Source organism: Dermacentor variabilis, chromosome 3 (genome assembly GCF_050947875.1).
Source record: "Dermacentor variabilis isolate Ectoservices chromosome 3, ASM5094787v1, whole genome shotgun sequence".
Taxonomy (NCBI): domain Eukaryota; kingdom Metazoa; phylum Arthropoda; class Arachnida; order Ixodida; family Ixodidae; genus Dermacentor; species Dermacentor variabilis.
Window position 1 is genome coordinate 139,472,767 of NC_134570.1, and position 54,561 is coordinate 139,527,327.

Here is a 54,561-nt window from a genome sequence, read left to right on the forward strand (position 1 = left end):
TGGCATGGTCCCGCAGGTAGACGCGCAGTGGGACGCCCTCCTCTCCTCCCGTGCAGCCCACGAGGAAGCTCGTCTCCAGCACCGAGCCGTGGGTGGGCTGCACGATGCAGCGCATGGGCTCGGCAGCGCCAGCGGTCGAAACCAGAGCTGACAGCAGCAAGAAGGCCGCCGACCGCCGCATGCTCCTTCGTTGGTGCTCAAGTGAGTACGGCTGCAGCTGTAGGCACCAGGCGGTTGGTCGAAATGACGAGACGGGGCTTCCAGGAGCTATGGCACACGGACATCGAAAACTCTCGGGTTATCGCTTCGCTCTTGCTTACGATAGACATCAGTATACTGTCACGCCAATAGGTCAGCTAGCCGATGCATAAGACTTTACCGAGTACGTGTTCAGTCATTCTGACTGGTCCTATTTACGCAAACACCAGGCTGTCCTTCCGTGCCGTAGTAAGCACACCTAGCGGCCATTCTTTCGTTACGTTTAGTCAATAAACGTGCTGTTCTCCCCGCTATCCGGCCGCCTTGCCTCCACGTCACCCGGCCCGGCACCGTGCTTTGTTGGCCGTTAGGCGTCTGCACCGACTTCATCGACGACACCGCAATGTTCACAACCGTTTGGCGTACCCTGCATTTCCATTTCAGCCCAACTTTCCTATAGGCATCGTTACGTATGCATCATCGCATGAAGGATATACTGTATCGTGATCGCCAGCCTATAGTCACACACAAAGAAAGACAAAAAATGGCACACACTCACCCTTGCGCGTAACAGCTTTTGTGTTAGATGTGGTCACGCAGCTTGTGAAAAAGACGGGACCAGTAGTACCCTGAAGGCGAGAATTCGTTGAGCTCCGGGTACAGCGTGCAAGCGCGTCCGTTCGCAGATTTCGTTCTTCTTCCTCTTCCTTCTCTTGCCAGGTCAGAACACCGCGTGCAAACGGCGCGCTCTCGCGTGTCGGCCGCGTGGTACACGCCCAGTTATGCCCCCGCCAAATAATTAATGAACTTTACCCTTAGACATACTATAGAGGCGAAATACGGATGGGTAAATGAGACCATTTTTCTTCTGCGATATCTTTTTTTCATACATCATTTTAATGCGAATGCATTATATGGCCCACGAAGCGGAAAATCCAGCGGCGCAGCTGGAAACGCTACCGAAAGTCACGTGATCAAAGAGACGCGCTCCTGCCACTGCTCGCGCCTTCGTCTTCGTCTTCTTCCGCAGCTGGCACCGCGATGCCGCTGATCATACCAGCGTTCCCATACTGCCTCTCCCTCTGCGAAGGCGCCGACGGCACTAGGCCACTGCCAGTCAGTGCGGTGGTTCCGGTGAGTTCTGACGTGCGCTCCGATGGACGAACCTTAGACTTCAACCTGTCAGTCAGTAGCTGCGCCGGGCTCCTTTGACCGTCCACGCAAGTACGCGAACGAGGCACTTGATGCGAGAAATCATACAAGGCAACGTGAAAACAATGCTATTACGTTTCGTAAAACGAGTCGTCATTGCGAAAGCGTTGCAATGATTTCGCATTCACTCCCGTAGGGATACCTAAGTGCCCTTGACTTTTTTATCTCTTACGGTTCTTGCACCCACCCCCCTCCATTTTTTTTTTCTGAAGCTGGCATTTTGTTTCGGTTCTTTGCAGCTTCTTCGTCCAGAAAACTGCCTGCATTTGGCTTCTATTTCTCATTTGTGTGGCCAATCCCTCTCGCGGGTGCGTACTATGTTGACGTGTAATCAACATCAACAACAATCTGTTGCACATAGTGGCATGGTGTGCTGCAGACGAAGAGTTTGGAATAGCGTTACATTATAGCGCCCCTGGTCTGCGGAAATCCGGTCTCTGGATCAGAAAATCATTGATTCGGTGCCTGGCGGTGTAGACCTTGCGCCCCCATAAGTCGTTAACGTGTTAGGGCCTTTGCTTACACCGGGACATACAGAATACACATCCCTTCGTTTCGTTTTTTATTACTTTAATACACGAAACGCTGCAAGAACCCTAGGAACTCAGAACTACCCGATTATTAAAGGGACACTAAAGCAAACCAATAAATCAGGTATGTTTTCGTATTTGGACCATGTTGCCACAGTAAAGGTTCCCCAAGCTTGCCATGTTTAATATTTGGTTCCTTTAGAACACAACGCAGACAATCTGTACCGCTAAATAAGTAAGTAGACCCTAGAAGACGCTATCAGAATCCATGACGTCACAGCGGCCTGGTGCGGGGAACTTCAAGGAGGCTTCGCCACCTGTATTTCGCTTTTGCGCTTTTTCTTTCTTACTAAGCGTGTTATCGTGGTAAGATTGGTGTTTTTCGTGTTGTAGAAGGGCAATTTAATGACGCAGAAGAAATCATTTTTCCGTTCAGTGTTCCTTTAAGCGTAAGGAAACGACTTATGGGGGCGCAAGGTCTACACCGCCAGGCGCCGAATCAATGATTTTCTGATCCAGAGACCGGATTTCCGCAGACCAGGGGCGCTATAATGTAAAGCTTTTCCAAACTCTTCTATTCCAATTCCGCAATTAGCCCCCCGAGATTGGTCAAAATCTTTTTTGAACCACCCCCCACTTCGCCTGTCTATCACGCGACGTCACGAAAACCGCGATAGCTCCTCATCTGATATAACGCGTACGCACTGATTATGCACCTTTAGACCAAACAAAAAGAAATTTAATTTATGATTCGACGCTTTTTAGCCATTAACCCTCGGCTGCTGGTCTAAAGTTTTCGGGCTGCACCCACTTCACCTGCCTGTCACGCGACGTCACAAAACAGCGAAAACGCACTACGTCAAAGTGACGTGTACGCGTTAAAGATGCATTAATATGTCTAAATAAATTAATTTTTTTTCTGAATAGCTGCAGGTTGCCCCGTTCCGAAAGGAATAAGATATGCCTGCCGCTGATCACTCAGGCATTGGCTACTCGCGCCTGCCAGAGAGTATGGGTTTATTTGCATACAATAAACCTTTTTGCGTGGTCGTGTAACGTTTTCAAGCACTTTCGGCACGTTTACGACCTCGCTCAGCCAACTTTCCTTTGCTGAGGATCCTTTTTAGCGGCATTCTTAACCTTCCGTTGCATGCCGCTGCGATTTTCAACCAGCCACCTCAAGCCAAGTAAGGGAAAGTGGACCAATCGCAGACGCCGGCACCACCCTCTTCATCCGGTTATCGATTTTCACTGCACTGGCTCGGCCCCATCGAGTCCCTCTCCCCTTGAGCGTGCTCCTCGCCTCTTGTCAGCCAATTAAATAAGACAAGCTGCTCACTGTAAGCAATGTAATTCGTTCTTAAAGCAAACAAAAGTGGTCTCCTATAAGCGAGGATAGCGTTTGATTGGTCTGTTCAGACAACCCTGCTGGTCACCGCCCGATGCTTGCGTCGGCGGTTGCGCAAATTTGACGTCAGGAGATTGGAATAAGAACACATTGGAATAGTTTTACGTTGTATGGCCCCAAGCTATCTAATTAGGAAGACTTAGTTATTATTTTTCTTGTTGCATTAAAACAACTGATAACTCTTCACGACAAAAAAAAAACGTGCTTTGGCGCCTTTCTAATGGAAGGAGGAGGAGGAGTGTTGCTTGCTGCAGGCGGACTTGCAAAAGTTACCAGCAATTGCTCCACCTGAACGCCGCCTACCAACCGCGATATGGTCTGAAACACTTCGCAGTGCAACTAACACCAGGTTCCAAAAACAAGATGACTCGGAGTCCAATATAAGTTGCACGGTTTCAGAACCACGATGACCCATACTGCTCACCATTCACTTTCCGACCCTGTATCACGGAGGAGCTTTAGGAGGAGCCGAAGCACCTCCGTCCTCAACATCCAATGTCCTCGCGGGAACTAAGTATCACTTGCATTTGAGTGTGGTGCCGTCTTGCGCTTCAGTCCATCTATTAATTTCTTATGTTCTGCTTCAAATTCACGACACTTTAGTATATAATGTTCAATGTTACCAATAGCTTGACAATGCACACACGACGATGGTGGGTCAAGTACCGCCAAGCTGTACTTTGCGCTGACTCTCTGCGGATGCGATATAGCAGAGCGACACAGTTCTGTCTAACGGGCTCACGAAGCGCTCGGAATATAAATGGCTTGCGATGGTACTCAGGCGATGATGAAACTAACTGCATTAATTTAACAGCGTTTGCCACCCGTAACTTGAATTCATCCTTGTTTCGCATTCTTTCTGAACACTTGTATGCAAAGCGTGCCCAAGAAATTTCGTGAGCAGCTTCACCGCGTGCGACCTTTTAAAAAGAAGTGAGCAGCTTCGTGCAACGAGCTTGGCAATGAGGAAGAAAGCCATAGTTTGACTATGATGGTGATGGTGATTATGATGATGATGATGATTATGATGATGATGATTATTATTATGATGATGATGATAGTGGTGGTGGTGGTGTTTATCCAGGAAACCGTGGCACGCGCCCACTGTTGGGACTCTGGAGAATCGCGTTAATTGATAAAATGATACGTTACCTCAGACTACATTAAAGGTAATCTTAAGCAAGGTATAATTTATCGATTGTTGTGGTAATTACATTTTTTTACTCGGAAAAGGGTACGGTTAAGTCTGGAGCAGCAGTAAGTATATTAAGGTTTCGTATTCTTTTACCGCCAAAAGCAAGCTAACGTGACCGGACAATTGCGAAACATTGCCCCTGCTCACAAACAAGCATGTGATCCTGCTAAACGCTGCAGGAAAATAAAAGAAGGAAGAAGAAGAAAAATAACAGAAGGAGAAGAAAGAGAACGAGACATTTAAATCCAGTGGGAAACCGCTACGTTGCCATCGCTGCTGCCTAAATAACGTGACAAGAGAACAACAGCCATGCTCCCATTTGAAGAGCCGCATTTGAGGCTAGCTAAGGAGCGAAAACTAAGGTAAATGTTCTAAGGTACCACAAGGACAGTATAACGAGTAGGGCCGGAGAAATATGAGCTAATATATCATTAGAATCGGCCAGCCTGTAGGGGTAGACGACAAGAATAGAATAAAATTGCGTAAAACATAGTGTTACACTACATAGACATAGTCTTATCAGGCATAAGTACAATATAGACTGACATATTTATTGATTAAAAGGAGCCCAAACTGATTGACAGTGCCAGGCGTTTCACGGTGAGCACCTGGAAATTATATGTGTTCTGGAAGAATTGCGTCACAGCCTGCGTCGATGTGCTGTGTTGCCACGTCTCTTCTGTTAGCCGTATCACACTTCATCACACGCACAGGCCGTGTATGCATATCCCCGGCCGGACCAGCAACTGCGGAATAAGAAAAGGGAAAGAGCAAAATCGAAACGATTCGTTTACACGACCGATGAAATTCAGATTACCACAGCAATAACAACAAAAAAATCAATGCCGAATATTGAAGTGAACATAGCTTTGTTCGGCTATTTCGCTCGCTTTCGTGGCGGTCGGTGGTGATCGGACTTTCACCGCTGGCACAAAAGCGCCAACGCAAAGGGCGCGGGTGCTCTTGCCTGAGAGCTTTTCGGAGTCTGAAAGCGCTGTCGAGGACGGCAGTAGACTAGGTGGAGTGATGAAATTAAGAAATTCGCAGGCGCTAGCTGGACTCGGTTGGTGCAGGACAGGGGTAATTGGAGATCGCAGGGAAAGGCCTTCGTCCTGCAGTTTACATGAAATAGGCCGATGATGATGATGATAATGATGATGATGAAAGTTTACTTTCTCCGGCGGAGCGCTCGGCCAGTACAGCCCTCGTCTTCTCCCGCGCCGCCCTCTCCCCTTGTGGCGGCTGCCAGAGAGGGCGCCGGCAACGGCAAAGGGGGACGGCAGGTCGCCTTCCACGCCGGCGATCAAGAGGACTCGCGCGCGACGAATATGGCTAATAAGTGCGGCCACCTCTACTACCGCTGCAGATTTTCTGCTGAACAACTCTGTTCTCTGCGGATTTACGCAGTGAAAGTACCTGTGTTGTACAATTATCCTCACTGCGACAAGCGCAGGCCATCGAGGGCATCATAAGTTTACCAACGCGAACAGCTTTGTATAAGTCAGCTATTCGCTTACCTTGACAAGCGTGGTCGATTGGTCGATGGTTTCTGCACAATATTTGCTTTTATCATTTAGCATGGAGCTTTCCCTGCAACGCGAATTGGGGCACTGGCGGCCCCTGTGCGTGGGGTCACATTATGAAATAGTGTGTCGGTCGAAGAATGACGTTGTTCCTGTCTTTCTGCCACTTCCTTTAATGAAATTCAATCGATAACACCGCATGAAGGTTGTTCACGTCTAAGTACCAAAAGAAAAAAAAACAGAGAACGTAGTTGTGCGAGTACGCTTCGCATATGTTACGCGATTCTCTCAACGACGCACTATACTCAAGCTACTTCTGCGTAATTTCCATTCTAATATTTTATTTGCAGCATAAGGCAAAAAGTTCCAGGGACAAATTATTATTCGACCAATACATGAAGAAGCAGCCAGCCGGCCGAGCACTGGAATTCGTTGCTTGGTATATTGTCCTTGTTCTATCGTCCGTTGTGATTTGATACTTGTACGACATGTTTTCGAGCCCTGCTGGGTTCACTTCTGCAATTGCACCTTTGGGGCTCTAACATACCGAAATAAATATTTTGACAAAGCCACTAGAGGGCTATTGATACTTTCTTTTTAACGAACTTGCTTAAATTACGCCTGTCACAACGCAGGGAAAACACCGAGTGCACGTGCGATGCCATCTTGTTCTGCATTCGACGTTCCTCTACTTTCTATATAATTTCCAACTTTGCCACAGCACTCATGCGTGTTAGTCGGCACGGCTAACTCCCAGGTTTTGCATCCCTGTCATCCTGCACTAAACACGTGTAGTCGCTCAAGCGGGAAATGTTCACGTACAATGGTACCTGGCGGATTTCGTCATAGCAGAGCTGTAGAACGGCGTCAGCGATAGCCCGAACTGAAGGCCTTGACTGTCTTACGTCGCTGAAGCAGTATTCAAGTGCGTTGTTGTTGTTGTTGTTGTTGTTGTTGTTGTTGTTGTTGTTGTTGTTGTTGTTGTTGTTGTTGTTGTTGTTGTTGTTGTTGTTGTTGTTGTTGTTGTTGTTGTTGTTGTTGTTGTTGTTGTTGTTGTTGTTGTTGTTGTTGTTGTTGTTGTTGTTGTTGTTGTTCGCCCTTTGGCATCACTTTATAAGTTCATTCTGAAATCAAATGGACATTAGGCTTTCAAATACTGAGCAAACAATTGCACAGTACGCTACTGTGGCCGGGATTTTAATTAGACAAAAAACTAACGCGCGCGTTTTACAGAACATGGCAGGAGATACAGCGCCTCAAAGAATTCAAAAGCCACGTAAGCACGTAGGCACACTTTCATGAAGATGTGTGAGCAAGGAGTTTACTCACCCAGCACGGAGTTCCGTCGATCTCTCTTTCCTGGGTCGGGAATATGCTCTTGCAGGTGTAGACGCATGCTAGCTCGCGACCTTTAATCCTGCTCTGCACATCGAGGCCCAGAAAAATAAATTAATAACTCTTTCGCGCACAGAAGCTTGTTCATATATAAAAGAAACGAATCACGCATTTTACTGAAAATGGTCAGTTACACAGAAATCACTGCTGAACATCACCAATAAAAAAAATTTTGATAAGAACCAAAAATAAGTGCGGTGGTCAATGCATCTAACCGTTATTTGAAATCGTGTCATATCGTAAAATCCAGCTGTATAGTTACCATGTTTTCTTTTTTAATAAATAGTGACACCGTGACTTGTTTGCTCTCAGTATTGCTTTCGTTCAACATTTTCCATCATCTTTCACGCACTCTTGGTATTCAGGTACACACGGTAGGCTCCATGGCTGCTGTCGAGATAGCGGAATTTGTTATCGCAGTCGTCGTGCCAGGGCTACGTAGTTAGTGCACGCTGAAATCAGGACTGATACTCTATACGCATGTAGCGCAGGCTAGTGGAAAGGAAGGCTAGATGCCTCGTGGGGAAATGGTAAAAGACTTGAAATTTGTTCTACCAGCCACGCCCCAAAGAGACAAACTACTCGCATGCCCCATGAACATGGAACGATGTATTATGAAGACTCGTAGCTGGAGCAAGGGCGTAGTCAGGACATTGACTCACCACTGATGATGGTACCAGTCTCGGACACTTGTGGGTGGCCTCTGAAACATTAGAAGTTACGAACCGACCACGTGTGAAACACTTTATTGAAACCTTTGAATGGCAAAGCCCAAGGGTATGTTGAAGGATTAATATACAGAAGATTTCCGTAATATAAACAGCGACAAAATAACAGGAGTATGTAGTTGATGGTCATCCTTTCAAATGTGTGCAAGGGTAAATTTATTTCGCTCAAGTAGTCACAGGTGATCCGGATGAAATTGGCAAACGAATAACGGGACCCATTCATTCAGGCTGTAGCGTTTCAGGCGTTCAGGCGTTCAGCAAAACCTATGCCTTCGGCATAGAGATGACCGACAGTGCAGCCCGTGACCACTGCGTTGAAACGGAAACTATGAGTCACATTCTGTGCCAGTTCCTGCAGTATCGTGTGCATCGACATTAACTCACCGTTGTGAACAACAAATTGGACGTCTGGCCTCTGTCCAGATGATTCGATCGCCCGGAGGTAGCGGTTCTGACTCTCGCTCGGAGAGTAACACATACACCGCGAAGCTTGTTTCACAAAAGGGCCGCAGTTTCACCTTGTGAAAACAGCCTCGTGACCCTTAGGGAGTCATCATATGAGCGATACGCACATGTACTCCGAAGTGGGTTGTAAGAAAATCCCTTTCTTTAAGAGTGGTAGGCGTGATTCATCATCCCATCCGAAGACCTTCAGTGCATTAACATGTTTGTTCGTTGTTGTTGTTGTTGTTGTTTTTTGCGAACCACCGGGCTCTTCGAACGCCTATAGCACTTCCTCGTTATTTTCTTTGTGTGTATGTGTCCTCCTCGATTCTTCCTAAACCCAGCTTTTCTCTCCCACCTGCAAGGTAGCATGATGAAAACTTCCTCAAAATGGTGAGTTGGGAGGGTTTGTAGGTGAACATCGAACACACCTGTACTCCAGCTCCGCACCTGTACTGGTAAATAGCTACAAGCCGATGTTGGAAACCTGCATCTGGTTAACCTTGCTCTGGTTCCTCTCTCTCTCTCTCTCTCTCTGCTTCTTGCAGATAAATAAGAACGGGTTGGGGCGCATATGGCGGACAAAGTCATAACAGGCAGCTTACCGGCATTCTTGAAAAGCAAACAATCTGTACATTCTGCCAACAACCCGCCGTGGTTGCTCAGTGGCTATGGTGTTGGGCTGCTGAGCACGAGGTCGCGGGATCGAATCCCAGCCACGGCGGCCGCATTTCGATGGGGGCGAAATGCGAAAACACCCGTGTGCTTAGATTTAGAGAGAGAGAGAGAGAGAGAACAACTTTAGTAAATACGCCTGCAGAGTCGGTTAGGCTCCCTCCACGCAGGGAGGACAAGCTTTTACCGCGACGCGGCCACTACGTCAGTCTCGTGCATTGTGCTCCTCGAGGTCTTGGTTCCTCGTTACTTCCACGGATCCGAGAGGGCCGCCACCCCCTTCCTGGGGGTGCTGCCCCCCTTCTCCTCGGTTTCGCGAGGTCGCTGCCTCTCTAGAGCTGCCGAGACCTGCTGGACGGCCTTTAGTTGTGTATCTTGGTCATAGGTCCTCGTTGCAGCCTCTAGCTGCAGCGGGATCGTCGTCTTCTCACTGGCTTCTCGTGGATTTATAGTACAGTCCCAAAGGATGTGAGCCGCGGTGGCTCTCTCCTTAGCGCACAGTCTACACACGTCACTCGCGTACACGCTCGGACACACGTGCTTAGCTAGCACCGGGGTGAGCAGGGACCCCGTCTGTAATTGCCTGTATAACACTGCCTCCTCCCGGGTAAGCCCCGATGGAAGGAGCCACCAAAGAGCTGGAGACGGACGAACGGATAGACAAGATGGACAGTCGGCTGGCCCACCTGATAGAAGCCAAGCAGTCCATAAAGGCGAGGTGGCAGAAGCGACGAACCAACCGAAGTCTAAGGAAGAAGATCGCCGAGCTCAACAGGCAGATCGAGGTCCACTGCAGGGTGGTATGCACCCAACAGTGGAACGAGGCCTGCAACGACGCCGACGGACAGATGCACAAGGGCAAGACGTGGAACATGCTGCGGCACCTCCTCGACGAAACCAAGACCAAGGGCCACCAACACGACAACCTGGCCAGAATCCTACACAAGGCAATCTGTGAACACGGGGAGGACGAGGTCAAGGAGCGCTTGGACGCCAAGTACCTACCGACCACCCCCACGGAAAGACACCCGGATTACCAAGGCAACGAGAACGAGACGCTAGATCGAGACATCCAGACATGGGAAGTCAGATTTGCCCTACAGGATCTCAATGGCAGGTCCGCCGCGGGTCCCGATCGAGTGACCAACAGACCGCTCAAGAACCTCAACGTAGCGGCCATCGAAACGCTCACGAACTTCTACAACAAGTGCTGGCAAGAAGGAAGGCTGCCCAAGCAATGGAAATCAGCCAAGACGATCCTCATCCCCAAGCCTGGCAAGCCGCCCAACATAGAGAACCTCAGGCCGATCTCGCTCACTTCGTGCGTGGGAAAGGTCCTCGAGCACGTTCTCATGAACAGGTGGCAGCGTTACCTGGAAGAATCGGAGATTTACCCAAATTCCATCATCGGGTTTCGGAAGAAGCTCGGGACGCAAGACGCCATGATCTTACTGAAGAACGAGATCATCGACGATACGACGGGCACCAAGGACAACAGAGCCATACTCGGGCTGGACTTGCAGAGCGCCTTCGATAAAGTGAGGCACTCGGCTATCCTGGCCCAAGTATCCAGAATAAACATGGGCAGAAGGACATACCAGTACATCAAAGACTTCCTGACGGAACGGACCACCGAAATCTGCGCGGGAAACCTGCAGCTCGAAGAGAAGAAGCTGGGCAGCGTCGGAACTCCGCAGGGCTCGGTGATCTCCCCGCTTCTCTTCAACCTTGTGATGATCGGGGTGGCCAACCGGCTAGAAAGAGTAGCGGGAGTCCGGCACAACATCTACGCCGACGACGTTACGCTATGAGTACCGAGAGGAAGCGACGGACACATCGAGACAACGCTGCAAGAAGCGGTCAACGCCATCGAGGAGCAGCTGGGCGGGTCTGGACTCGTTTGCTCTCCGGCCAAGTCAGAACTGCTGGTGATTCCACCGACAGGAGCGGGCAGGAAAAGAAAGAACATGGAAGTCCAGTACGAGCGGCCCAAAATAACGGTCAAGACAGCGGGAGGACAAGTAATACCGGAGGTCGAGAAGATTCGAGTGCTCGGGCTGCTCATCCAGCGAAATCGAGTCAACGGTGAAATGGTCAACAAGCTCGCGGGCAAAGCGGCCGCGGCAATGAGACTCATCAAGAGGGTGTCCAACAGAAGAGCGGGGATGAAAGAGGAGAGCCTGACTAGGCTCGTTCAATCCTTCGCGGTTAGCCACATAACGTACGTGGCCGCCTTCCACAACTGGAGGCCGAGCGAACGTAACAAGATAGACGCCACCATACGCAAGGCGTATAAGGCGGCACTCGGCCTCCTCGGAAGCACGAGCACCGAAAAATTCATGGCGCTGGGAGTCCACAACACGCTGAACGAAATAGCCGAAGCACAGAGAACGGCGCAACTCGAGCGTCTCTCTGAAACAAGAACCGGAAGAAAGATACTGCGGGACCTTGGCCTCGAGCCGAGGGAAGGCGAGCAGCAGAAAGACGTACTTATACCGGATAGCATCAACAGAAAGCTCAGGGTCTGCCCGATCCCGAGGAACGTGAACCCCGAGCACAACAAGGAGCGGAGGTTGGCAAGGGCCAGGGCTCTTGTGGACCTCCACGCCAGAGAAGAAGGCGCCATCTACGTGGACGCGGCGGAGTATCGAGGGAGCAGCGACGCATACGCGGTGGTGGCTGTCGGGGCATCGACGGGTGCAACGAAGACCGCGGCGAGCGTCCGGACTCGAGAGGCACACCGGGCGGAGGAGGTGGCCATCGCCTTGGCCGTCTCCGACCCCGGATGCACTACAGTGTTGTGTGACTCTAGAACGGCAGTGAAGAACTACGGCAAGGGTAGGGTATGTAGTGAGGCTGCGCGCATACTGCGCAAGGCCGAAGACATCAGACGCAAAAGCGCTGTGGTGATCAAGTGGTTTCCGGCCCACATGGGCAGTGACGTGTCGGAACGCGGGAACGTGAACCACAACGAGACGGCCAACTCGGCCGCGCGAGGACTAAGCAACCGCGCAGCTGCAAGCACGGCCGACTCGGAGTGTTGGTCGCGGTGCAGTGCCAAGGACAAGATGACCACGTTCAACGAAATAGTGAAGTGGTACAGACTTAGATTTAGGCGCACGTTAAAGAACCCCAGGTGGTCAAAATTTCCGGAGTCCTCCACTACGGCGTGCCTCATAATCAGAAAGTGGTTTTGGCACGTAAAACCCCAAATATTATTATTATTATTCTGCCAACACTAGCCTATAGCTGTAGGGCTTGAAATTTTGAGGTTTTACAAAGGAACCTTCGGACCAGCTAAGTTCTGTGCAGCGAGCATGCAATAAAAAAAGATGGTAGTCAAGAAACAAAAACACGGTGATGTGGATTAGAGAGCAAATGGGTGTAGCTGAAATCTTCGCTGACATTAAAAGAAAGAAATATAGTCGATCTGGCCATGAAATGCGTAGAGCAGATAACTGGTGTTCTATTAGAGTTATAGGGTGGGTGCCAAGAGAAAGGAAGTGCAGTCGAAGTCGGCAGAAAATTAGGTGTTGTGACGAAAATAGGAAATTTGAAGACCTCAAATCAAGCCGATTGGCGCAAGAACAGTGTGTTGCAGATCGCTGGGTGAGACATGTTCGTCCTGAAGCGTACATAAAGGTAATATTAATCAACGAGTCAACAATAAATCAATAATTTGCGATTCCGGCCAACCCTCTCATTTTCGTAACGTAATGCATTTTTCCAGAGTATTTACTGATTTTTAAGCGCAGAAGCAAATTGTATTTCCATAGCAAAAAAAAAAATAACAGCGGCAGGTCAGATGACCGCACATTATTATAGTTACTCACGCGAATGTGGTGCAGTAAGCAGCACCGACACCGCCACAAGCGTCAGCATCCCAGCCTTATTCATGTTACCGCTGAGCGATGGTACTGCACGGTAGTCGACGGTTTCTTCAGCTACCTGCGCATTCCTTGTTGTGAACGCCGTCTAAGGAGCGCAACGTGTTATTCTGTGTCACTGATGACACCTTCATACACGACCGTGCATACATCTTGCGGCGAGTTCGGCACCTGGCCGTTCGCATTCCCAAAGGTGATCCGTCCCACACTCGCATCCTTGCGTCGTTGTCGAACTGCCTCTGGTTGAAAGCGCTCATCTATGCACGTTCCGTGTCAGTGGTTGAGCGAAATGCGACGACGTGAATGTCTTCGTCGTGACCCCGTAGCCATGCGTCTGTCGCAGACCATGTGCGGGATACAAAGCCCTGTTCGCCGTTGTAGTCATGCTATAGCACTAACACCGCCGTCGAGAGCGTGAGTGCGCCATAAATTAGCGTAGAATCGAAGCCGAGAGCAAGAAAGTGTCAAGACGGAATGCCGTCCTATTCAGTACGCTCGACGTGGTCGCAGTTTGCGACGACCACACATCGAGGTTAAGTTCGCTTCCGCTGAAGCTGAAATAGCATTGAAGGAAATACTGCTGAATTCAGAGCCACGAAATTCTGGTTGTCATACCGGTTTTCAACTGCACGAGCGTAGAAGTTCGGCTGTGTGGATATGTTCTAGAACGTTCAAAACATGGCCGAAGCGGGTAGACACACGCGAGCGCTTCTATATGTCCACTAGCTTCGCCGATGTCCTCTAATGCGCTTAAATTTCGCCTCGTACAGCCGCCGAAGCGCCATTTCTCACCATCATAAACCTGCTTCGTGTAGAGTGCGTAATGATGGAAGGGTCACAATATCAGCGATCACCAACTCCTGTCTTGCGTCAGCCGAATCCATCCAGTTGCTGCAAATTTTCTGCCCTCATCAGACTACCTAATGATCTGGATTCATTGACAGCATACCCTTTCCCTCCAGGACTTCTCTCTCTTCAGTGGAGGGGGGAGGTGGAGGATGGGCTCACAGGACGGCGACCAGTACAGTGCGCGCACACTCGCGCACTCTCATATATATATATATATATATATATATATATATACACACCTGCCGAAACGTCAGTAACATTCTGGTATTTTTCCTACGTGCTTCTATTAGAGAGGTTTAGCTTGTCTGTCCGGTATTCCGGTAAAACGCAGGCGCAAACGTGAGCGGTCTCCATGGTGCAGCAACCTGATTGCGCAGTGCTCCAACCGACAGAACCAGCTAATATTGCAGTAACCAAGTGTATTTTCCTTTGTTGGTGGTACAAATTTTTGACAGCAACACGATTAAGCCACTGCCGAAAATTTACACTAGCAGCGAATAAGAATAGGCTCGGTTAATGCAATATTAACTGTTTCTGACTGTCTGAGCACTGCGCCACCAGGTGGCTGCACCTTTCAGACCGCTTACGTTTACGCTTCCGCCCCAACGCCCGGCCCCGTCCACCTGCGTTTTACCGGAATACCGGACAAGCTAAACCTCTCTATTATTTGACCTGTTTCACTGCCGGACCCTGCTATATATATATATATATATATATATATATATATATATATCGCAGGGTCCGGCAGTGAAATGCGTCAAATAATAGAAGCAAGCAGGAAAATACCAGGATTTTACTGGCGTTTCGTCAGGTATAGTCTCCGCCCATAACGGTAAGCTGACGCTAATAATGGACAAGGTCTGCCGCGTGCACTCCAACTCATTTGTATGAGTGTTTCCTTTCCATGATCTGTGCACAATGCAAGCACATAACGCAAATAAATATGCTTTTGCACAGTTTGACGAGGCTCATTAGTAATACTCACTTCATATCTTGGCAGACTGTAGAACAATTATTTAGTCGTCTGCGTGATAATCTACAAACCTACCTTTGGACTATGCTGGTTTCGATCTTCAATCCTTCGTTGTATTCGTCGTGGTAGCTAAGTAGCTGTGGCTTTCCGCTGACGAGCCTCACGAGGTAACAGGTTCATTTCCCAGCACCAGCTGCCGCATCTCAATCATGATGGGAAGGCAATAACGCTCGTGTACGTTATTGCCTGTTAATTTAGTTTATAATCCGTTATAATTTAGTTGCCCATTAGACAACTTGAAGTGACCGAAATAAAATCCTCAGATCCCCTCCACTAGTACAACACAGAGTACTCCCGCATCGCGTTTTAGCTAGTTTGTTACACAATCTGGGGCCGGATTCTCAAATATTTTCTTTGAGAAGTGCTCTTTGCCGTTGGTCAACCGGCTTCACTAATGACGTGTCCGGCATCAGGATAGGCTGAAACTTTTCTCTACGAACAATTCTAGCGTAAGACGTTTCTTACTTTTTTTTCATTTCTTTTCTGTTATAAAGGCCCTACAAAACACCGCTGTTGCGACTGGTGCTTCACAATATCCCGAAAACCTAGGTTTTTGTGGGTTTTGCCGACCCTTAACTGGACTTCTACCCTTCGGTTGCCGGCTTTCTATTCATCATATGGCTCAGCTCAAGGCGGTGCTTGTCGCCGTACGAAAATTAATTCAGTTAATTAACTCAGCTGTGACTGGCTCCATCATCGCTTCTGGTGACTCTCAAATTCGAGGGCGCTTTACTGCGTGACAATACTTCCCTGAATACTTACGAAGCACCGGTTAAGTTTGGGCATCCAGATATGAACTGTTATTTTTAACATTTACATCATTTACGAAGTACCGCTGCAATTTTGGTGTCCAGATATAAACCATTATTTTTGCATCAGATTTACATTTTCTATAGCTGAGGCTATTGACATGTCTTGTTCTCCCTTTTTGTTGATAACCAAGGCTGTCCGTGGAGGTGCTGTTTCTTTTTTCGATTGTGAAAACATTTGATACTTGATATTTATGTTCGGCGATGCCTTCATTACAGAAAACTGTAATAAATGTGTGTTTCTTGAACATTTCTCAATCCGCGTTGTACTTACTGAGGGAATCCAGCCGGTGCACTCTGACGGCACCGGTGTCGCCACTTGTCAATTTGTTCGCTTGGTATTGTGACTAGCCGCCGTATCAATTGCGCAATATGGTACAGTAGCAACCATGCAACATAACATCAACAAAAAGTAGCAGAACTGATATTATGACAATGCACGCTGAACTAAGTCATACATGTACGTGCCATGATGTGGCACCAGACAGCGTAACCCACTTACTCCCGTCTATGTAAACGACGTGCGCTGTCTGTGCAACGCTCCGTAGGATGCAGCAATCACACACGAAGCCAGACGCCATGACGAGCTAAGAATTGTAGGCCCGCCGTTTCTACGAATAAACCCGAAGCCTGCGTCGCTCATGCCACGATGGCGTTTAGGCTTACCCGGAAGCTTTCCGGTTGTGCCTGGCACCACGTGAGGCGTACGCGAACCCTTAAAAGACATCTCTCGTCCTTTGTCAACCGCGCCACCAACCGAACTAAGTGTGCACAGCCCTGTATCCTTCGCGCACGCAGTATCGTTCGGGCAAGCGGAGCAGACTTCTCCGGCCTGGTACACGGGCAATGTCAGGACGTTGCCGGCGCCAGCGTAGTTGCAGACGTACAGCTGCATGTGCGGCATCACCGAGACGCCGGCGACGGTGTAGTCGACGTAGCCGCAGCCCACGTAGCGCACTGTCGCCCATACAACTTGGGTAAAATGACCCGCCGGGCTCTCCGAGGAAGTAGAGAATCTGTTCACGTTTCCTGGCGAGTAGTGGCTGTGTCCGTCGAACCAGACCTTTATTTGAGTGGGCCAGTCCGTGCCATTGAACGCAATGTTACTCCTCCGGAAAGCCAGGTTTTGTCCCGTCTTATTGAATTCAGTGATGAAACGCTCTTCGGGCGAGTCGTGTTTTAGGGTTCCCCGCCTGTCGGTGCACTGTTCGGCCTTGGCCTGTGCCACGGAGGCCAGCTCCTCGTTCCACTCGAGCTGCCGCATGTTTGCGGCTGGAGGGAAGCCCCTGAGCTTGCCGGTGGCCACCGTGCTCCTGTAGTCGTTGTGGGCCTTCAGTATGAGCTGGCGCTCGGCCGCGCTGACGCCCTTCTTCTTGACTGTGCACTCCTTGTTGGCCGGCTTACAGGCGGTGTGTGTAGGCCGCAACTTCTTGTACTCGTTCCTGCACTCCTGGGCGCTTCTTGCGACAGTCGACGAAAGCCACAATGCGACGATGAGAAACCTTGGCGGCTTCATTTCACCTGCTTCTCCGTTTAACTCGAAGCAAGCCGTGGCAGTTATCGCCACAAGAGGGGGCGGAGCAAAAACCGCAAGGGATGATGATTATGACGATGATGTATCTGATGATGAGGATAGACCTCAATTATGTTTCACGTAACCCGGTATGTCACACGTAATCCAAGAAACGAGTGGCAGGATGGAACAAAAAACCAACGACCATATCAAAGAGGAAACGTGCAAACAAAAAGGTGCCAGTAGAGCGAGAGTAGTGCGCAATTGAGAAGTCAAACTGAATCTATAGTTCCATACCATCCAAGAGGGTCTACATAATGAGAGATAAAGGGCGACTGCGATAAAGTATTTGTAAAATAAATGTTATAAAAAATAATCAAAGAAGAAAAATTAAGACAGTAATTATATTGTTTCACGCTTATAGAAAGACAGCAGCGAGCACCAACTTCGTTTTCCTTTATAATGCTCGCGCGCTTCCACAAATACCTCGTATCATGTTTCTATAATACCTTAGTGCCTATGCGGCCAAGGGGCTTGGCCTTCCGGCGGCCCGCTTCGTGATGACTCACGGTCTGCCGGACCTCAATAACGTTTTGCTATACCATAGCATACGTTATGCCTACAGGTGTGCGTACAATGAGAAGGTAATTACGGTGCTCCTGTTGTCTCTCTCTACTTTTTGAACTTTTCACAAGCGGGCACAAAAGCAAACACAATGGTGAATAAGCTATAGCAAGAACTGCTATAAAGTCTCGTTACGTTTCTGTAGTCGCTGCTGCAAACTTCGTTGCTGTTCTCGCTCGTGATCAGCTTCAGATGCTTCAAACTTGATCACATTTTTTTTTCTCGGAGAGTAAATTGTCCATTTCACGATTACAGCCGATAATTATCGATTGAGCCATTTTTGTCAGCCAAGATCACTAGCTCAGTTTTACGCCCCTAAGGTGTTTTGCAGCCGAGCACTAGGTCGCGGGTTCGATTACCAGCCACGGCCACCGCATTCCGATAGCGGCGGAATGCAAAACGCTCGTGTACCATGCTTTGGGTGCACGTTAAAGAACTGCAGCTAGTATAAAGTAATTCGAAGCTGTCCACAACGGCGTTCTGCATAACCCATTGTGGAGTTTCGGTACGTCAAACCACATAAATTAAAGTTTTACTGCCTCGGTCGAATACATCGCGGGTACTGTGCATGCATTGCAAATAATTACGGCGAGTTAATAGGCACACCAAAGTAAACCGTCATCGCTGACTTCATGGATTGGACATTGGTGCGCTGCTCGAAGTGCTGCAAAATAGAAGTGAGGCGTGCAGACAGGAGACAAGAGTAGAGAAGTGGACAACACGAACGCCGTTCGTGTTGTCCACTTCTCTTCTCTTGTGTCCTGTCTGCACGCCTCACTTCTATTTTGCATAATGAATCCTTACCAACTAGCTCAGCTTTCTGTCGTTCGAAGTGCTGCACTACATACAGCGATGTCACTAAACGCTCACTTCCCTTGTTATGGCTGCTGCAGCATTTACGCACCGTTATGCGCACCTTGGCAGGTGTGGGGACACGTCTTAATGCGAGGAGGGCACTCTGCCAGACACCTTAGAGCACGTGCCTGGCTAGGTAACAAAGGCGTCTTGTACGGCCTACTCTATTAAGTGCGTTTGAACAATCGACGATTATTGCAAATCGCTCTTCTCCAATAGAATCAATGCGGTCGCCAAGCGCTTACGGCTACCAACATGCTCTTAGGGCTACCGGCAGAGCTACCGACGGGTTCTTTCCGCGTGCACCTATTGCTTAACTTGCGTTCCGTAGGCACTGCGCGGAATCTGAGGATAGGCGAAGAGTCGGGTGGCATGGCGTTATTCATGCTGTGCGCTGCTATTGCCGTAACCGTTTTTCCTTCCTTGTCATTAGGTTCCTCGTTCTCCTCTGTTTAGCAGCTGCTAGAATGTTACGGTGCAGTAAGATCCTTGCCTTCTTTTTTTCATGAGAAATAATTCCCCCTACGTCCGTCTTTATTTGCCGTCGACATAGACACCAGCATTAACGTATCTAACTTCCGCCAGGACATCGTCTAGCGAAATCGCTCCTGACGCGCAGCTACTCACTCGTCGTTGTTATTTTTGAGCGGGTTTATGTGACTGAAGAAGAAACGCTCAAGCTGCAATGAACGAGGAGGAAATGCGTTCCGGCAAACAATCTCTATATAGGGTGTCCCAGCTAACTCTAGCCAAGCTCTTCAACGGAAAAAAAATATTGAAGAAGCACGGTGTGAGGCCTGATTTTAAGACCTATGGCGTTCGGTCGTCAGTGTTCTGACGATCCAACATCCTAGGCCTTAAAATTGTATCTGGCACCATGTTCTTTTGTTCTTTTCTTTTTTTCGTTGAACAGCTTGGCTAAAGTTATAGCTAGGACGCTTTGTATAGAGTCTGTTGGTCTTCGCCTTCTCCTTCTTTCTTTCAATGCCTCACTCCCTCTCCCTAGTGAAGGGTAGCAAATTGGACGTCCGCCTGCTTAACTTCCCGGCCTGTCCTTGTTTCTGTCTCTCCCACTTCTCTCAGTCATCGCGAGTGAAATTAGACTTACAGCGAAGTGCCGAATGCTTCACTTTGCTTCCTTTATAAAATGTCCAATAGCCTTAGGAATGTTTCTTTGGTGGCTAGGTATACTTACCAATAGAACACGGCGTATTTTTTTATTCTTTGTAAAATGTAGCTGCTGGTCCAGCTAGAACTCATTATTATACAATTTGATTGGGATATTTCTTTAACCCACGGTTGGGCAGCCTTTCTCCGGGTGTTAGTTAACCGCTCGTTTTCTTTGTTTATTTATTACAAATTGTGACACTTAACACTACTAAGCTCCACCTGTTGTTCCTTCAGTTCTACTTACCTGGCTGACTCCAGACTCGTAATTTTGACCCCACGCTTTCCAAGATTCACCGGGCAATTTTCGTGGAATACTCGTTAGTGTCAAACCTCTCATTTATTTGCATTCGAGGAAGTGCACAACATTACCATTTTGTTGAATCACCTCACATGGACTGTACACTGAAAGTGTTAAGCGTTGTAGCTCATCTTATAGACCAAATGATAGTGCCAAAAAGCTAGGATGAAATGTGATAACACTCATTTTGCAGCTCACGGCAATAAAAGCGCATGTACTGTGCTGTTCGTAGTAGCGTCACGTTCCTGAAAAAGTAAAAAGAAAACGAAAATCCAAAGTAAAGTGTGTCATCGCGGCGTCACTAAACTTATTTAAACAAAAGATGCCATTTTTAGATGAACACTTGTAGTTGTAGCACCACCTTGGGGGCATGATTGCTGAACAGGATCATTTTCTCGTTGTGTTCAACATGGCTATGAATACGGCTGGTACTTTTCCTAAAAACAAAAAAAACATTTAGCTGGCAGTGAGCGCTAGTCCTGCTGCGTGTGTTTTCTGCCCCCCGTCCCAACGTGCTGCTTCAAGATACCTTCTACAAGCTCCAAGCTGTAGTTGGGCTACAGTAAGGGTTTGTTCTTCTTTCCTTCTTATTTAAGAGGCATTACGGTGTCGAAGTAATGTATAATCAACTGGACAGTGCGCAGGCCTCAGTTTTCAACGACGTTGTTCGAATCGGGCGCGAGGAGGTTGGCGCGCGCGCCGCCGCGCGGAGCCATCGTCCAACGGGCACCGCTAGGCAGAGGACTTCGGGCGTGGAGGCACCGGTCGAGCAGTGACGACACGTTTCCAGGCGCGGGTTGTGCATCGTCCTCCTTGGCAAGTGCCTTTGCCACGAAAGCTCTGAAAGATGGTGAAGCAAACGAGCGCGTATGTAAGAGGAAGCTTTTATACCGCAGGAGCTTCTATCTAAATATGTGCAACCACAGTTTCGCTAGGTATCAATTACACCGCATTTGGTGAGGTTTCTTGCATTTCAAAAAAAAAAAACAAAGTGAGAATACCCTGACTGTATGAAGCAGATGTCTTACTTAAGCAAAGCTTTTTTTTACAAAAATTGTTGAGGAATGCAAGAATGAAATTTTAAAAAATCTCAAGTATCAAGTTTTCAACTCTCTAACTCTATCAGTAATCAATGGTGATATGACAATACTGTAAGCAGCACGTACTAAAACATCTAAAGCTGCAATTTTGTTGTATTATAAACTGCTCTGAAATGCGCCACTTATTTGGGACTAGGACGTATGCGTAGCCCTCGTAAGCATTGTGACAATTTCATGCAAGCTGTACACTCATACACCTCATTTGTGCGCACAGGCGCCGTTCACAAAAGTCCCGTATCTGTTCTTTTATATTTGACAGCGAAGCTGTATATGCCTAGGTGAAACACTCGTGGTCCGACCAAAGAAACCCTACTGCGGGGGTATGGGCCTTTGTTTAGGGGGGTATGAGTCATTGCATTGGTCCTGCGTGACGGACGGACAAATTTCTCGTTGGGTAGGCATAGAAATGCTTACGCATTCAGAGCATATACTATTATCTACCTATTATATCAGGGAAGGGACACAGAGGGGGACAGGGTTAATACATTTTCATGTTGACATAATGATTTCGCAGCAAAAGTGTGGCGCGCCATTGGCTACGCCGATAGTGACGTCGTTTCTCTTTCGCAGCAGAGCGCGCGCGCAGCAGTCTCTCTCGGACTTGGCAACATGTCCCAAAATGTCTGTGTCTTTAACTAAATGAAATATGCAGCCCCGGTGTATCACTTGGTAACTACAGTGCATAACAGAGTCATAAACACTATGGTTAACGCATTACGAAACACAAATGAGTTGCATAATTCAAACAGACTGTGATGAACTCGCAGGATTAACACAATGAACCGCTCCTTCCACCCCTCCATGATGGTGATTATGTGAAGCGCAATGTGTGGCATTTTAAATAAACAATGTGATAAATCCAAGCAAAACGTATCCGTAACCTCATTAGGAAACACAAAGACGTAACCAATAATTGAGAAAGAGTTTAATAAACCGTCCGAATTAACCCAGCGATAAACACTGGGGCCGCACATTTCAGCTTCGATGGTGTAACATCTGTACGGGCTGCACGGGCGGCATTTCTTTTTTTTTTTTTTTGCAGGGTTACGAATTTTTAAGCTATATTTTTTTTTCGAACATTACCGACTTATGGCAATATGAGTACAACATCTCACGTTTTAAATCAGCATTTTGATTGCTGCACTTGCTAGAATTCAACTTTCCTTCTCAAATGCAACAATTTTCCCCTAAATAAGTCTAGCGGTTCTCTCAGGGGAACACTTCTTCACCCTACATGTACTTGAATAGAGAAATTGGACTTGAGAAATTGGACAGGAGCTCATGCTTCCTCTTAAAATTGTAATGTCAACATTTGCGGGCTCACATTTCGCGCAGGAAGCAAAATATCAGAAAATGTCAAGGTGTCGGCTAGATCATTAAGCGACGCTTACAGAAAGGAAAACAGTAGGCTTTTACAATAAGTGCAAGACTAACGTACGCGCGAAAAGCGGGAAATAGTGAACGATGGGTGGCGAATCTAATGTTAGAATAGCAGCTTGGGCTTGTTGGTTTTCCATCCTGCTAGTAACAGCGCAAAATGTAGACAAGAGACGAGATAAGAAGACACCACAAGCGCTGACTTTCAACGACGTTTATTCCGAAAGAAACACGGCTTCTTATAACCATTGCCCACACGTGTCGCAGTCACGTGATCGCACGTGACTGCGACACGTGCGATGTTTCTTTAGTCTTTCATCGAGACGCACAAATGAAAGACTAAAGGAACACAAACTAATGCTATCTTCGGCTGGTCGTTTCTGAGCACTCTGGAGCGCTCTCGCGAGCGGCGTTGTCTTCGGCTGGTTGAAAGAGGGTGTGCGCCCTGCGTTCGGCTGGTTTTTCTCGATTGCTCTCCTCTATCTTGGAGCGCTCTGAGGCGCTCCGAGCACTGTCGTCGGAGCAGTCATCGAGACTGAAACGTCATCGCAGCGCCGCGTCGCTGCTGTTGGCGACGGCCCACCGTAACCTTGGCAACCTAGGCCACTGCATGCTGGCGTCTCGACGAACGTTCGTCCCGCCGGCACGTCCGCCGGTTTTTCCGGCAGCGCCAGGAGCTTTGGATAGGCGAAGCATTGGACGTTGGCAGTAGTCACGGGGTTTCGCATCAGCAATTTCCTCCTCCGAGAGCGAGTCGCACGTTCGGCTTGCGCGCTTGTCCCCTACCTTTGAGCTCGGGAAACGACCGATCTACCCGACTCTGCTTCGGGGCATACAGGCGACCAGTCGAAGATACCATTAGCGTCGAGCAGGCTAACAGGAATCTAGGCATCCATATCAGGGATTGCCCCTCAAAAGATTGCGCCGCAGAATTCAGACGCTGTAAAGTGCCGAAGAAACACAATGACCAGCTAATCCGGGAGATAATTGAGGCAGCCGAGATTACCAGACTTCGTGACCAATGCGTTAGCACGCCGTCCTTGTTACTGACAAAAAAAGAACTTGAGCTTTTGCACGTGCAACCACTATCTTGAGTGCAAAAAAAGTGCATGTTTCACATGATGTGCAATCACGTGACTGCGACACGTGTGGGCAATGGTTATAAGAAGCCGTGTTTCTTTCGGAATAAACGTTGTTGAAGGTCAGCGCTTGTGGTGTCTTCTTGTCTCGTCTCTTGTCTACATTTTGCGCTGTTACTAGCAGAATCTAATGTTGCCCACGTTTTCGCCGTGACATCACAAATCGGGGGAACGTAAGGTCGAGGTGGCATACTATTTTTATCGTTCGTAGAGATGAAACTGGCTTAAATATGAGTGAATGCCCAGTCCGACGAAGGGGGACGACATTCTTGCCTAAAAGAACAAAACTAAAATAATAATACGTGAGATTTCCGCCAAATATACAATCGCGTCTACAGGTTCACGGGCAGACCCACAATGCAAACAAACGCGACTGAGCAAGCGACCAAGCGAGCGAGCTTAATGATTAGTTCAGCAGGCCAAACTCAGGTTTTAACTCCTGCATTTAACAGATTATTGTGAATTAAAGAGTTACAATCTGCCTATATCGCGATTTATAGCTTTGGAGTTATACTGCTCCTTGAAACTTGGAATGCTGATACTTCTCACAGCATTTCCCGATGAACTCATTTGACGTGAACTGTCCACAAACGCATGAATGATGCATTTGCCATTCCTTTTTATATTGCCATATCAATTGTATGTACACTCCAGGCAAATTTCCGCCGTCGGCGTCAACGTGATGTTCCGCATAAAGTCCAAGTGCGAAAACATCGCGGCAGCGCGCTGTATCCTGTCGGTGCGAGTGACAGTGTGTGAGGGCGAGCCGAGAACCACGGTAGCTCGACCTCGCGCGCGAAGCAAGGGAAGAAGGTGGGGAGGAAGTGTGCCCTCTTCCAACGTGCGCAAAGCAGCAGGGGGGCGTTCTACTTCGGCGGCAGCTGAGTATGGCGCGGCTAAGCGCGGCCATGCGGGCTCTACCTTGAGAACGATCTGCGGAGGGTGCCTAGTGTGTACAGGCGCGCCGAGAATTTATGCCTTCGTGCGCGTTGTGTTCTCGCCGCGTAGTTCGCGGTGAAGCGAGAGGCAGCACGAAGGGCAATTAGCTCCCTGCTGCTGCCGCTCTTCCTCAGGCCAGCGTTTTGACAGGGAGTGTCCGCAGTTGTCGAGCGAGATGTGTTCATGTTTGCCTGTGCGGGCATGACAGTATGCTTGTTAATTTAATTAGCTAACGAATGTTTACAAGTTTATACGGCCGATAAAACGGCGTTGCTTCGTATAGCTGTCTAATATTGTGCCATCACAATCAATGCTTCGCCTTTCGGGTGCAACTGCGACATTCTTTTTATGCTCTTCAGCTACAGCATTATAGTTTGCTCATTCAACGGACATGACGCTCTACGTGCACCTGATTACGTGTTGTTTCTGTGTTTCATTAATGTAATTTGTGAGGATGTGCCAGATACAAGCACGTTTGAGTCGTTTTTCATCTAAAAGCTCCTCAGCTGACCTTACGCGCGGTATTGAACGGAATTAGATATATAAAATTATGTATATGTGCCTCATTTTGTTTTTATTTTTTGTAACCAGATGAATTCCAAACCCTTTATATTTCACTTTGTTCCGGTATTCAGCATTCTATTCGATTTTCGGAAATAATTTGTTTCAGATATTCTTACTGTATCCGATTATGAAATTTCGTAATTCGAACACCCCTGTAGAAGAGCAAGAATAACGTCTTGCGTATTCCTTCTTGCCGCCGTTGTTAGGAAACCTTTTTTACATCAAACATAACCAACTCGTCCAGCTGCCTATCTCACTTCGCAACATCTGTTTGTAGTGATGCGACAGTTGAGACGTGCATGTGTTAGCAGTGCTGCCTTGCTGGTTACCACTGTGTATTTTACGTCGACACCATCACATGCGACCTCTATTTTGTGACAAGACGCTACGTCGGTCGACAGGTTCTAAACAAAGCGGGGGCGAAATTTCTAAACAAGGCGTACATATGACAAGTGAGTGAGTGAAGAAACTTTATTGCAGGTCCGGCGAGGACGCAAACTCGTCGCGCACCCGGCTAGTCCCATATCGGGACCGGCAGCTCTAGCCCATCGGCCCGGTCGCGGGCACGCCGGACAGCCAGGATTTGCTTTTCTAGAGCGAGGCTACGCAGAAGCGAGTCCAACTCCAGATTGATGAACTTAAGGTATGTCGAAGCGCACTCCCAGAGCATGTGCGCTAGAATGCAGGTCTGCCCACAGGACGGGCAGGCGTCGTCGCGATACACGTCCGGGTAAGCCTCGTGGAGAACGGAGAGACACGGACACGTGCTGGTCGGCAGAAGTCTAAGCGTAACGGCTTGCGCCCTATTCAACTTGGGGTGAGGGGGTGGAAAGACCCTTCTAGACATGTAGAAGAATTTAATAATCTCGTTGTGAGTAGCGGGAGCGTCCGCGTGGCCGTAGGAAGGAGGGGAGTCGGTGCTTCTTGCAGAGGGAGCGTGGTCGGTGAGGTCACGCCCAGCCTCGTGAGCAGACTCATTGAGGTTCGGGGGAGCACCCTCGACCGACCCTACGTGAGCGGGAAACCAGTGGATTGAATGATGAGTGAGAGCATATCGACTCGAGCTGCTAAGAAGACGAGTACCTTGCTTGGCGATGCAACCCTTCTGAAAAGCCCTAACTGCCGTTTTGGAATCGCTACATATCTCGGACCCACGACCGGCTAGCAGGGCGAGGGCGATGGCGGCTTGCCCGGTGACTCCGGGGTCTGAAGTGCGAATGAAGGCGCTATTGGAAATCTTGCCGCTGGAGTCGACCACAACGATGGTAAAGGTCTTGCCATCGCTGTACTCCGCGGCGTCGATGAAGCTTGCTCTAATGTCTCGTTGCTTGATCTGTTTGAGGATGGCTGCTGCTCTGGCCTTGCGTCTGCCCTTGTTATGGACGGGATGGACGTTTCGGGGCACATGGGCCACTTCGAACTTGTCTCGAATGCACCTAGGTATGGGGGTACTGACCATCGGGAATCCCGCAGGGTGGTAACCCAGCTCTTCGAGGATGTGTTTACCTGCCGCTGTGGTGCTCAGGCGAGTAAGTTGCGCACGTTCTTGGGCTTCGGCAATCTCCTCGGCGGTGTTCTGCACCCCCAGATTAAGGAAATCCTCGATATGGGTCCTAATGGGTAGCTTGAGAGCCCTCTTGACCAATTTGCGGGTGAGAGCATTGAGCTGGTCTCGTTCCGCTCTGAGCTAGTTGTGCATAGAAATTGTGTACGTAAAGTGACATAGTACGAAGGCATTGATGAGCCTGAGGAGATTGTTTTCCTTCATTCCTCGGTGCCGGTTTGCTATTCTGCGAGCGAAGCGGAAAGCATTGTCAGTCTTTGCGATGATCTTGCGGAGAGCCGTTCCGTTCGCGCCGTTGAATTTGACAAACATGCCCAGGACCCGAATAATGTCGACACTGGGTATTACGCCCCCCCCCCCCACGTCACAAGTGCGAAGACTGATGCTGCTTTCGGAGACTCTTCCAATCTTTGGGTCTGCCTCCCTTCTCTCTCCTGTAACGGAGAAGCTCCGACTTGGCGGAGGAGCATCGAAGTCCGGTGGGGCGGAGATACTCCTCGATCACGTCGATCGCCTCCTGCATGGATTCTTCGACTCTGCCTTCGCCGGAGCACCATAAGGTGATGTCGTCAACGTATGTGGTGTGCTTGACGCCCTCTACGCGTGCCAGCCTCTCGGAAAGACCAATCATACAGATGTTAAACAGTGTAGGTGAGATGACGGCGCCCTGAGGAGTACCCCGCCCTCCGAGGGGCACATCGTCGGAGCGGAAGTCCTCAATGCGAAGCTTGGCCTTCTTGTCCGTTAGAAAAGAGCTGACGTAGCTATGTAATCTGGGACCGAGACCCAGGTCTGAAATGGTCTTTACGATGAAGCTACAGAGCGCATTGTCGAAAGCTTTCTCGAGGTCCAGACCGAGCAAAGCATTGACGTCTCTGGAACGGCCATCCACAATCTGATGCTTTATTAGCTTCATTGCATCCTGCGTCGTGAGTCCGGCGCGGAAGCCGATCACGTTGTACGTGTAAACCTCGTCGTCTTCGAGGTACCCGTTGACCCTGTTGAGGACGACGCGCTCCATGAGCTTGCCGACGCAGGAGGTTAGAGAAATCGGCCTGAGGTTCTTGATGTTCGGGGCCTTGCCGGGCTTGGGAATGAGCACCGTGCAGGTCATCTTCCATTCTGCAGGAACAACGCCGCTATTCCTGGGCTCGTTGATTTTGTCGGTCAGAAAGACGATCGACGTGTCCTCGAAGTTTCTCAACATTCTGTTGGTGACTCCGTCAGGACCCGGCGCAGACTTGCGGTTGAGCGCGAAGATGGCCTGTCTGACCTCAGCAACGGACAAGTCTTCGTCGAGCTCGGGGCGTGGAGGACCTTGGTATTCCGGGAGTTGTGTCGCCGGATCTCTGTTGCCACGGTCGGGCAAGTACTTCTGTACGAGTTTTGAGATGAGGTCATCGACCGTGTGAGACCTGGTGGCTTCGTGAAGGGCCCGGGCCAACGTATGCCTTCGATTTGACTTCGAGCCGCTTTTGTCGAGAAGGTGCTTGAGCATACCCCAGGATTTGACGTTACGCATTACGTCCATCGATGGATTCGCAGAGCTCGTCCACTGCTGCTGGTATAGCGCCGTGCAGTGGTCATCGACGACCTTGTTGAGCTCCGACATCTTTTTTTGGAGTCTGCGATTGAGCCTTTGACCCTTCCATCGGCGGAGCAGGGCGTTTTTGGCCTCGATCAGGTGGGCAAGCCTGCTGTCCATCCACTCGACGTTGAGATCGGTTTCCGCTTTCTTGGTAGCCGCGGAAGCGTCCTTCCGGACGCCTTCGCACCATTCTTCGAGAGTGGCGGGTGCCTTGGCTCCGCCGGGTTCTTCGCGAATCTTGCGATAGTGGACCCAATTGATGAACGTGAATTCCTTGATCCTACTCCGAGACACCTTGAAGTTGGTCTCGAGAATGTAGTGGTCGCTGCCGAACTCCATGGCGGTGTTCCTCCAGCCTACGCCCTCAACGTTCCTTACGAACGCGAGGTCGGGTGTCGAGTCCCGGCTGACGGAGTTGCCGATGCGCGTAGGAAAATCCTTGTCAGTGAACAGAGTGAGGTCCATCTCGTTGGCGTCTCGCCACAGGTTGCGCCCCTTGGTAGTGTCGTAGACGTAACCCCAGATGCTGTACGGTGCGTTGAAGTCACTGACGATGACCAAGGGTCGAGGGCCGGCCAAGTCGGTCGCTTTCTTGAGGATGGTCTTGAACTGATGGCGCGAGTCCCTGGGGTTGCTGTAGATATTGAGGAAGAACACGCTGTTCCTGCGCTGATTGCGCTGCGGTACTTTGAGCAGGATCTCAACCATGACATATTCAATTCTACCACTCGCCAGCTTGAGGTCGTGGGTGAGATGAGTCAGCCTTTTATCAATCAAAGTGCAAATCCCTCGCCCCCTGGGCCGGCCCGACACGACCCTGTAGCCCTGGAGCGAGGCGGCGGAGACTAATGTTTCCTGGAGAGCAATGATTTGAGGTTTGACAGCGAAAGACCTGAACAACTGCTGCAGAGGGGCTTTTTTGCTAGAATAACTCCCTGCAGTTCCATTGCCAAATTAGAAAACTCTCTTTGGACCTATCCATTATGGCGGACCGGAAGGACTACCACCTAACGGGGCAGTTAGGGCTGCGCAAAGACTGGGACCTCCTGTCGCCGCCCTGGTGGGATACTGAAGTCTAGCTTCCTTTAGTATGGCGGGAACGGTTAGCGGTTGTACGACGGAGGCGTATGGAGCCATTCGCGCCTCAATGGCGTCGATGCGATCAGCGACAGCTCCGAGGCCCCTGTTAGGGTCTCCGAGTGCTACCTGAATTTGGAGAACGTTATCGGTGAGACAACTGACGCTAGCGGTGACCTGTTTGAGGCCATCTGCCAGCCCAATGAGAGTTTGCTTAATCTCGCTGACTTCTGCTGGCAACGCTCCCGATTCACCTGTTTGTTTTACTACTGCTCTGCGAGGACGTCGCAGTACCGTCTACCAGAGCTGGGATTAGAGTCTCTATGGCCCTGCCTGGCGCACCGTTATCCGACACATTCGAAACGAGTTTCCTGATCTCTGCTATTTCGTTAACTAGCCTCTTGATCGGGCTCTTGAGGTCGTCGTTCTCTTTGCGTAAGCGAATGACTTCCGCGTCCCTAGCTTGCTCTGGGTGCGGGTCGTTTCGAGGTGCCTGAGCAGCTTCTATATTAGCACCGGGCTTGGGACGTGCAAACGAGGGTCGGCTGCTTCCCGCAACGTGTGGAGGCAGGCTGGGCTCCAGATGCTGGCTGGGTTCTGGAACCCGGGCGGCCCCTGGAACCGGATCTGGATCGGACTCGGGATCTTGACATCGGCCTGGCCCTGGAGACGGAGCGGCTCCTGGTGCGAACCCTGGAGCGGCCACGAGACCTGGATCTCCCCCTGGACCGGGAGCGGCTGCAACCGTATTGGCATTCATGCCATGCTTGCCGGGCTTGATTCGCACCCTCCATGGGCGGGAAATGTTCGGCGTTGAGGACGCGGGAGCATTGCCCCCGTCTTCCCCTGACGAGATACGGCGTCTGAAATCGTCGCTGGCACTCCTTGGCGGCGGTAAGGTGATCGCCTCCGCGCAGCTTGCATTTGGGATCGCACCTATGCTGAGCGTCGGGGTTTGCTTCTCCGCATCCTCTGCAGATGGCGTCGTTGGGCGAAGGGCAGACGTCGGAGCGGTGCCCGAACCTGCCGCAGCTGTAACACGCGTCCATTTGCTTGCGAAATAAAGCGCACCTGACGATAGTGCCGCCGAACGAGACAAAATTTGGCACCCGGTACCTCGAACAGGACCACCACCGTGCCGGTGTTCTTGATTCTTTTGGCGCCCAGCGCCGTGGGATTTCTCGGATTGACGAGTTTCTTGTCGATCACCGCGGGCCCGTCGGTAAGGGAGACGCCTCGGATGACGCCCTTGCACGTGTATTGGGAGGCGCCTCGTAAGCGCTCACTTCGAAACGTTGAACGGCGACGGAGATGCCCTCGATGCCGACGTAGCGTGCAGCGTTGTCCCTGTTTGGTGTGCTGATCACCATTATGTTTTGATGAAAGTTGGGACACATCGTGTCAGTGTCCCGCGACGCCGAATCGAGCCCGGCAGCCTGCCATATGGCGTCGGCGACTGCGGTGGGTCCGCACTTGCTGATATACAGGCCTCCCCTGGGCCGCACGACGATCTTTGCCTCTTTCTTGGGCATCGGAGGCATCCTGGCCCCTCGAATGATCTTGCTTTTAATGCCCGCGCGGTCGGCGCGGCGCCGAGCGTTGGAACCGGCGTTATGCTGAACGTCGGCCGCAATGGCATTGGCCGCGTTTCTCATTCTCATTGAAGAACGTCTGGCGACAACGAGCTGCCACCCGGAGTCTTTAGTGAAGTCCTCGGGGGATAAAAACTCCCCTTCCACCTCGCACTCCATCACAAACTCCGTGGAAAAGCATCCGACGAGAAGAGGTGGGTGAGCGACGCCTCGCCTCGCGAATTCTAACATGGTTAGGCTCAGCACACTGTCACGGCGTAGTCGAAAGAAAAACGGCAAGAAATGTCACGAAAGTCCACCCACCCACAAAAGTCGGGTATCGGCGTGTTCCTCTTCACTTCGCGGATCCGAAAATGTAGAAAGTTCAGGGGTACACACTCGAAAAACATCCGAAAATGTGGGCAAGAAGCAGGAGCCGAGTGAACCACGCTCAAACCCACTGCGTGCGTGATAATTGACTTTTGTAATGTCAACGTAAGGGAAGTGGTAGCGAAACAGATGTCTGTAATAAGTGCAGACAAAGCCTGCCTTATAAGAACAAACGATAACGCGGCCGAAGGTACCACATACAGCTTAACGCCTGCGGGCATTACATGATTACGCGCACTCTCACAGAGTTATGCAGTCAGGATTTTCTTTGAGGTGCACACTTGGCATAGCAGCCTCTACACACAATGTTTACACAGACGATACGGACTACAAGCCTTCGAAAACTCGTTTACTGAGTGAGTTACAGATAAATTGTTTGGTTCCACGGGACTTTTCGTACAGAGATTTACTCGCTTACTTATTATTTTGCAACTGAATAATAGTTGGTATGCTTTCGCAGAATTATATACATGTGTTAATCATAAATATTGCGTTACATTTTTTTCTTTTTTTTACTTTTGAACATGCAACGCATGTGCACACCAGTGTATGGTTTTTAAGGTAAATGTATATTTCGCATTATTATTTTTTCGTTTTAAATTGTTTTATTCTATTGTTTTTCTTTTATTTTGCAAATGATGTACTCGCGAGTGTCCGGTTGTTCATCGCCAAAGAGGAGAAGCTGGCAGCTTTGTCAAGTTGGAAATTTGTTCGGCGGCTTTTACTGCCTCGTTCCGCGATCCCGCCATGTACAGGGGATCGGAAATAAGTTATTATTATTATTATTATTATTATTATTATTATTATTATTATTATTATTATTATTATTATTATTATTATTATTATTATTATTATTATTATTATTATTATTATGTGCATATAACCTCTATTATACAACGCATATCTGCCTTTTCTGTTTGTTTTTCTTGCTCGGTACTTAACCGAAAGCAGTAGTAGTAGTAGTAGTAGTTGTTGTTGTTACTATTATCCGAAAAAGCTGACTAATCGTTTGTGGATGCGAGAGCTGATGTTGATGAGCAAGTTAAATTCTTTCCGAATGTAGTTGGAAGATAGTATACGCATATTCATGCCTAGCAAACTGCTGAAAAATCTAAGTTGCCTCACTGGCTTTCTAAAGAACTAAAATCGACAATGAAGCTGAAAGACCGTGCACACAGAAAAGCGGAACATACACGGCTAGCTAGATTATTGGAAGCTTGAATTTGCGCGCTGTCGTAGTCTTTGCAAATTTTATTTTAACAATAATCACTACAACCATATTGAACGCATCAAAGCCGGCATGACGTAGTTCAAGATACTTATGGAGCTACTTGTACTCTCATTCTTCTAGAAAGAGCACCGAAGATGTAAGTTTTGATGAAAATGGCGATTTTGTCTCGAACACTGCTGATGTCATTACAGAGCGTTTCTGTTCTGTATTAGTACGTAAGCATTCCATTCTTTGGCGAACTCGCCAGCGCTGTCACTCGAAAAGTGTTATGACTTGCATCTGCACAAAAAAATACGTAATTCGCGAAGACATTATTCGTTATGATAGTGTAAATGTAGATGATTCGTGCCTTTTAAACGATAAGGAACAATTTAAGGCAGCAAAAAAATAAAATAAAGAGAGGACACCCATACAGGTACATGGGATCCTTAGGAAATCCCCGTGGAAGCTTATTGTAGGTGTGGTTTGACTGAAACTTGGGGCTGCGTTAAGTTGAAATTTCAGGGTGGGCCAACTTAAATTATGGGGTGGCCAACTTAAGATTTGGGGGTAGCGCAGCTTGAAATTTGGACATAGGCTAAATTCAGTGGGGCTGGGCCAACTGAAATTTGGGGGTTAGACAAGTCGAAATCTGGAGGAGGGCCAACTGAAATTTGTGGTGGGCCAACTTAAATTAGGAGGTGGGTCAACTTGAAATTTGAGCACGAGCCAACCTAAATCTGTGGGTGGACCAACTTGAAATTTGGACGTTGTAACGTTGAATACGGACCGCTATTGTCGTTCTGGCGACTATAGTCCAGCCCTCTCAAATGCACCTCAACTCGCACCTCTAAAATCATAATGTATTAAATCAGACTTTTTCTTCGTCTATAAGGTATATAGTCCATAGCATTTTACATTGCCCAAAGCTCCCTAACCACGCGCAATTTTCCGTGCCGCAGCAGTACTCCAGGCAACATTCTGTATTTCCTGCACGGGTTTGCTGCAAAACTGTCCTTTGGCTCTGCTCCAAAAAACACGTAATAAGTTTTCTGCCTCTGTTGACATATTTGAGTTTATTTCCTGTGTTTTATATACATGTAGAAAATGCCTGATACATGTAGACAATGTATGAAAATGTATGATACATGTATAAAATGTACATGCATCCTGTATGATACATGTAGAAAATGTATGAAAATGTATACATGTATGATGAGCTCCCATTTGCACCCGCCGCCTCCTCTTTTATTTCCTTTTTTTGTTTTGTTTCTATATCACATTGTTTTCTCTACCACATTTGTCTTCTTTGTTCATTTTGCCTCACGCATTACTGTTCAAGCGCACGAGTACGAAGGCTTCATAGCTGTTCATGGGCACTATATAAGCGTTTGAGTTAGTATTATTACTATATCTAATATATTATCTATTATATTAGCATATCTCGCATTATTATATTACTATATTTATTATTATTATTATTATTATTATTATTATTATTATTATTATTATTATTATTATTATTATTATTATATCTCTTTACTTAGCGGCGACAGCCAACCTGTTCCAGATGTCGCGGGCGCCTTCGCCCTACACTTGGGTCTCTGTACAGGAAGGGTACGGTCACGGAGTTAGTGAGCTTTCCAATCACGCTTCCCTGGATTCAAGTCTATCGGTCTCAGAGGAACTTGTCTTTAAGAGCGTAAAACGCTTAAAACCGTCTCTTTCGTGAAGTCCTGATGACATTCCACTTGCTTTGATGAAGACATACGGGTCCTTGCTTGTTCCAGTGCTTATTTGTAGTTTTAATTCTGATTTAAAGACGAGCACATTCCCGAAGGCTTGGAAATCAGCGTGGGTCGTTCCCGTCTTTGTGTGAGGGGTAAAAACTGCTGCGAGCAACTACAGGCCTATTTCTTTCCTATGCGCAGCATCTAAATGATTCGAGTAAACTCAGCACTGAATAATTTCATCCTCTATCAAAAATACTATCACTCCTCAGCATCACGGTTTGATATCGGTACGCTCCACAACTACCAACCTCGTTAGCTTCATGGTGCATGCCTCTCAAGCAGTCTATAAGAAGGGACAGCTGGATGTCATTTAATTTGACTTCAGTAACGCGTTTGAAGTTGTATGCCACAAAATGCTCCTTCAAAAGTTGGCAAAACTTAATCTGCACCACTCTGTAACAGCGCTCATAAGCTACATACGCGACCGGTACTGCTACGTTAGCATTAATGGTCAGATGTCAGAACTTTATGCGGTTACAAGTGGAGTTCCTCAAGGGTCTGTCCTGGGCCATCTTCTTTTCTCGCTGTTTATTAACGACGTTTCGGCAGTCATTCAAAACTTCATTTTTTTTTATACGCTGATGACGCGAAATTTTCAATGGGATAAAAACTGTTAATTACTGCGTCGCCCTTCAGAAGGACATTGCAAATTTTGCGTCAGGGTGCCCTGAAAAGATGCTGGTGATAAATGCATCAAAAACGAAAGTTGTAAGCTTCACGCGGAAGACTAACAGGACTTTATTTTCCTATAGCGTTGAAGACGTTCTCCTGCCAAGAGCTCAGGGAACGAAAGACCTTGGAGTGTACTTCGATACCTCTCTGAGTTTCTCGCCCCACTCTCAACAGACGAGGCAGAGTGCACTTCGAACGCTCGGCACAGTATGTCGGGTGACAAGAGACTTCAAACAACCTGGGCCATTCGTAGCTTTATATAAGAGTGTATGCCTTCCAGTTATGTGTTATTATGTAAAAAAAATTTGTTATTATGTAAATGTCTACCTTTGCACCTATGATGTAAATATGTAACCACATCGCTGTACCGACTCTGCCGGGCCTAGTCGCACAAGTCCTCGTGGACATAGACAGGCCTGTTTCTTTGTTTTGCTTTTGGATGTGTGTCAATTATTATTATTATTATTATTATTATTATCATCATCATCATCATCATTGCTTACTCAATTACCCAATGGCTCTCAGACCCCAGCAGATGCGGAGTACCTGAGCGAGGCGGCGGTCAGACCTGCAACGCAGCAGAGGGTGCTAAGAATGTCTGGGTCCGGACAGGCCGCCAATCAAACTGACCCTTGCAACGTTTAACACCCGAACCCTCTCGAGTGAGGCTAGCTTAGCAGGAGTCTTTGAGGAACTACCAGACATTGTTTGGGATATCATCGGCCTTAGTGAGATTAGAAGAACTGGTGAGGCTTATACATTGCTGAACAACGGAAATGTCCTCTGCTATAGAGGTCTACTGGTAAGAAGCAATACGGGGTAGGATTCCATATCCATAAGGACATAGCGAGCAACATTGACGAATTCTACAGCATCAACGAGAGGGTAGCGGTAGTCGTAATCAAACTTAATAATAGGTATAGATTAAAGGTAGTACAAGCCTACGCTCCAACATCCAGTCACGATGATGAGGAAGTAGACCAGTTTTATGAAGATGTTGAATTAGCGATGAGAAAAGTGCAAACTCACTATACTGTAGTAATGGGCGACTTCGATGCAAAAGTGGGGAAAAAGCAGGCTGGTGAACAAGCAATTATCAACTACGGCGTCGATTTTAGGAACGCTAGAGGAGAGATGCTGGTAGACTTCGCAGAAAGGAATAAGCTTCGAATAATGAACACCTTTCTCAGGAAGCGCAGCAACAGAAAGTGGACCTGGAAAAGCCCTAATGGTGGAGCTAGAAATGAAATTGACTTCATAATTTCTGCTGATCCCAGCATACTGCAGAATGTAGAACTGAGGGGTAGGGTAAAGTGCAGTGACCATAGGTTAGTAAGGGCTAGGATTCACCTCAATTTGAAGAGGGAAAGAGGTAAATTGGTCAAGAAGAAACAGGTCAACTTAGAATCAGTAAAGGTAAAAGCAGACAAATTCAGGCTGGTACTTGCAAACAAATATGCAGCCCTAGAACAGAGAGATGATGACGACATAGAGCTAATGAATAAAACCTAACTAGGTTGGCTTCAGAGGCAGCAATTGAAGTGGGAGGCAAGGCACCAAGGCAACCAGTAGGCAAGCTCTCCCAAGTAACAAAAGACCGAATAAAGAAACGACAAAAATGAGAGTGTCCAACTCAAGAGATAGGATAGAATTCGCGGAACTGTCAAAACTGATCAACAAAGTGAAAATAAGTGATATTCTAAACTATAACTTGAGAAGGACTGAAGAAGCCGTAAAAATATCGACGCAGCCTGAAATCGGTGAGAAAGAAACTTGGCATAGGACAAAACAAGATGTATGCACTGAAAGATGAGCAGGGTAATATCAGCAATCTCTAAGATATAGTAAAAGCAGCGGAAGAATTCTATACTGACCTGTACAGTACACAGAGGACTCAGGAGTGCTCTATTCGAAAAAATAATGAACAGTATACAGAAACTCCTCCTATATCTATAGCTGAGGTCAGAATGGCCTTGCAAGGCATGAAACGGGGAAAAACGGCAGGAGAGAATGGAATAACAGTCGGTTTAATCAAAGATGGAGGAGACATAATCCTAGGAAAACTGGCGGCTCTTTATACGAAGTGTCTATCGACTACAAGGGTCCCAGAAAACTGGAAGAATGCAAACATTATACCCATTCCCCAAGAGAAGGGAAACGCAGTCGAGGACTACAGAAGACCATGTGTAGCGATGAAATTAGGAAATTCGTGGGCGCTAGTTGGAATCGGTTGGCGCAGGACAGGGGCAATTGGAGATCGCAGGGAGAGGCCTTCGTCCTGCAGTGGACAAAAAACAGGGTGATGTTGATGATGATATCTCTTCAACCCTAAGCCAATCGAGTGAACATTTTACCAAGTCGGAACCTAAGCCTATAACCACAGAGACAACCGCACTCAAAAATAGTTGGCATGAGCGACTATGTTCAATTAGCCGTTGCGAACGAGGCAATAGCAATATCTCTGACAAAAAACAGGGTGATGTTGATGATGATATCTCTTCAACCCTAAGCCAATCGAGTGAACATTTTACCAAGTCGGAACCTAAGCCTATAACCACAGAGACAACCGCACTCAAAAATAGTTGGCATGAGCGACTATGTTCAATTAGCCGTTGCGAACGAGGCAATAGCAATATCTCTGATCAGTGAATCGTATCTAACCAACTAAATGCAGCTGCAGCCGAATAATTTCTGGTCCTGAGAAACCATCCTAATCCTTCGGTTGCATTATGTTTGTCTTTTTGCGCCGTTCCCTTGCTAGACACTTTATATTTTTTCATCGAAAAAGTCACTGCTCTATGAAATCTCCACACTTTCATGTTTATAAACATCTTTCAGTTACTTGGCTTTTTAGCCGTCAGATTTGTGTCACTTGACTGACTGTTATTGTTGTGTCAGCCTTGCTTATATCTGCGCCGAATAACCACTGTTGCTCTCTTTCTGTTAGACGCACTGCTCATTTCTTGCTCAAGACGTTGTGCGTCCTCTTCTGTGTTCCCTTTTACTGTTGTACCTGAAAATTTTGTGCCCAACGTAAAAAGTAAACGTAAAAGAACGAAGGCACGAAAAATGTCCACTTTTACTACAACAATTTTTTTACAATCGATAAAAAAAGAGACATCCTTTCAATTTAGAAATGTTTCTCTCTTTTTCAGTTTATCTGAAAGACTGAGTCTTTCTTTATTTTAATAAAGCCTCTTCTCATGCGGTAAAGTGAACAGTTAGTTATCAATACTGTGAGTGAAAGTAGAAACTGTACGTCTTCTCACTATTCTCAGTCAACGTTTCGTATGCAGCTTCACCAGCCACATAAGCAAAGCCATATAGCTCTCGTATGCGCGAGCCAAGTGGTCTTAACTTCCGCAACAGATGCAGCTTCTCTCCAAGGGAGTCATGCGCCACTCATAGCATGGCTATATATACTCGTTTAGGGAATATTTGGATGTGTCGCGTAATGCCGGACGCCATGTCAGCTTTCGTATGCTACATGCAGCATCTTTATCTCTGCTTGTATGATCTGTTACGAGCGCATCCCAGCGTTTGACTCTTTCGCACTCCATGAAAACTGCACTTATGGGGCAAGTAAAAGTTACTCCCATAAGAAAGTCAAGTATGGGGAAAAAAAGTTCTTCACAGTGATGGATAAAACCATTAACAGGAAATTTCGGTGAAAGGACAGAAAAAGTTAGAAACATAAAAGAGAACGATACAGAAAAGGTTTGATAATGAAATTAATATGTATAATGTTTCTGTTATTTTTCATATTGCCATATCACCCCTCCTTCGATAATGCCGATGGGATTTAGCAACTCCGACTTTATTTATTTCATCACTCATCATTAGTAGAAGGAGGTCCCGGAGTTACAAGAATTGTCAGGGGGAACTCCTATTAGTAATTTAACAATGCAAGAATTAATACATTATGGCAACATAGCAGCAACAGACATCAGAAAACACGAAGTTATTGAAGCAAATAAACAAATACAAAAAGGTGTTACAATAATTGAAGTTCAAAATACAAGCAAATGAAACCGATACAGCGTGTGAATAAATAAATATGTAGTAGTTGACACGTTATGGAAAGATAGAAATGACACATATCAAATAACACGAGGTTAATGCAACAGATAATTAGAAACAAATATATAATTACAATACGCAAAGAACAAATGTTATATAGACTATGCGACAAAAATTTGTAACGCTAAAAACGAGACAAAAAAGACAAAGCTAGGGAGATATAGAATAAAAAATAAATAAAAGCTATCGATACATTAGGCAAATACAGAATCATTGAAAACTGGAATATATATTTGTACACAATACCCGCCGTGGTTGCTCAGTGGCTATGGTGTTGGGCTGCTGAGCACGAGGTCGCGGGATCGAATCCCGGCCACGGCGGCCGCATTTCGATGGGGGCGAAATGCGAAAACACCCGTGTGCTTAGATTTAGGTGCACGTTAAAGAACCCCAGGTGGTCAAAATTTCCGGAGTCCTCCACTACGGAGTGCCTCATAATCAGAAAGTGGTTTTGGCACGTAAAACCCCAAATATTATTATTATATTTGTACACAATATATGCTTGTAGTAATGAATCAGTAGCCAATAGTGTCGTTAGTAAATATTTCTTCGTATTTCTCCTGAATGGTAATGTTGTGTGGCAGGCTTTAACATGGGGTGCTAGTTTGTTCCAGTATTTAATGGCCTTAAAGAGGGAAGTAAGCATTCCATAATTAGTGTTTATTCGAAGGAGTAAAAAATTGTTGTTAGAGGAAAATATCCTATTGTTAGTGTTCGTAATAGCAGAGTTATTAAATGCATCTAAAATTATTTCATGATATAGTGTGTGGTATATTAGTAAAACCAATTTGAGCTGGAGCATGTAACGTAATGGTAGTATGTTTAAGGAACTGAAAATTGGTACTGCATGTGACATGTAACTAGAGAAATTGATGATCCTCAAAGGTTGATTTTGTAAATGTTGTAGATGTATTATGTGCGAGCAATATGTGTTTCCCCAAACTGAGATGCAGTATTGCAAGTGACAATGAATAAATGCGTAATAAAGTGAAGTTCTAACATTTTGTTCAAAATACGAGCGCGTTACAGTTAGTACTCTTATTCCAAAGGCAATTTTTTTGAGACCATGTCAGCATGTAAGTTAAACTTAAGTTGGGGGTCAAGTTTGACGCCAAGGAAGACAACTTCATGTACAGGTGAGAGAACATGAGTTTGTAGGACGCGCGGTGGCGCAGGCGCGATGACGCGTTTATGTGTATGAAAAAGGATAAACTTAGTTTTCGTAGGGTTGATGTGAAGCTTGTTACTTGTGCACCACGCAGATAAGTTGCTTAGGTCAGAATTTAGTCGTTTTATTACAGTATTTATGCATTTGCTATTAGTAAATATAGTCGTGTCGTCAGCATATAGTATAGATGAAGTACTGGTTCAACAGTGAGGAAGATCATTAATATACACCAGGAAAAGTAAAGGGCCTAAAAGCGAGGCTTGTGGGACACCCTTACTGACTTATTTAGTACGTGAGAGTGAACCTCCGAAATTTACAACTTGTGTTCTGTTAGTCAAATAACTGCGGATGAGCGTAAGAGCTGGGCCACGAATGCCCAGAGCTTCTAACTTGTAAGAAAGGATGTTATGACAGATGGTGACAAAGGCTTTACTGAAGTCAACGAAAACTGAACCAACAATACGGGAGTTGTCAAGGGCATGTTTTATTTTGTCAGTGAATGATGTTATAGCTGTTTCAGTCGAATAATCTTTACGAAACTCGTGTTGTTCAGGCGAGAGAAGATTAAATTTGTGAAAGTAGTTTGTTAAGCGGTTTACAAGTAGTTTCTCAATGACTCTGCTAAAAAAAGATAGCATGCAGATAGGAGGATAGTTTGAAATTAATTCTTCGTTACCTTTTTCTAATATAGGAGTTATTTTACCGTGTTTTAATTCGTCGGGGAAGACGCCTGTTATGAACATGCAGTTAATAATGTGTGCGAGTACATCGGCGATATGAGGTGATACTAATTTGATTTTAGAAGGCTGTAAATCATCAAGGCCGGGACCTGTAGTTCCTAAACTAGCGATTGAATCGGATACTTCTTTGGGTGATGTAGGGATTAAGTAAAATAAATAAGGGGTTTGCCTCAGTACTGGCTGTGGTATACTGTCTAGTGAATGATCATGTTTAGGACAGAAAAAAAGTATTGAATTCATTTGCGATATCAGTGGCTTCTGTTACTACCCTTGTTCCTGTATTAAGTTGGTTCAGTGGTCTGGTGAAGACAGATGAAGAGAGGACCTAATGGTATTCCAGGTTTTGTGGGTGTTATTTTTGTGTTTAACAATCGTTTTCTCAAAGTAGGAACGCTTGGCTTTTTTCAAGAGTCTGGTAAGTGTATTAGAATAAGTTATGTACCGCGACTTAAAAGCTACATCAAAAGATTGGCGTTCTAATTTTTTATGGAGGTTATCACGTTTTTTTAATACTTTTTTAAGAGGGATCCTGTTATCCATGGGTTTTTAGGGGCGGAGAACCAGTGAGTATTTTGCGTTAGACTCGTACACTCCGAGTACACGCTTTTAACTTTGTTGTTAAATTGTTCGAATGCCAGGATTGGGTCTGTTATAGAAAGAATCGGGTTCCAGTCGATTTCAGCAATTTGACTAATGAACTTAGTGGTGTGAAAGTTCGCTGTTTTTATGTTTCGTTGGTGCGGTGGGTTAATAGACTTTAATAGAAGGAATACGGGATAGTGGTCTGTTATGGGAACAGTGACTACGCCAGCACATTGCTCTAGGTCTAAGCTTCATAACACATGAACTATTAAAGAGTGAGATCCGGACGGAGGACATGTTGTGGGTACGGTTACTAATGAATCTAGGCCATATCCCGCATAGCAGTTGGTATAATTAGAGCAATGACTATCATTGGGGTTAGTAATATCTATGTTTATGTCACCAAGGATGACGACATTTTTGTTTTCGTTTGCGATGATGTTGAAGAAGGCATCTAGTTTACAACAAAACTTTGCAAAACAAGATGATGGGGAACGGTATACTGATCCAATTATTGTGTTTCTACTGTTAGCTGAAAGAAAGGATTTACCGAATTCCAAAAATACAGATTCAACGTTAGGGCAAGAGAAAGATAGATCATGGCGACGGTGATGTGGATGGTTATCTTGGACAAGAATTGCTGAACCACCATACCGAGCATTCTTACGGACACATACTTCCATTGTGTATCCGGGTATACCAAATAGCTTGCTATCAGCGTTTGTCAACCATACTTCTGAGAGGCAGGATGCTGTGGGTAATAAAATAACAACAGTGAATGGTTTGTGAACCCGACGATTCACCCGTGAAGCTACGCAGGGTGCTGGCACCACTAATCACCAAGCATATTTACAGATTTAAAAAAAGCGGTAGATAGACGATCAGAAAAATGAACTTAAAGAAATGAACTTCCTTCGTAGTTTCTCATTTGTACTTCTGTTTACTTCGCTATGCCACAGAGTTCATTATCAATGTTTCCAACGTTTCCAGAAAACACCCCCGAAATTTTTCGGAATTTGTCATTTGTACAGGAGAGTGAGTACGTCGTGCGTGATGCAGTGAGCGAGTGTGAGAGAAAGCAAAGTATTCCGAACGAGAAACACATCACGGCTGAAACTGTTTCTCTTTTTTTTTTCTCGCTTGTTGTTTACCTCGTTCGTGTCAGAGTGCTTGACAGTCTCAGTTAATTCCTTTTCTATTGTTTGTGAATGTTCATGAACGCCGTAGAGGGCGGCAGTACACTAGGTCAAGTGATCTGCAACTATCAGATACCCTTGGATAACGCAACACAGTGGTAACCTGACATTGGTGATGCCTTCCTGTTACACTGATTCTTATTATTATTATTATTATTATTATTATTATTATTATTATTATTATTATTATTATTATTATTATTATTATTATTATTATTATTATTATTATTATTATTATTATTAAGACAACAGCATCACAGCACAATTTCATAGTCATTAATAATAAACCACGGCATGGACAGCCTTCTCAAGAACTACGAAGTGTTTTTGTCGATGCCTTCAACGTTGCCGTTTTTGTAAGAGCAATATCAGAGTAAATTTGAAGTTGACCGCTTAAGAAAACAATTCCATGCATATAGAAAACAGTCCTTTTTGAAAATAACGGCGTTGATACCTTGCATAGCAAAAAAGAAAGAGAACATGAAAGGTGAAAGATCCTAAGGAACCATTTAGGAGTGTGTTCCAATTCCGGCCAGAATCGGAGAAAGTCTACGTAGACAGCTAATGAGAAAACAGAGACAATTTCGAGGCCAAGTAATGAAACGTGTTTCGAGCAGTCTGGAAGACGCTTTGCGCCTGCGAACCTATAGAAACACGATGTAACTTACATTAAAGGCATAGGAAAACGTGTCTACGTTTTCTTGTGCGCAGACGCCCTTCCCGTCGAGTTTGCAAGCGTCCTGCTTAGCCGCCATCTTGTTTGGGCAGGAAGGTCGCCTGCGCCGTTTTTGGCTTCGATGCTATCTTCGCGAAGCTGTCTACTTTGACGCCTTCGTGAAAACTGGAACGAGACTTAAGATGGCCGCTGTCCGCTTAACCGTCTACATTGCCGTCTACGGCGAGTATTAGAACACATCCTTAGTGTTTCTTCTGACGTGCCGTTCTCCCAATCAGTGTTGTCGTCGTCGTTGCTCTAACGTTGCAAAGCCAATTGTGTGCCCTTCATACTATCAACCGAAAATGGTAACAGTCCATTCTGATCTTAGTTAAAGTGTCACCGCAGAAAAATCTAGTCGCGGAAACCGAAAAATGTCCGGCCAACTTGTAGTTAAGCGGCAGTCGGTAACATTCTACAGATTATTCTCTCTGATGACCTTAGAGCAACGCACGAATGTGTTAACACCCGCACACAAGCGCGCTTCTCAGTCACATGTCATAGCGAGGGTCTGAACTCTGGCGCGACCAGCCAGCGCACTTCAGCACGCGGGTTCCAGCGAACTGTCAGTGTATGGAACCATACCGAAGTTCTTGCATGCTACCGAGTTTGACTCATTTAAGCAATATTATTTGCTCTTTGTACTAAAACCGCACTTTCTGAATAAACAAATCGCGCCGCCTATACTCTGCGGATATTAGAGAAATACAGCCGAGTTTATTTATTTATTTATTTATTTATTTACGCTACCCTTTAAGGTCCTCATGGAGTTGAGGGTACTACACAAGGGGGGGGGGGGGGGGGGCAGCACCAACATTAAAGTGATTAAAAAGTAGTAGACAGAATAAACAACAAAATAAAGTAAAGAACAAACGTACGCCAAAAGGGTTTAGCTAGAATAAACTAAAGGCAAAAAATAATAGAAATTAAAGAAAAGAAACAATGCACAAAGCACAACCATACGGTTAAAAAATGTACGCTCACATAGTCTACGGTATTAATACAAGTATTTTATAGTAACTCACAGCCAACAAAACACTAAGTAAAAGGCAACTAATTAACAGAGCGTTGCATGCCGTGAAATTTTACACGGTCGGTCTCAGTGGCAATAACAGATGGCAAGCTGTTCGATTTAATGATGGTGTGGGGTATAAAAGATTGTGCATAATGTAATGTGTGACACGGTGTGCGCTTGATTTTGAAATGGCGATCGCGACGTGGAAAGACGACCGGCGGTTATTCAAAGAAATCGTAATGAAGAGAAGTATGATGATGAAGTTTCTGAAGCAGGCAAAGACGCGTTGATTTGCGACGAAGAGATCTATAGCGCTTGTAAATCGGCACGTGCTTTAGTGATGAAGCGCTGGTGCAAGATCAATAGCAGAAAAGGAAGCGAGAAGTCGGGTTTTGCACAGATCAATGTCGTCGCCGATGTATGCCTGACCGGAATCTCATATTGAGGATGCGTATTCAGATTCTGGCAGATGCGTGTAGCGTGAGCAAGCTTATGTAAGTTAGCAGGAACGTGCTTTAGGTTGCGTTTCATGATGCCAAGAGTGCGATTAGCAGTGTCAAGGGTGGAGTAAATGTGAGGGTTCCACGGCAAGTTGTAATGTAAATGAACGCCTAAATACTTATAGGTTGAGACGAGTACCGCACTACCATGTTCTAAATGATACGTAGTGGAGGCTCGGGTGGCTCGGTTGGTAAAAGACAAAGTTAGTTTTAATAAGACTTAGGGGCATTAACCATGACTTACACTATGCGTTTGTTAATTGCGTCTAAATCATCTTGGAGAGTCACGCTCGGTATCACAAGATACGTTACGATGAACTACACAGTGTTAGGCGAGTCCTTACTGTGCACAAGGAACAGTAACGGCCCAAGCACGCCCCCCTGAGGCACTTATGACGTGACGTTACTAAAGGTTGAACAAGAATTGTTGAATTAAATTCTAGGGTCTTACGTGCCAAAATCACGATTTGATTAGGAGGCACGCCGTAGTGGTGGACTCCGGGATAGTTTTGACTACCAGGCGACCTTTAACGAGCCCCAATGCACGGGACACAAGTGTTGTTGCATTTCGCCCGCATCGATATGCGGTCGCCGCGGCCGGGATTCGATCCCGCGACCTCGTGCTTAGCAGCGCAAGACCATAGCTGCTAAGCCACCACGGCAGATAAGAGTTGTTAGCAGAAGTGTTCTGTAGCCTAGAGGCTAAGAAATCAATTATCCACTCTAAAACATTGGGATGAATATTAAGTACTGAAATTAGGTTTAGATAGGAGCCTGTAACGAGGCACACGATGGAAAGTTTGGAGAAGTGTAAGACTACAGCGTCAACCTGGAGTCTATTCGCCAGCCTTGAGGAATGGAACCACTGGAAAGTGCGTGAATATTGCGGACAATACTCGAGACAGACCCATGTGGCACATTATTGACAAGTTTGTTATTAAATCCGCTGTGATCCGATGTGTTTCGTTATGTCTCGTATAGCAGACGATAGAACACTGGACTTTTGTTAACGGTGGTTAAGAGGAAGCTTTAGCTCTTGCGCCCCTATCTAAATGCATGTAAAATGAGAATTCGTTTTTCTCGGCAACCACTACACCAAATTCCACGAGGTTTGTTGCATTTAAAAGAAAAACTTAAAATATAGTGACTGCTGGTTTCGAATTCTTGAGTGAGGTCGTCAATGTTTTATTAAAAATTGGCAAAAATCAAAAATTTTCAAAAAACGAAACTATCAAGTTTACAACTCTGTAACTCAACAACGAAAAATGATACTACAATGCTGTGAATTGCGTCTAACAGAACATCTAAAGCGGACAAAATTGATGTGTTATATATGAAAATAAAAAATAAACATCAGTAATATGGAAATACAGCTTTTGCAGAACCCTTGTAGCCAACGTAACAAATTCACGTAAGATGTAAAATGACATATCAAATTTGTCCGCTTTGAATGATCTAATGGATGCCGTTTACAGAACCGCCATATCTGTTCTTGATGCAGAGCTATGAATTGGTAAACTTCATGCTTCTATATTTTTCAAACGGTCGAATATTTGAAAATCTTTTTTAAGAAAAATCAGAACATAAATCGAAATTCCGCTTCCAACAGTCACTAGAATTTAACTTTCTCTCTGAAATGCAACAAATTTCATTAAGATCTGTCCAGGAGTTATCTCAGAAAAACGTTTTTGCGTTTTACATGTATTTGAATAGGCCGCGTCGGAGCTGGGCTAAAGCATGGAGTACACAGGAAATGGTTTTGTTATGTGGAGGTACAGGGAGTAGAGTGTTTTTGAGACGGGGCGGCCGACCAGCAGGAGAGGAGCGGGAGTGCCAGACGAAACTTGATACGTCATCTGCTGAGAGTTTATAGAGGAGGAGGGCTGCCGCGACGGTGGGAGCGAAGGTTTCAGAAGTGGCGCGTGGCAAGTGCGTAACACAGCACGTGCAGGATGGTGGCGCCATCCCTTGAGCCTTATTGTAACACGATGCAGGGGAAGTTTTTAGTCTGTTTAGTAAGGTAAGAATTTCCGACCCTTTAATAGCAATTTCAGACATGCCGATGTCGGATTGTGCGGATAAGTCAGGGTATTTAGTAACGTTTTTGCAGGTGAAGACTGAACATAATGTGTCATTTAGTAACTCTGCACACTGTAACTCAGCAACGGAACAGGGATATATTATACGCCAGAATCACCGAGGGTTATTCGTCAGTGGGCTTCTTCGATTTTCCACTTCTGGCTACCCGCGAGCTGCCAGAGCCTGCCAGAGCGTCTTCGTTTTTCCCGGGTTGCTCTGCCCACCGCGCCACGCACTTCCGCCGGGCGTTCGTTTTGCTTGGGCTGGACGGTTCTGGCTACCCACGTGCTGCCAGAACCTGCCAGGACGATTTTGGTCAGGCTGCTCTCTGGAAGTTCTCTGGCTAGCAGACGACTAAAAGAGGCGATGGGCGCTCGCCGTCATCTTCGTGGGGACTTCACGGTTTGCAACGCGGACGCTTGAGGACTTAAATTTCCCTCGCTCAGCCAACTGTCTACGGTCATCTTCGGATTTCCTTACTTCAAGCGTTATCTTTTTGGGTTCGTCTTTCTCTGGTGGCCTTTCTTTTCACATATCTCGCGTATGTATGCGGAGATATCTTTTTTCAGCAGTTAGCGAAGGCTTTGCAGCTAGCCCGTGTTCGCTCCGTCTCACCGTCGTATGCCTGGGTGGCAGCTCGAAGCCGATATGTGTTCGAACTGCAGGCCGTTGATCTAAGAATGCACTGATTGAGTAAAAGACAAACGTACGTTAGACACACGTACATTGGCTTATTGCTCTCATGATCACGACCAATGTTGTTTTTCGTGTGAAACGTTTCGCTGGTCACAAGCGGCGTGCATTTTCATGCGCCAGCCGCGTCCCCAGCTCCTTAGGGTCAAAATGAGAAGCACCATCAGTCACAATAAACTTTCTGAAATCGAAGCCCAAGCAGGGCGGCACGAAATTTTTTGCGTATGAGACGTACCCGATATCCTGCTTTTTGGTGTCTTGTGAAGTGATGACACAACGCCAACTCATCAATGTCGCCGGTGGGCGACGTGATCGCTGCAAGCAGAGATCCTCGAGCTATAGCTGTCGAGTATAAAATCAATTACGCGTGCGTCTTGTTATCGTACGCGTCGGAGGCCATCTGTTGCGCTGCGCAAGGTGAGGTTGGACCAGTGCGCGTTCTGCGCCGAGTCGCGCGAAATCGCGCGAGAGTGATCGTATCCCTGAATGCAACTATATATTTTCAAGCTGGAAACGCATAAATAGGTTGACTATGCCGGCCTCGCCGGGCGCTGCCATGCTGGTAGCATGTTTACATTTGGCCAGCTGTCCCGGCGTTCGATTTTGCAAACTTCGGGCAGGTTCGGGTTGTCTTGGGATCCTAGCCCACGTGACTTCCTATCAGGACCGGACCGCTGGCTGCCATCTGGCTGCCAGCGGGCTGCCAGAACTCTGAAAATCGAGAGGCCCAGTTAGGATACTAAATGATGGCTGTACAAGCGCAGATGTGTGCATTTAAGTAGCGATTGATGTTCATTCTCACATATTTTTTTATCTTTGCCACGTCCTGAATTTTTTTGTCTACTTTGTTGACCGTTCTATAAAGGCGCCTTTTTTTATTATTGAGAAACGAGAATGGGCTTTCTCCGATCTGGTTCACCCTCCGCAAAAGAGGAGGCTAGAAAAACTCTGCTGCAGTTCTCTCTCTCTCTTTTTTTTTCCGCAAGAGCATGCGGCCCCGTACCCGCCTCAGTCGCTGTCGTTGAAGTGCACGAATCGTCTTTCATTATGCTATTTTTGAAGCCGCCGAGTTTCACTCGGGTCATATAGTGACGCATCTGCTACGAGACATTTTCACTGCGTTGATTGCGTAATAATCATTACTCAAGCTGTACAGTATCGTTCTCTCCCTCCCTCCCCCCTCCCCCGCAAAAGTAGAAAAAACAGAGAAATATTGTGCGTGATGAAGTCCGACGGCAAAATGTTTCCAGGACTTCTGTAAGTGCGCCTGCACAGAAGGAATACGCGAATGGGGCAATCGAACTGCGGGCTGTAAACGATATAGCTATAGCTGCTTGAAAGTGTGAATCATCTCACACTTGTTTCTTGTGGAAGACATTCAAGCCATGTTCGCTGCCAGGCCTCCACTATTCGCGGTTCTCCATGTTACTACAGTGCTAAAGCTTACTCTAACAAAAAGTTCGCAAGAAATAAACTTTACCCAGCAAGGTGTCCCGTCCGTCTCACGCTCCATCTTCGGGGGAAACGATCGGCACAAGTAAGTGCAGTACGGCGTGCGACCAAAAAAGTTCGTCTGAGAAGAAAAACGGGAGGGTGATATTAGAGGTGTACTAGTTACATTCCATGCAATGCAACAAGCAGGAATCGCCTACCAAAAAGAAAAGTTGGCGTGTCGATTACTCACAAATTTGCTGGCTATGATCTTCCCGCACTTCTGCTTCTTAAAGAGACACTCTGAAAAGAAAGTTTTTCCGTTGCTTAGAATAACACCCACAGGCGCAAAGCCAAATTATGCCCTTGAAATATCAGTTGATTTCTGTTACACAATGGTAATGTCTATTTCTCTACGCTCGAATCTCTTGCACCGACTCTAATTCTTATTTATTATTATCTGCCATGGCGATGATCCAAAAATAATACTGCACATAAGCCTCTGCACATTGCTCTTGAAAGAAAGTGTAATGGTCAGCAACATAAAATATCAGGAGGGCATGCAGTGTGGCTACGACAAAGCTACGCAAGATACCAATGTATTCTGTTAATATTGGGGTCAAATAACGTCGCAGAAATTGGGCTAGTCTCACGATACAGTACTACGTAAATGGACGCCCCTTGACCATTGACCTCTTTTTCAATCCAGCGATTTCAACGTGTGCCCTAAAATAATTTGTGAAATCGCTATTCACATCGTTGTAGTCCATTGCGGTCCGTCCGCTTGAATATTGTGTTTCCGAAAAGAAAATGCCTAGTTACTGCTATTTCGTTGTTCCAAAGTATTACTTATAGTCTTCGTTGAAATACCAGAAGTACATGTAACGCTGCGAGTCTTAGCCACTAAATTCATGCTACACATGTGAACATCTGGGACAAAACATCAGTACTAACACTGTGGCGAATTTCGGGGAGGGAGTACAAGCATAATTCTCAGTAGATTCTGCCTTCACCATTTGTGGTGAAGGAGCGGAGTGGCCTGCATACCTTTGACAAAGGCTGTACACGCCAAAAAATTTTGAACGTGATGAACGTAGCAAATTGTGATTACAGGCAAGTGGGAGAAAATAACCTAACACTGTCCTTGTTGCTAAACAATGAACATGTAACATCGCCATTGCTCTGCTGGAACACAAATACCGCAAATATTGTAGATATAAATGCTATCACAATGCGTTGAACACGCCAACACTTCATTTCTAAGTTTGGAGAAAGTCTGCGTTACCGCAACACGACTGCACAAAACACCTACAGACAGCTACAATGCGCGTGCGCGCGTCTAAACATTTCATACACACAGGAACTTTGAGGAGTGATTCATTCTGCCGACAAACGAACAACACACAAACGGTCGATTCTAAGCTTCACACAGTCCCTCCCTACCTAAATAATCTGCATGTAGCTTCTAAACCGTACTTTTCTAAAAACATTCATAATTATTTTGGGCAGTCAAGTATACGAGCGTGAGTATAAGCGCTCTCAGGGTTAGCTGTTTGACTACAATACGGTATAATAAGTAATGTATCGCGAAGTTGAGCGGAACGGTATTCGAAAAGAATACGTCATCTAAACGCGAATTATCTGCTCAGCTTCCAAAATTTCTTTGTACAGTTCCACCCCGATTTTCTCGCTTCCGCCTTCTGTACTATGTTGATATTTTCCCCTGTCCTACCCTTTCAATCGTTCGATTCTAAGCTGCAGCTCTGTAAAGGCTTATGCCATTGCGTAGAGACACTCGTTTCCTTAGGCCGCGCCGATTTTTATGACGTCTCATTGTTCATCGGTGATGAAATAACAAGTACAACCTCCGTGGTTGCTCAGTGGCTATGGTGTTAGGCTGCTGAGCACAAGGTCGCGGGATCAAATGCCGGCCACGGCGGCCGCATTTCGATGGGGGCGAAATGAGAAAACACCCGCGTACTTAGATTTAGGTGCATGTTAAAGAACCCCAGGTGGTCGCAATTTCCGGAGTCCTCCACTACGGCGTGCCTCATAATCAGAAAGTGGTTTTGGCACGTAAAACACCATAATGTTTTTTTAACAAGTACAACATACGAAACGTCAAAGGCGGCCACAGTGCATGCATGCTCAAAAAGTGTATGGAAACCTTTGAAACTATACTACTGCGTGGTTTCCAGCAATGGCAAACTAAGACTTCACAAGCACCGTCTAACGCCGCATGGCTCACCCGATCCCTGCAGCAGTGAGGAGAAGAGGGCCGCGCAGAGCAGCAGCGCCACAACCAACCCCTTCATGTCGCGTACTTGCGAATTCCTCGCCGCACTTCGGCAGTAGGTCTCGTAGAGTGCAAGGTATACGCGGAGCAGACGACGCAGCAGCGTCGATAACGCTCGTCAAGCGCCCTCGCGGAAGTGACGTTCACTTGGACGCGTCAACAATTAGAAATAAACAGTGGAAAGGAAGATGGGGGGGCAGCTGTCCTGCTCCCCGCCGGTATACACGATCATATTACTCGAACAATCGGCGGACGATTATGTACGAACGCTTCGTGTGTGACGCGATGCGTGACGCTTGCGAGACGTCGCAATACCAATGCCCTATAGAGATGGCGGTTGCCGGCGACGTTCGAAATGAGATGCCAGGGCAGCGCTCTCGTCCTTTGCAGTCTCCGAATGAAAGGAATCTAGGTTATCCAAACTCACAAGAGAGAGAATAGCAGTTTTTAAATGCGTTGGTGAAAAGTGGTAGCTTTTCTTTCCTATGGTTTGTTTGTTTGCTTCTTTGCTTCTTTGTTCATTTGTCTTCAAAGCAATGAACTGCGAAAGGTGTTTTTGCGGGCGTCAAAAGTTTGCCGACATCTTGTGGCATCCTCACATATTCTTCCTGCACGCAAAGCGCATTCCTGAAACAGGAGCATGTCTACGGCTACGCTTAGGGAACCGTCTGGTATTACGCAGGAAGTTCAAGCCAGAAAATGCAACTCCCTATTAGGTTAAATGACAAGCATAATAAGCTCCGCAGGGTAAATACCATCACTAAAACTTATCAATGGTAAAGTTCGGTTGGCTGTTCATTTGTTTTTCTCCCTGAGAAATTTGCTCTTTTCCACGCAGTCGACATCGCAAAAAGTACTACTTCTTGCGTATTATTTAATAATATCTGCAAGGCGCCAGTCGATTCAGTACACGCAAACCAAACGTATGCTAGCCGGTGTCTGAATCACCATGTTTCGTGTGTTTGGAACATCTTTATGCGCACTTCCTGGTTTTGAGCAGTTCCCAAAGAAACTACTCACCTAAACCTTGTGATATGGCACGTATGGCGACATCGATGTATCATATTCACTGCCGCAGTTAACCAGCTTTCGTGGCCTAAGAGAGGCCCCTGCCCTATACCGGGTGTGTGTTGGAGAGTGTTGAACAAGTGCCGCCCAACAGTGGGAGCAGCAGCTCACTGTGGTACTTTTTCCAACATGGCACCTCGGATGGCGTCGGTGGAAAGTCATCAATACGAATTAAATGCACCTATTTCCGTACCGAGACATCTTGAACCATAAGCAAATTAGCAGTGGAATTTTCTATTGGACGAACACGAGTACTTGGAATAGCTTTAAACGTGATCTCTCTCTCTCTCTCTCTCTCTCCATATATATATATATATATATATATATATATATATATATATATATATATATATATGTGTGTGTGTGTGTGTGTGTGTGTGTGTGTGTGTGTGTGTGTGTGTGTGTGTGTGTGTGTGTGTGTGTGATTTAGCGCAATTATTCATGCTAACAAATATGCATGAACTAGCCCACAAATAAGTTCTTGTGAAGGTAGTTTTGAGCCGGAAGGACGAATTTTGTACGAGTCCATAAGTTACCTATACTTTCCGGACTGACAGCTGCCGTAAACAGGCGTACCACGCATGCACTGCACTAAACGTGAAATTTTTCTCTGGTGTTCTCGCTGCGAGGCTTTCAGAACCCAACACCGAAGCAAACAAATGGGCTAGAGAGCTGTGAACAGCTATTTATGACTTACACCATTCACTCGCAGGATTGTTTCTGAACGGAGAAACCAATAGAATGCGACTAAAACAGACACAAGCACACAAACAATCAGTTCGAGGCTATTTTCGCCGACTGATTGAAAAGAACAGCTGAGGTGCAAAACTCGACAGCTGTTCAGAGTAGACCACAAGCACTCGTTTGTGCTTGGCATTGAGAAGCGGCACCTGTTCGCATTAGTTGGAGTAAGAATATGTCCAGGGGGGAAAAGTGTTTCTCGAGGTCACGCCACGTGCCGCATTTGTTATCCTGGGTGGAGGCTAGACGGATGTGGCTTGACAATAAGCGTGTGGGCAGCAAGATACGTTCGCATAGTTGAAACTATGTAATATGCAGAATAATAACCAACACAGAGACCTATCGCCCTAGACCACATTATTATCATGCCTCAGCGAGGCGATTCAGCGTTTATTATATGGTCGCCGTTCGATATCACCCTGAGTAAGCACATCGAACTGAAGTATTCTTCCGTAAAACAAGATGCCTGAACAAAACTTGTATCAACCAGCTGTTGGAGACCTTCAAAGACATGTGTAACATACATTCAATTGTTTTTCAAAGCTAAGATAGTGTCACTAGGGGCGCTATAACGTAAAAGTATTCCAAACTTTTGTATTCCAATTCTGCTATCAGCCCTCCACGATTGGTCAAAATCTTTTTTTCGACCAACCCCACTTCACCTGTCTGCACGCGACGTCACGAAAACCGCGATACCTCCCCATCTGATATGATGTGTACACACTGATTATGCATTATTTGACCGAACAAAACAAAAACAGTTATTTCTGATTCGACGCCTTTTTGCCATTAGCCCTCGGCTATTGGTCAAAAATTTTCGGGCTGCACCCACTTCACCTACCTGTCACGCGACGTCACAAAACCGCAAGAACTCACCGCGTCAAAGTGACGTGAACGCGATAAAGATGCATTAATATGCCGAACAAA

The 54,561-nt window shown here is 46.6% G+C and overlaps 3 protein-coding genes across 4 annotated transcripts in view; all 3 read right to left on the minus strand.

Annotated features, from left to right (window-relative positions):
• Nucleotides 1-1,124, minus strand: part of LOC142576321 (polycystin-1-like protein 2) — a 30,765-nt gene extending 29,641 nt beyond the window's left edge. For both annotated transcript variants that reach the window (XM_075686402.1, XM_075686401.1), the window contains exons 1-2: nt 758-1,124; nt 1-267 (exon numbers count right to left, since the gene is read on the minus strand). The exon at nt 1-267 is cut by the window's left edge and continues 17 nt beyond it. In XM_075686402.1, coding sequence (XP_075542517.1) covers nt 1-181 — 181 coding nt within the window. In that variant the 5' untranslated portion in view covers nt 182-267; nt 758-1,124. The remainder of the gene's footprint in view (nt 268-757) is intronic.
• A 5,863-nt stretch (nt 1,125-6,987) lies between these two features.
• Nucleotides 6,988-17,402, minus strand: LOC142574782 (scoloptoxin SSD976-like). Its single transcript, XM_075683796.1, has 3 exons — nt 16,644-17,402; nt 7,396-7,488; nt 6,988-7,164 (listed from the first exon to the last, which is right to left on the minus strand). Exons 1-3 carry the CDS (start codon nt 17,400-17,402, stop codon nt 6,988-6,990), a joined length of 1,029 nt encoding a protein of 342 aa, XP_075539911.1.
• A 2,958-nt stretch (nt 17,403-20,360) lies between these two features.
• Nucleotides 20,361-51,974, minus strand: LOC142574223 (uncharacterized). Its single transcript, XM_075683369.1, has 4 exons — nt 51,778-51,974; nt 49,783-49,832; nt 49,579-49,671; nt 20,361-21,186 (listed from the first exon to the last, which is right to left on the minus strand). Exons 1-4 carry the CDS (start codon nt 51,842-51,844, stop codon nt 21,079-21,081), a joined length of 318 nt encoding a protein of 105 aa, XP_075539484.1. The 5' UTR covers nt 51,845-51,974; the 3' UTR covers nt 20,361-21,078.
• Between the last annotated feature and the right edge of the window lie 2,587 nt (nt 51,975-54,561).

What these genes read in the sequence shown, in the direction of transcription:
- LOC142574782 (XM_075683796.1), bottom strand. Translation starts at nt 17,402, where the DNA reads ATGAAGCCGCCAAGGTTTCTCATCGTCGCATTGTGGCTTTCGTCGACT. An exon ending in GGCTGTGCACACTTAGTTCG is followed by an intron (nt 7,489 to 16,643) that starts GTTGGTGGCGCG and finishes CTCGATGTGCAG; the next exon opens with AGCAGGATTAAAGGTCGCGA. An exon ending in TCGACGGAACTCCGTGCTGG is followed by an intron (nt 7,165 to 7,395) that starts GTGAGTAAACTC and finishes GTGATGCCAAAG; the next exon opens with GGCGAACAACAACAACAACA.
- LOC142574223 (XM_075683369.1), bottom strand. Translation starts at nt 51,844, where the DNA reads ATGAAGGGGTTGGTTGTGGCGCTGCTGCTCTGCGCGGCCCTCTTCTCC. An exon ending in CTCACTGCTGCAGGGATCGG is followed by an intron (nt 49,833 to 51,777) that starts GTGAGCCATGCG and finishes CTTTCTTTTCAG; the next exon opens with AGTGTCTCTTTAAGAAGCAG. An exon ending in CGGACGGGACACCTTGCTGG is followed by an intron (nt 21,187 to 49,578) that starts GTAAAGTTTATT and finishes ACCATCTTTCAG; the next exon opens with AGCTTTCGTGGCAAAGGCAC.